The following is a 72,089-nucleotide window of genomic DNA, read 5'->3' on the forward strand; positions in this document are numbered from 1 at the left end:
CTAATGTTTTGTTTTTAAAATATATATCTTCCATCTTCTTAAAGAGGTAGATTTTGAATATGTAAAATTAATTTTTCCCTCAAGAGGAGATAAGAAGCAGTAATCATAAAGGGTAGCTAGACTTTCATAATATAGCTTTATAGTATTTCTAGAAGAGTTGCAAATTATAAGGTTGAGTATTTATTAAAAAAATGTCATCTACATGAGAGTGGAAAATTCAGAGATATGCACCAATGCATATCAGAAAAAACATAGTCTAATTTAGGAGATAAATAAAGAATATCTTTTTCAAACAAAAGTGTTCTTATTTTTTGGGTTTATTTTGGGTTTGAATTTTTGTTTAAAAAAAATAAATAAAAAGAGTGAGACCCCCCTTATTTTAGTACTAATGTTTCTTGAAGCTTTTTATTATTTCTGTCAGGACAGATCTGCATAACAGATATGTTCAAGCTTGTATTTGTCTTCAAAGCATGGAAAATAAATCTTTATTACATATAGAATGATATATTATTAGTAGTATGTTTGTTACAGTTCTAATGATGTGGTTCTCTGTCTCCATCTGTGCTAACAAGTAGATATTAGGGGACTGAAGTAATTTGGTATTGTTTGCTTGTTTTTTTTCTTTTGTTTTTCTTTAACAGTCAGATAATGACATAATGATTTACAAACAAGCAAAGAAATGGCTTGCAATAGATATACTGGACTTAAAATTATGCTACTTACAGTGATTAAAGACTTAGACCACTCATAGTCTAGAGTAATTTCCTTAGTAGGAGGGAATATCTTGGCCCCAGTGATGTCAACGGTACCTTTGGTATTCCTTTCAGGTACACCAGGAATTTTCTTACAACTTTTTAGGGCTTTGCCAAGTCCTATTATATTAATACTATCTCACCAACCAGACCAAACTTTGTTTTCATTTTTTAATTTTAATTTTTTTCTTGCTGGCAGAAAGAGCTCCCTTGGTTCTTCTTCATGGTCAGAAATGTATTTCATATGATATGACAGATCTTAGTGCAAATATATGCACATGCTAAAATACAATAGAGGAATTAAATCACTTTAACCTTGGAAACCGACTTAACACTTTTGAAGGTGATAGAGTCAGTGCTAAACCCATTCTAAGTATAAACTTAATGAATTTCTGGCACAAATACCTCTGTTTTGCAAAATCTTTGGTTTGGTTTGGTTTGGTTTGGTTTTTATGTGGGCTTCTCTAGGAAAAAAAAAAAAAAACAACACTTTTTTTTTTTTTTTTTTTTTTTTTTTTTTAGAGAGATGAGGAAAAAAGCATCTTAAAAATATCCCTGGAGGTAAAACCCCACAATAATCCAAAAGTTACTTCAGTTCATCTGATCAGCATCCCATCTTATTCAAAACTATGCCTCAAATAAAACAGGCTATTAATTAGTTTAAGAAAAAGATTAAAGAAATTATTGTATCTGAGAAGCATAAGATTATAATGAAATTTTACTTTGTAAAAGCTGAAATATTACTTGAACTATGCTGTTACATATCTACTTTTCTTCCTTTTTTCCAGTAATATAGAAATACTATATTATGTATCATGTAAGTTCATCCAATTTTTTAAATATTGTCTTTAGAATTTGACAGATGTCTTATAGTATTGTAATTAATTCAGTAGGTTAATTCTGCATGTTGTCTTTCATCAGTTCAATGTTCTTGGGTTTATTTACATTTAGTTATGTAACAATTCAGAAAAAAACCCACACCAACAACCTCATGTATCCTCATTTGGTAAATGCTTTATCAAAGTTATCTAAAATACAAGCTAACATTTCATTACTGGATACAATTAACTTTAACTCAGAAATATGTCTGAATTTCTAAAACTATTTCTTTCTGTTACAGACTTCCTTGCTTTTGAGATTCATATAAGACCTATAAGTCTCCGCCATACCTTGAGAACTTTGTTTAGCATAGTTTATTTAATCATCTTCAGTCTTGGCATCACAAATTTACATTGACTAATGGAAAAAAAAGACAACATTTATCCCAATAGTTAATGGTTTAAAGGGTTCCAGGCTAATTTTATTGTATCAATACAAAGACCAAGAAAGAAGGTGTTGAAGACCTGAAACAATCCAGCAGGTAGAACAGAGAGAAGTCAGAGTTCCCTCCCATTTCCTGACACACCCTACAATAGCCAGGAGGATCGGATGTCCCCTATTGCTGCTCTCTTCTTCCTTGCTGCTTTGCTGTGCTTGGAGTTCTTGGAGACAGGCTCTGTCATCAGCTCTCCACATGTTCAGCAGGATCTAAATCTATTGGGTGCTGGAAGAAGCTGTGGACCCTTTTCCTGAGTTGGCTCTGCTGCAAGGTACCTTTGGACACCTATCTCTGTGATCACTGAAATCTGGTTTTGCATGTTTTTTTTTCCTTATCCCACATGTTGCAATCCCTTCCCTATTCCAATAAAACTACTCTAGCTTTAGCTTCCAACTTTTAAGTTTCTCTTCCTTATTCACCCTTTATGTTCCCATGGGAGGGTGGAGGAAAGTAACAGAGAGCAATTCTGTTCTTCATGTTTTGGTTTGCCTGACCACTAAACCAAGATGCCAATTAATGTGATAGGACCAAAGGAAGAGCAGAGAAGAGAAGGGAAAAAACCACAGCCTCCAAATCTATTGATATTTCATTCACACATGCTGTAAATAATCAGGGATGGCCAGAGCCAGAATCTCATCTCCTATCTATAAGGTTATCCCAGGTATATTCCACAAATTTTTTTGGAGGCTTTCTGTTTCTGATAACTATGCATTGATAATTTTCTCTTGTCTTTACAATTTAGGGGAAGAAACTGTTGTGATTTTATCTGCAAGCCTCCCATTAGTCTGCTCTAATGTGCAGCATTTTCTCAAAAAGTAATAATTTAAATTCCCTTTTCTGCCTACTATAGATCTCAAGTATATGGAGATTTCATTTCTCTAGGTACTGAATACTGATTAATATTACTTATTACAAATAGTAATCTCTTTTATACCAAAGAGACTGAAAGTGTCTTTTTAATTTTCTTGTCTATTTTTAAAAATCTAAATAAAGATTCATAGTATGATTTCTAGTATTATTATTTTGAAAAGACAACTAGATAAGATTCTCTAATGCTTGTTACTCTTTAGTGTTTTAACTCCAGTTAGCATAACTCTAGCTACCAATCTCTCTGGATTACTCAGAACTAAATGATTTGGGCCTGTTTCACTTCCCTTGGGCTATTTTAACAGAAAATAGCTTAAAGGGTTGAAAATGTCTCTTCAAAACTGTTATATTCTGACATTAAATCAGTTTGGATTTGAGTTGGTGTCACCACATATTTAGAAATAATAAGTATTTCTGAAAACTAAACACACAAGATCCACACCACCAATTTTAAATGCCATTACAGGACTTGCAAAAACTGGGATAGAAAAAAGCAGCCCACACGATGTCTAAATTACATTCTACATAGCAGTCTTCACACAAACAAAGTCTAAACTGAAGTGCAGTACTGCTTTATCATAAGATGTGGGAATTCTGGCCAGCATTCAATGGCCTATGGAGGAAGAGACAGTCACACAGGGACCAAGCAGAAGGAAACTGAAGTGTTTCAAGAGCAATTCAGAAAACTTGTAGGTTAAAAAATATAGTATTTCCTTGAATTTTGAATCTTTGATTCAAGGCTACACGTAAGAATTTACATTCATACTGCTGGATTACAAACACTTAGCTGAACCCACCCAGTGACATCATGCACTTTCTATAGATAACAGAAGCAGATATGCATCCAGAGAGAAATTTAGATCCCACATTGTCACAAGTTAATGCCTGCCTGAAACACTGATTGAATGTGAGTCCATGTAGACATGTGTCTTGCTTGACTTCATTAGATGATTCTGGTATGCACTGGAAAAAAACAACAAACACAAATACTTATTATGAGGAGACCTACCTCAAAGCACTGCTGGTGATGTCTGGACTGTGCCTGCGGTACACTGGTGTAGCTATGTGTAGGGGAAAAATGACCAAACAATTAAGCATTGATGACCTGTTAATAACTTTACTTCCTTGTGGTACAACCATGGAGTAAGATCACTGGGTAATAGGAACCCCAGTAACACCCTGAAAGATATTTTTCGTGTGGAGAAAATCAAATTAATTGGCCTGGAATTATGTGATCAATGAGGTAATCTGCATCTAACCATCTAAGTTAGAAAAGCAATAAGTAGTGAAGACAATAAAGCCTGGTTATTTAGAACATCCAACATGGGCATCCAACACCCTGTAGATGTTTGAACCAACGATGGAACTTCTGCAACACCTGATGTCTTGAATAATAACTAGAGACTGTCCTCTCCCTGGGTCTGCGTTGACAGTCACAGCTGAACTGGAGGGGCTGAGGCTGTGATTGGTATGTGAAAGGCGTGAGTGTTATAGAATATGAGTCTTGAAACATAAATTTCTACCTACTTTACTTATCTGACTCAATACATTTTAGATTATGTGCCATTGAGAAGTACGGATCTTTCTTGTGGTTACCGTAAGTTACCTGATTCCATGCATTCACAGGTGGTTAGATGAATAGTCCTCACCCTTGCAGAAATATTTCTGTAGTAACAAATGTCTTTTATGTAATTTCTAATGTATTAGAGCTCTAAACCCTGTGTATTGCTTTCAAGCTGAAGTGGAGCACAGGAACACTAAGATCTCTCCAAAATACCATAAATTACAGGTCACGTAGTTGTCCAAGAAGTATATTGTTTTATTTTTCTCTGGAAGCTGGGCCAGTGAATTCAAAAAATATTTCTCAGAGGGCAAGGAGGCAAGGAGGAGCTTGACTTTCACGTTGTATGTGACACAAAATTAGGGGAAGTACTGCCCCAATTTTGGGAGAGTAATTCCTTTATTTGTGACTTGGTTGTTTTTTTAAAAACAATTTTTACAGATGTCCAGTATAAATACGACAGATGAACTACACAACGTGAACAATGACTCACATCTTTCTTTTTCCATCTCAATGGTCTTGCTTAGAATTAGGATCCCTTATTTTCCTTGCCTTTTGTAGCCTGATGACATGTGTATTTATTATTCACAGAGCTTCATCACAACTTCTGTAGTTAAAATTGATGTGGTTAAAAAAAGTGAAGTAACACTTCTTCTTCACCATAGAATACAATTTTTTACTCTTTTTTTTTTCTTTCTTTTTTATTTATTTTTTTAATGCATTGGCATTTGCTGAATCAGAAAGTATGGACATAGAAAAACAGAGGGTTCAAACAAGGTCATTTAGAGTTGAGCATAGATTTATGAAAGTGCAGTTTATCAATAGATAATTCTAATTGAATTATGCTCTAAAGATTAGAGAATGAACCAGTTTCACAAATGCTCATGGCTGGATGGCCAGCATCCTTTTTATCTGGCCTCTCTGGGTTGCAAGTACCTGCCTTGACTTACTGTCATCTTAAATGCTGTTGAGTTGAATGTCCAGCTTTTTTCCATGCAGTCTGTGTGATTAACTGTCTTGTTAAGACATACCCAGGAAGCCCAATTTCTATTGTTCTCCTTTTTATCAAGTAAACATTTTTCAATGTCCAAGTGAACCTCATGAGGTTCAACAAGGCCAATTGCAGGGTCATGCACCTGGGCCGGGGCAACCAGAGATATGAATATAGGCTCGGTGAAGACATGCTAGAGAGCAGCATTGTGGAAATAGACCTGCGGATAGTAGCGGATGAATAGCTGGACATAAGCCACCAATGTGCAATTGCAGCCCCAAAGGCCAACTGCATTCAGGGCTACATCAAAAGAAGTGAGGCTGTGTCACCGTTTGACTCAGGTCCGACAACAATGCTCTCGATCCCCTCCCCCTCCCACCCAGGTAGGGAAGGAGAGAGAGAAGAAGAGAGAGACTTGGCTGGATTAAAAACTAAACTACACAGCTTTAATTAAACACTAATGATATAAGAAAATACATACAATTATATACAAATATGTTCAGATATGTGCAAAAGCCTCTCGCCTCCCCCCATCTCCAGCAACTCCCACAGCACTCTCCTTAGCTGAAAACAGTCCTGAAGAATTCTGGAGCTGCTGGAGAAAGCAGAGAATGATGAGAGTTGGGAGAGCTCGAGCCTGGGGGTCGACGATGCTGGATGGACAGAGTCCTCCTCAGACACCGGCCATGGACGGAAGAGAAGGGAAGAAGCGGGAAGAAAGTTGTCTTCTGTGATCTCTGACCTTCCTCTGAGCTTACATAGATATATGGAATGGAATATCTCTAGCCAGTTTTGCTGTCTGTCTAATTCAGCCTCCTACGGGGGGGTCATAGATCTCCCATAGTGTCTGAGCTGGCAGAGTAAAGATGCAACCTGGTTGACCCAGCAGTTACAAAAACATTCCATTCTTATCAGTCTTAATTGGAACGCACTGTCACTAGTTAAAAGAAAGCTTACTGAAGGAAAAAAAAATCAGCAAAAGGAAAATTGGCTTCATCCTGGCTCAAACCAGGACAGGCTGGCAGATGAAGAGAGGTGATTCTGCCTCTCTACTTTGCCCTAGTGAGACCTCACCTGGAATACTGCATCTAGCTTTAGAGCCAACAACACAAAAAGAAAAATGATCTGAGGGCTGGAGCACCTCTTATGAAGACAGGTTGAGACAGTTGGGGTTGTTCAGCCTGAAGAAGACAAGGCTCTGGAGGGACCTTACAGCAACCTTCTAATACCTGAAAGGAGCCTTTATGAAGACTGAGGAAGACCTGTTCACTAGGGTGTGTAACAACAGGACAAGGGGCAATGGTTTTAAGCTAGAGAAGGGTAGATTTAGGTTGGATGTTAGGAAGAAGTTCTTTAATGTGAGGGTGGTGGATCACTAGAACATGTTGTCTAGAGAGATGCTGGATGTCCCATCCCAGGAGACATTCAAGGTCAGGCTTGATGGGGCTCTAAACAACCTCATCTAGTTTGAGATGTCCCTGCTTATTTAGGGGGGTTGGACTAGAAGACCTTTAGAGGTCCCTTCCAACTCAGTGCTCTCTTTGATTCTTTGATTCTATGTAACTGAATGGAACAAAGGCATTCAGAGTGGGTGTCCCTCCATATTCAGCAGTGGCAGATTTGGTATAATTCCAGTCTTCAAAAAATATATTCTTGCTTTCAATATTTCTTCAAATGCTTGACATTCAGCATGGGTATGTTGTGTGAAAGATCTTTTGTACTCTCTCTGCACTCCCCACTTTCTTTTTCTTTCTGTCCCTCCCCTCCCCACTTTTATTATGTTATTTTACATGGCAGGACCTGAATACAAATCTCAGCTGTCTCCAACCAGTACTATTATTTCTTCACCTCCCTAGAGCTGCTTCGTGCATGTTAGAAAATCAACATGTTCAAGTGGCTATAATCACTGTATTACATTAAAAGAATTTCTGCAGGTAAGCAATAATTATAGTCTAGTTCCAGTCATGGATATCTGGTGCCCTTTAAAAACACTTTTTTCTTTACTGATATTTTATTCTTTGACTTCTTTATACTTTATTCTTTTATTAACAGCATTAGAACTATAAGAATCTGTTTCAACAATGAAAACTTGAAGATTAGTGGTAGCTTTAATGTATAAAGAGAATTCTTTCCTTACTTTGAACATATCCTTAAACTTCAAATGACAATTGCAAATTATTTGAAAGCTATTATGATTCTTTGTGTTTACCATCAACTCACTATTTCTCTCTACACAATTTGGTGATCACATTTACCAGTGTCCTTCTGACAGACTTTCTGACATCTGAAATCTACTTCAAGTGTATTGTTAATGATCTATATGTATGCGTAATTGTGTCTCTTTGTATAAGGAGCGCTTTCTCAAGTGTGCTGAACTTTACAGGATTTGTAATATAAAACTTCTGATGGAATTCACAGAATCACATAATCACAGAATCATCATGGTTAGAAAGGACCTCTGAGATCACTCAGTCCAACCATCAACCCTCAAAAAACTCCAAAACCAAGCTAAACTAACAACAAAAACACAACAAAACAAAGAAAAAACCCATCCCAAACCAAAACCAAAACCACAACAGCAACCACATACCCCCCACCAAAAAGAAAACCCAAACCCCCCTATAACCTCTACCACTAGCACATGCCTTGAATTGCCACAACTAAACATTTTTTTAATAGCACCAGGGATGGGGACTCCACCACATCCCTGGGCAGGATGTTCCAGTGTCTGACCACTTTTTTGGTAAATAAATTCTTCCTAATATATAATCTAAATCTCCTCTGGCACAACTTCAGACCATATTCACTTAGGAGAAGAGACCAACAACTACCTCACTATGACCGCCTTGCAGGTAGCTGTAGGGGTCAATGAGGTCTCCCCTCAGCCTCCTCCAAACTAAACAATCCCAGTTCCTTCAGCCTCTCCTCACAGAACTTGTTCTCTAGACCCTTCACCGGCTTGGCTGCTCTTCTCTGGACTCACTCCAGAAACTCAATGTCCTTCTTGTAGTGAGGGACCCAGAACCGAACAGAGTACCTGAGGTGCAGTCTCACTAGTGCCGAGTACAGGGGCATGATCACCTCCCTCCTCCTGCTGGCCATACTATCCTGATGCAGGGCAGGGTGCTGTTGGCCTTCTTAGCGACCCGGGCACACTGCTGGCTCATATTAAGCTGCCTGTCAACTGGTATCCCCAGGTACTTTTCAGCAGGACAGCTTTTGAGCCATTCTTCCCCAAGCCTGTAGTGTTGCCTAGGGTTGTTGTGACTGAAACACAGGGCCCAGCTCTTGGCCCTGTTGCACCTTGTACAACTGGCTTTGGCCCATCAGTCCAGCCTGTCCAGATCCCTCTTCAGAGTTTTCCTACCCTCAAGCAGATCAACACTCCCACCCAATTTGCTGTAGTCTGCAAACTTAGTGAGGGTGCACTCAATCCCCTCATCCAGATCATTGATAAATATATTGAAATAGCAGGAAGGAACCTAATGAAGTACAGCAAAGTGTATTGTCGATTCCTGCCCTGTGGGAAAGAATAACCCCATGTACCAGTAAATTCTGTGGGCTTACCAGCTGGAAAGCAGCTTTGCAGAAAAGGACTTGGGGGTCCTGGTGAACAACAAGCTGATTATGCTGTAGCAAAATACCCTTTATGACAAAGAAAGCCAACAGGCCAAGGTATGTGATTCTTCCCCACAATCTTGTGAAACACACCTCTGGTGACTGGTGAAGTGCTGAGCTCACCAGTGTTGGAGAGACAAGGATACATTGGAGTAGGCTCACCTAACAGTCATGGAGACAATGGAAGCATCTGACATACAAGGAGAGGCTGAGAGCTAGATGGAATATTTCAGCCTGGAGAAGGGAAGGGCCATAGGGAATTTATCAAAATGTATAAATGCCTGATGATAGAAAAAGAAAGATGGAGCCACACTCTTCTCAATGGTATCCAGTGACAGAATAAGAGGTAACAAGTTGAAAAACAAGTAACTGTTCAAACATATCACAGAATCACAAAATTCCTGGAGTTGGAAGGGACCTCTAGAGATCATCTAGTCCAACTCTCCCACTGAATTAGGATAACCTAGAACACTTTACACAGGACTGTATGCAGGTGGGTTTTGAATATCTCCAGAGATGGAGACTCCACAACTTCCCTGGGCAGCCTATTCCAATGTTCCATCTCCCTCACTGTAAATAAGTTTTTCCTCATATTTAAATGGACCTTCCTATGTTCCTACTTGTACCCGTTGCCCTTGTTCTGACACTGGGAACTACTGAGAAGAGCCTGTCTCCATCTTCCTTGCACCCACCCTTTATTTAGGTACTTATATACATTGATAAGGTAACCTCTCAGCCTTCTCATCTCTAAGCTAAAGAGTTTCCGTTCTTTCAGCCTTACCTCATGAGAGAGATGGTCCAATCCCCCTATCATCTTCATCGCCCTCTTCCGGACTCTTTCCAGTAGCTCCCCATCTCTCTTGAACTGTGGAAGCCAGAACTGGATGCAGTATTCAAGATATGGCCTCACCAGGGCAGAGTAGAGGGGGAGAATGTCCTCCCTCGACTTACTGGCCACACTCTTCTTTATGCAACTCAGGATTCCACTGGCCTTCTTGGCACACTGCTGGCTCATGGATAATTTACTGTCTATCAGGACTCCCGGGTCCTTCTCCTCCAAACTGCTTTCCAGCAGATCCACCCCTAATCCATATTGGTGCTTGGGGTTCTTTCTTCCCAGGTGCAGGACCTTACACTTGCCCTTGTTGAACCTCATTAGGTTCTTCTCTGCCCAACTCTCCAGCCTGTCCAAGTCACATTGAACAGCAGCACAGGCCTCTGGAGTGTCAGCCACCCCTCCCAGTTTGATATCATCAGCAATGATGATATCAGCAGTTCATGATCAATCAGCAGAATACACTCTGTCCACTTATACAGGTCAACTCTCAATCCATCTCACTGTTCACTCATCCAGCCCACACTCCCTGAGTTTCCTAATGGGAATATTATGGGAGACAGTACGAAAAGCCTTGCTGAAGTCAAGGTAGATGACATTCACTGTCCTCCCCTCATCTAGCCAGCAATGATGTCATAGATGGCAATCAGGTTAGTCAAGCATGATGACTGGTCTCAATGACATTCTTTACTTTCGCATGTTTTGTGATGATGTCCAGAATTATTTTTTCTAACACCTTCCGAGAGGCAGAGGTGGGACTCACCAGCCTGTAGTTCCCTGGGTCCTCCTTGCCCTTCTTGAAGACTGGAGTGACATTAACCCTTCTCCAGTCCTCAGGCACCTCTCCTGTTCTCTATGACCTCTCAAAGATGATGGAGAGTGAAACACCACTTTTACAGAGAAGGCAATTGAACACTGGATCAGGTTACCTGGAGTGGTTGTGGAGTCTCCATCCCTAGATATATTGGAAGCCCCTGGCAACCACCTTTAACTGATCTTTGTCTGAGTAGGGTTTTTATATGGGGCAATCTCCAAACATACCTTCAAACCTCAACTGATCTATTATCCTATGAACTGCAGGTAAATCTCTTTTATTTTTTGCTGCATCCTGTATGTGAATAAAAGTAGCAGAAGCAGTATTATTTTAAGTTTAAGTTTAAGCTGCCACTGTCTTTACAGTCACACCAGTGTGTTCTGCCAGCCTGACAGTGGAAGGGGTTCACTGATTTGTTCAGACCTGGCAAGTCTTACTTGAATTTTGCATTTCTTTTACAAAGACAGCATCATGAACAGTTCTGCTAGATTACTTGCAAACAAGGCAGTGTGGCACATACCTGTACCTGGCTCACAATTCTTAACATTTCCAAGACATTGGAATAGATAGCTTTCTAAGAGGGAGAAAGAGGAGTGAATCAAATCCTTAGATTATGAGCTACGTTGCAGGGCAATGTGTAATTTTGGTGCCTGTTATTTATATTGTACTTCACAGATGTTAAATACTTAGTACTTCACAGGAAACTAAGGGAGAAAAAACAACAGCATGGCAATAAAGGACAGAGCACCAGAGATGTGGCCTGAATACAGAAATTTGCTTTGTGTAATCTAATAAATCATGCTGCTCATGTGTTATTTAGATGCCCGTAGACGTTATCAGAAGTTCACAGAGCTCAGTTGGACTTGGCTGTAATGCTAGGGTTATCAGTGTCAGCCTCACCAACATGGCCTCCAAAACATATGAAGCCATCCAGGGAACCTCCGAAAACCTTGTCAACGTTTGTCATTTTTTTCTTAGACTCTGAGGAACAAATCAAGGCAAGTGTGGAAGAAACAGTATGAGGAGGGAAGTGTATTCATATGTGATCCTTAAAGAAAAGACACTTAGAACAGTGGCATTAGAATGTATCTTCAGCTTTTCTTCACATGACAGATGAGATGGGATTTGTCTTGACATTTCTAGGTCCTCAAAATTAATCACTTACTAGAAAGAAACAAAAAAAGAGAAGCAAAAAAGATTATGATAAACTATAAATGAGAATGCAAAACTACTCATTAATGTAGCCTTTGCATTTTAGTTCACAATATGATCATGTCTAGCCTTGGTATTTAAACTAACACACAATTAAAGTAGTAATTAGCATACATATACATAATCAACACATACAACTTAAATTTGCTTGGAAAAAAAGATAAAGAAATTGCTCACAAAGTAGAAGAAGTCTTATGTTAATAAAACTTATTTTTGTCAAACTTAAGAGCAATATGCAAAGAGATGATATCAACTAATTAAGGGTTAACTCCCACCCTCAAACTATTAGAATAAAGCAAATTTCAAGCTACATTAATATTAAATTATTTTTATTTTTTAATTGTAATCGTTTTTCCTCCCAGGAAAGTCTTAACTCTATCAGATGAACCCATATCCATAGTGAAATTCATAACAAAAAGAGGAGAAGTTAGGTTTTCACAAAATACAGTCATTCATAAGGACTTTCACCGAAGTAGAAGTAATTAGTAGGTTACTTTTGAAATAATAAATAAAATATTTAAGAATTCATAAAATATCCAAGGAAAAAAATATGTTTATTAAAGAGGTTATATTACTATCAGTAGCACAATATTTCTCTTATTATATCAATAATTTGCAAGAATGAGTGTTGTTATTAGATGAACGAGTTCATTTGTGATACAAGAAAAAGGAAACTTTGACTATGTTGTTTTACAGGAAAATCTAAGCAGAATTTGAAACACATTTTTACCCCACTTATGGCTGCAAGAGTACTCTGATAACGTATAATAAATTTGGTTTCCAAATAAGGTCAGAGCTTCTTTAACCTAGTAATTGTCAGTGAAGTACAAAAAGGATATATATACTGAGCTCCAAATCATTCTTCTGGAACTGCAAAATGCAAGCTGCCATGTAAATATTTCTGCTAGCAGCTTAATAGTAACAAATCATGCTATTTCTCAAGGTCAGGAAAACATTCACTGTAAAATGTTGATACTGATAATATAATATGCTGTTTTCCTTCCTTCTTTAAGAAAAAAATATTTATGTTTATCAGTATTACCTATGAATTAGTGAGTCTCATTCTAAGACAAAAATAAATTCTAAATGTATGCTGCATTTTTTGTAAAGTTTAATAAATATTTTCTTTAAAGTCAAGAGCAACAGTGTTTCCGGAGAAAAAAAAAAAGAAGTCAGAAAATCAACATAAATTATCAAATATACTTTTAGGAATCAGTTTATATGCTCAAAATTTTGGTATGATTTTTATTTTAGTTTTTAATTTGTAATTCCTAGATTCTAGGTGCTGACGTCCTTACTGGATTTGGAGCACATTCTCTGTGTTACATTTCTGAGCTCAATGGAGAAAGAGAAATAAAAGAATGAGACTTCTACTCCTTGATTGAAATAATATATTCTCTCCTGTTTGAACTGTTGCAAGTCTAAAATGAGGAATGTAGTCACTCTTCTGTTAATTTTCAATCAGTGGCAAAACAAACCTGGACATGGAAAAATACAATTAGCAATTGGATATAAAATATGAAGCTAGAAATATATTTTGGATTAATTTCTCAAAATCACAGAATGGCTGGGTTTGGAAGGGACCCCTGGATGTCAGCTGGTCCAACTCCCGTTGCTCAAGCACAGCCACCTAGAGCCAGTTGCCCAGGATCACATCCAGACAGCTTTTAAATATCTCTACAGAATGAGAGTCCACAACATCCCTAGGCAGCCTGTGCTCAGTGAATCTTGCAGTGAAAATGTTTCCTGGTGTTCAGACAGAACCTTCTATGTTTCATATTTTGCCCTTTGCGTCTTTGGTTACTGGTCACCACTGAAAGGAGACTGGTTCTCTCCTCTATAAACCCTTTCTTCAAGTATTTATCTACTTTGATAGTATTCCCTCTGAGCCTTCTCCTATGTAGGCTGAACTTTCCCAGTTCTCTCAGCCGTTCTTCATATGTGAGATGTTCCTGTCTCTTCATTAACTTATTGGACCTTAGTAAAACCCTTTCAAATATGTCCATGTCTCTCTGTTGTACTGAGGAGCCAGAACTGGACACAGCAGTCCAGGTGTGGCATCTCCAGGGCTGAGCATAGGGGAAAGATCACCTGCTGGCAACACTGCTCCTAATACAGCCCATTAACCTTAGTTGTGGCAAGAACACATGTTCAATTTATTGTCCAGCAGTACTCCCAGGTCCTTTCATGCCAAGGCACTCTACAGCTGGATGATCTCCAGCATATACTGGTGCTGGAATTGTTTCTCACTGAGTGCAGGACTTTGCACTTCCCTTTGTTGATCTTTGTGAGGTTTTTGTCAGTCTGTTTCTCCAGCCTGTCAAGGTCCCCCTAGTTTTGTGTCATCATCAGTCTTTCTGAGGATGAACTCTGCCCCATCATCCAGATGAAATGAAGATGTGAAGTAAGGTTGGACCCAGTATTGACCCCACCATAAAGTGCGGTTGTCAGCACTTAGCCTCCTTGTTTGAGATTCTAGGTCTTCAAGTCAGGCACTCACAAATGACCGATATGATTGCAGATTTAACAGAGACCCTGTCCCTTCTGTAGTATTGACTGAAAACTGGGTGAAATACCATAACTTCAAATTGGTCTAGATACTAATGTTTGTACAACCAAGTTCCAGTCTGGATTCAAATCCAGGCGGTAGACATGTAAGTTTTGGCATCTACATTTAAAATGTAGTATATGAGAGAAGTTTCTAAATTTCCATTATATTCAAAGAAGGTCTAGGTGTGGATTCAGTTGCTTAACCATAGGCATTGAGAAACATTATATGACTTAGTGTATCCCATCTGTCTCTCAGGTGCTTGAACAGAAGAGTGCATGGCTGCTGTCATTCCCATATCATATCTGCCAGATTTATATGGATATCAGCACTTAGAAAGCTGAAATAACAGTTGGTATTTTTATTTCAGATAACTGAATCACACTTTAAATACGTATTATGTATAGTAGGGCCTTGGATGCTCAGCTTGTCTTTAAAATCTCTATGTTTAATTTGACATGTTTACAGTCTGGAGCCTAATTTGATTCCTCCTTTAAATCTCACTCTTTTAGATAAGTTTACATCTTAGGCTTATTCCCTGGTTTCCTTTTCATAGTACTTTTTGCCTTGGGTGATTGGGTGAAAGAAATACTACAAAAATATTTTATCTATACATTTGCTGAAATATTCAAAATGTAGCTGTTCCTCTAACCAAATTTAAATTCATTAAGCTTGAAAGTAAGTACATAAAATTAAGGATGTGACTTCTCTTCACGAAATTAGGTATGCGAACACTGAAGGATGGCTCTCAGCCCCGTTTGAAATTTGGTTGACTGAACTTTCACATTCTGAGTTGTCTTGCTTTTTCTGTTTAATAAAACATATGGAGACATTGTTCCACAAGATAAATTCTGGTTTACAACTGAATCCCCAAGAAATATTTTTTAGAAGTGTCTGGGGGAGAGTAAAATGAGACAGTAGCTGGATGAGTGACAGGGGTTCACCACTTGTCTTTTTGTACTTGAGGATCTTTTATCCTCTCACCACAGCAGGGCTACAAATGTTTTTATTCCTTTCACAGGGACTTTTATTTTCTGTCTCCTTTTACAGCCTGTACATTACAACTAGACTGCTAAGCAAAAATAAAAAATCTAGAAACATCCCAGTAGGAAAGATCAGTGAGTACTACTTTCAGTCAGAAGTATCTTAAAGGACATGATTTGTTCATGGCAACTAACCATTCTCCAAGGGTGTTGCTTGACTGTATGCAGGAACTACACCTCTGAGGCAGCAGATTTTACAGTTATACTGCTGGACACAATATTTTTACCTATCAAAAGCAAAGGAGGGAAGAACACATTAAAGTGCTGATGATTTTGTCCATGAATACTTTTAACTGAAAGTTTAAATGGAAAGTTAAAAAAGATTACATATAGAGAGCAGCAAATAAAATTCTGAAGCTGAAAATGCCTAAGTGCTTGCATAACAAAACAGAAAGTAAAGCCTTATTAATCTATTTTGAATAACGGAGAAAAAAATTAATATTAGATCTTTGCCTTTTATCTCTCATATATTAATGAAGATAAAACCAATTATGATGATTCCATAGGACTTGTTTTTATAACAAAAACATTCTGAATTTTCAAATTTGAGTCTTAAACATTTAAGCTGCAGTCATCTGCCCTTGATTAGGCATCTAGGTGTGATTAAAAAGTTTTTTTCTAATTTCTCTCTCCACTAACTGAAGAAGTTGTAAGAGCAGATGAGGAAGGAGCCAAACAACATGTTACTCTTAGGACATAATATGAAAGATAGCTGGGTTTTAAAGATTAAATGTGAGTGGAGAGATTCAGATTAATTGGTCATATTAATGTTGTTAATCAACACAGTCCAGGGAACCCACTCTTGTAGGGAGGTCTGGTGGCGTGGCATAGACTATGTTCAAAGAACTGAACTATGTTAACTCTCAGAAGAGTTCAAGAAAAAGTATTTTCTGGCCCACGCAATCTCTTGAAATGTGTGGACATATCTAGGGGAGAACCATTTGCCATAATCACAGAATCACAGAATGGTAGGGGTTGGAAGGGACCTCTAGAGATCATCTCGTCCAACCCCCCATGATAGAGCAGGATTCCCTAGAGCAGATTACACAGGACCATGTCCAGGTGGGTTTTGAATGTCTTCTTCCAGGATGAAGACTCAACAACATCCCTGGGCAGACTGTGCCAGTGCTCTGGTACCCTCAGAGTAAAGAAGTGTTTTCTCATATTCAGGTTTATATCCTGTGTACCAGTTTGTGAACATTATCCCTTTTTCTGCCACTGGACACCACTGAATCTGGGTTTATTCCACAAAGATTTTTAACAGTATACATATGCATAAGGCAGGCCAGAAAAGTAATCTAAGCACTTGAGAAGTAAAAATTATTTATTTTTTTTTTAGTAGCAAAAATGGCAAAAAAAATGGAATATTAGAAAAATCAGATACAGTAAAGCTGATGCAGAATGATAGCTAGGAATCAATGTGATTTCTTCTTGTCCTCTTCAATAAAGGGGAAAGAGTCCTTATCAATCTGTTGGCCAAGTATTGCAGCTGAATGTTCAATGGAGTGTCATTGTCTGTTATAGGAAGAAAGAAAGGTTCATCTTTCAGCTACATCACCATCACCTATAAGCAGCAAAACCCCTCATGCAATCTAAGATTTATTCAGCAATCCAGAGCTATCTTCCATCTTGATGATTTGGATATCTGATTTAGAGGGTACTGCTTGAACTTGATTTGCAAAATCTGACACTTCCAAGCCATTAGTCCACGGATGATGAACTGGTGTGTAGCACTACTACAGTATCTTTTAAAACACATATTTCTTCTTCCTGTTCTAGACTCCCCAGAGGCTGTTTTCCCTCAAAACATCCAATTTACATTTGAAGTAAAATTATACCATGTGTTGTGAGGATACTATTGCTTGGCCTTGGAGCATCATATATTTTTGCCAAAGAAAACATTAGCAGTATTTTCCTCTGGAGGTGGTAGGGGAAAGAACGTATATGTTCCTCCACACAGCAATGGCTATGGCCAAGGGTAGCTGCACCTTCTGGTCATTGTTTGAAGGAAAGAAGTCAATTGTTCAGCTTTTCAGACCTTAATGATTGTTCATTCCATACATTTTCAAGGAAAGGAAATGGGTAGCAGAACATCACAGCCCAGGTGACATTTTTGATATGACTATTGACCACCAGTATTTTTATATCACTTTGTGACAACCATTCTAAACACAACCAACTATTTCATGTGTCCATTTTCACCCCACTTTTTAAGTCTCATGTGGTTCTTCCAGGGATTGTTTCCCTCCCTGAACTGCTAAGGTTGAGACAAGTAACAGATGTTTCTATGGGTCTTTTACAAGTAGCAAAAATCACTGAATAAATTTGTATTATTGTTTCATACTGAAAAGTATGTACATTTAAACTATTAGATACATTTATTTAATTTTCCAATGTCTTTAATCTTGTGAAATTAAAAAAAAAAAAAAACAACCCACAAAAAACCAACATAATTGCACCATCTTAAATTTCTCTTTGTTACTTTGCTCTGCTTCTCTCAGATAGAGGAAGAATCTTTAACATCTCTGCAATCACAGAATCACAAAAATGGCTGAGTTTGTAAGGAACCTCTGGATATGACCTGGTTCAACCACCCTGATCATTCAGGGCCACCTAGAGGTGGTTGCCCAGATGCCTTTTGAATATCGACAAGGAGGGAGACTCTACAACTTCCCTCAGCAACCTATGCTCAGTCAACTTCACAGTGACAAAGTGTTTCTGGATGTTCAGATGGAATTTCTGTGTTTCAGGCTGTGTGTGAAATCTATGTATTTCTTGTCCTGTCCTAATCTAGGTAAAGATGTGCTTTTTCACTGCTTGGCCATTCTCTTCAGGCAAGTCTAAAAACTTTATTTTATTAATCCTTTTGCTATTCTATCTTGCTATTGTCCAGTTTAATAGTGGAAGAAAAGCCTTTGCACAAATGTAATTGCCAGAATATGTAAAGCTCAAAGAAGGACGAAGGTTTTGCAATATTCTTTGTGAGTCTTCAGAAGAGAGCATTGTTGTTCTGTTCATATTCAAGTTGATTAAAGATAGGCTCTGTAACTTTTACTGGTAATGTATGCAGTACATAGATCCATCTGCTAAATAGCCAGGAGTTCCAGGCAAATTGCATAGTGAACACACATAAAGTAGTTCTCTGAATTCACAGTGTCATGTTCTTTGAACTTACAATACCAGCATAAGACAATAGCATACTATTTCAGATCAATTCGGTCCTGAATTCACTTCAGAGCTACAATTCCTGGCAAATATGTCTCAGAGAAGTTGCTAAAATACCAGCATATTTTTCATCATATCATTGTTTTAAGGTGCAGGTTGCTAGCAATACTGAGACTGTGTCACACAAGTCAATTACCATCTCAGACACAGCAATTCCAGAGTGTACCAGCACTGAAAAGTGAGACATTGAAATAAATTGGTAACTGTGTATCCAGCTGTGCAACACTGCCTACATTTTCCTCTCTGAGCTACAGCAGAGACCTATTTTTCTTTGTCTTTTTTATCCCTTTTTTGTTATTTCTTGTTTCAAGTTTATTGGCAAATCATATCTGGTATCATGATAGATTAAATATTGTCCTCAAATTAAAGGGTTAATTAATGACAGCCAAAACCATATTTTTAAAAAAAAAAACAAGGGAAGGGTTAATGAACTGTGGTTTTTTTTCTAATTCAGATTGCTCTCAACTGATTATTCTTGAAAGTAAGCTTTAAGAAATCAGAAGCAGGAACTATGAAGAAAATATAACACACATATTCTATTAAACAGAAAACCAAAAGTTTTGTCAGTGCTCTGACAATTGACATTTTTGGTGATTCACTTAGATACTGGAGAGAAAGACTGCAAAAAACCCCTTGATGTATCGAAGAGTTATATGATTTCCTTGTATTGATTTCAGTTTTAACTATGACAGGACTCCTAGAATATCCACATTTGAGCTGAAAACTCTAATTCCAAATGTAAATGTTGTAAGCAATGAGATTAATTTATCATATAACAAAAAACCCCCTGATGTTATTTCTGGGCCACTGAGAAAGATCTTCTTTCTACTTGCACTTAAAATAGAGGAGAGGACAGGAAGAAAGAGGAAGAAAGAAGGGCAGGGTGTGGCAGGACAGGGAGGGCAGGACATGGCAGTGCAGGACAGGGCAGGGAAGGGCAAGAACAAATGAAGTGTTTTGTTTGTTGTGGGTTTTGCGTGTGTGTCACCCCAGAAAAAATTAAGAGGATATGTAAATCTTCATAAGAATTAAGCAAATTAGTTACAAGAAGCTCTGTATCCATGATCTCTTCAATGACTATTTTTCTCTACTACCCTTCAAAGTCAAGCCATAAAAATTACTTAGAAACCACTTCTCTTAAGTGATTCTTAATTACTTCAAACCACTTTTGCCTAGGTCTATTGATATACATAAAATACAACTAATAATATAAAGAGATAGTTTTTAATACAATTATGTTGTCTTGGTTTGAAGTAGGATGAAGCCAATTATCTTCTTACTGATTTTATTTTCCTTCAGTAAGCTTTCTTTTAACTAGTACCAGAGAGTTCCAATTAAGACTGATAACAGTGGACTGTTTTTCTAACAGCTGGGTCTTCAAGGTCGCATCTTTACTCTGCCAGCTCAGACACTATGGGGAGATCTATGACCCCTCCATAGGAGGTTGAATTAGACAGACAGCAAAACTGGTCAGGGATATTCCATTCCATATTCTACTTAAGCTCAGAGGAACGTCAGAGATCACAGAAGACAACTTTCTTCCTGCTTCTTCCCTTCTCTTCTGTCCATGGCTGGTGTCTGAGTAGGACTCTGTCCATCCAGCACCATCGACCCCCAGGCTCGAGCTCTCCCAACCCTCATCATTCTCTGCTTTCTCCAGCAGCTCCAGAATTCTTCAGGACTGTTTTCAGCTAAGGAGAGTGCTGTGGGAGTTGCTGGGGATGGGGGGGAGGCGAGCGGCTTTTGCACATATCTGAACATATTGTATATAATTGTATGTATTTTCTTATATCATTAGTGCTTTATTAAAGCTGTGTAGTTTAGTTTTTAATCCAGCCAAGTCTCTCTCTTCTTCTCTCTCTCCTTCCCTACCTGGGTGAGAGGGGGAGGGGATCAAGAGCATTGTTGTCGGACCTGAGTTAAACGGTGACAGAGCCTCACTTCTTTTGATGTAGCCCTGAATGCAGTTGGCCTTTGGGGCTGCAATTGCACATTGTGCAGAATAATATTTCAGAGTAGGTGCTTTGATGATTCCAAATACTTTTACTGTGTAAACTTTTGGAGGATAACCAGTTCTGTGCTATGTTGTGGGCTGATGGAGATGATTAAGTCAGAAATCTAGTATGTTTCATAAGTATTCTTCTTTTCTGGAGAGTTTATATAGTATTTTGAAGCAGATTAGATCCATAAATAAACACATTCCTTAAATGCATAGTTTACAGAAAACTTCTTCTGTTTATAACTATTTACACATGGAAAGTCACTGAATGTCATTATTTTTTTTTATTTTTTTTTTTTAAATACTAAGTGTTAAGAAAGTAAGCATGTCCAATAGGTATATGCATTGATATTATCTTTTCTCTGCTACAGGTAACTCCTAACCAGATAAAACAGTCTTTGCTGTCCTTTTCTGAAATCTAGCGAAAGAGATTTCCATGATATTTTATCCATCATGTTGCTTCTACCTGTGACACTAAAGAGGATATTTCTTCTCTTACTGAAAAAGTGTGGAAGTTTTTGCAGCTAATTTAAATTGGGCCTACATAGAAACTAATTTCTAGCTGGAAACTTCTAATACTTACCTCTACTATTCAGTCAAAAACAACAGAGATCAATAGAAACATAAGCTTCTGCAAGGCAAAGAAGAAAAAAAGGAACTTTCCTAACAAAATTTCAGAGAGAATGTCCATTTTAAGAGACTGATGTTAATTAAATTTAAATAATTTTACATTTTTTTATATTTTGGGACAAGGTGTTGGTATTTGCAGATTGGTAATGTATTATGTTACTTCTATAATAAATGGAAGTCTGAAAAAAGAACTGCTGTGAGGCAAGATTATAGACTTATCATTCCTTTGTGTGTATTCAACTATGCACAGTTCTTATGATATATATTCCTTCAATAGCATTTATTTCCTGTGCATATATGAGTACAGAACTGTGGGTCTCTGGCATCCCTAGTGAGCATCTTTCCTCTAAAGGCACACTAATGACCTATCTACTGAATCAGTAAATCTGATTGTTCATGCAAAATGGACTGCTCATGCAAATTGATTAGGATAAGGAAGTTACGTCTATTTCTGCTGTATAAATGACAGCAGTATAAAAGGATAATGATAAATACTCCATCCAATAAACCAGGGTACAAGCTTACTGCAAATGAGATTGAGAAAAATGTAAAATATAATTATATCACCTTTCTGAATGTAAAGTTATCTAATATTTTTCATTATTCTAAACTTAATTTTGGAAGAAATATATTAGGCTTATCTGTATAATTTGCTGTCCATATGTAAATTGATACTGAAAATGCAATCAGCGAGGCAAATTTATGGTTAGATGTCTATTATTGACAATTATTTCTATAATTAAATCATCAAAACTAGTTGCCTTTTTTGGAAGATTTGTAGAAAAAGATCTTTTCAAATGCAACATGTTCAAAAAGACAACACCTAATAAGTACTGTGCAATTTATATGTATTTAACACTTTGTGAGAGTTACAGCAACTACATATCTACTTCTCAGACAACAAAGTGGAAGAAATTCAGAGTGGATACAATGACTGGCACTTTGGCATAAGAGGAAATAATAATAATAATAATAATAAAAAAATAGGAGGAAATTCTTGAAAGATTGCTTTCTGCAAAGTAAAGATGCACACCATTAACTCCACAGAAATCAGTGGAAACTGAGAGTACAGAGTATCTTGTGAAATAAAGATGTTTCTCTGTAACAGTCTACTTTTCTACATAATAATTTAATTTTGATAAAGCTATGATAATTAAATATTTCAGTAGTAAGTGAATATATATTTTTGTAAGTCAGATGTAAAATTACATTAAATTCCTTGAAGATCATTTTAAACTAGCAATGGTTAATGGTCATGGAGATTTTTGAGACATTGCTTAGGATAAATAATCTTCATCCATTTTATAAGCAGTTGCTCTTTGGCCAGCAAAGGAAAATAATAGGAGGATAGGGAAAAATGGATGGTACAGCTGATGAAATCAACTACATTTATGAATCATCATAAAATTATAGAATGATTTAGGTTGGGATGGACCTTAAAGATCACCTAATTTCAACCCCTTGCCATGAGGAGGGACACCTCCCACTACACCAAGTTCCTCAAAGGCTCATGCAATCTGGCCTTGAAGGCTTCCAGGGAGGGGACACCCACAACTTCTCTCCACAAGAAGTTCCAGTGTCTCACCACCCTCACAGTAAAGATTTTTTTCCTAATATCTAATCTAAATCTAATCAGTATGAAAATGTTGCCTTTCATCCTATCACTACATGCCCATGTAAAATGTTCCTCTAACTTTTCTGTAGGCCCCCTTCAGATGCTGGAAGGTTGCTATGTGGTCTCCCTGGAGCTTTCTCTTCTCCAGGTTGAAAAAACCCCATCTCTCTCAGCCTGTCTTCATTGGAGGGACATTCCAGGCCTCTGATCATCTTCATGACCTTCCTCTGGTCTCTCTCCAGGAGCTCCATGTCCTTCTTATCCCAGGACCTCCACAACTGGGCGCAGTACTCAAGGCGGGGTCTCTTAAGACTGGAGTAGAGGGCAAGAATCACCTCTCTTCACCTGCTGGCCATGCTTCTTTTGATGCATCCCAGGATACCATTGACTTTCTAGGCTGCAAGCACACATTGCTGGCTCATGTTGAGTTTCTCATAAACCAACACCCCCAAAGTCCCTCCTCCAATCCCTTTTTTTCCCCAGCCTGTATTTGTGCCTGGGATTACACCAACCTAGTTGCAGGACTTTGCACTTGGTCTTGAACCTCATGTGGTTTGCATGGGCCCACCTCTCAAGCCTGTCAAGGTCCCAGTACTGACTCTTGAGGAACACCACTTGTTACTGATTTCTGCTTGGACCTTGAGCTGTCAATCACAGCTCTTTGAGTGCAACGGTTCAGCCAGTTCTTGTGGGCAAGAGGGTTCATACTTTGTGTTATTGCTAATGCTATTAATGTTTTAACAGTCTAATAATCTGAATCATCATAATTCAGAAAAGCACCATTAATAATAGTTTAAAAATAGGTACAAAGTACTTTCCTAGCATCTACCTTTTTTCTGATATTATGTTCCCCTTCCCAATATCCTTCTTTGTTTATAGACTTGTGGTGAATGGGGTTAATTCCAATTGGTGGAAAAGTCACAAGTGGTGTTCCCCAAGCCAATTCTCTTTAATATCTTTATTAATGATCTGGAGTACACTGATTGAGTACGCTTAGTAAGTTTGCAAATGACACCGAGTTGGGCAGGAGTGTTGATCTGCTTTAGCATAAGAAAGGCTTTGCAGAAGGATCTGGACAGACTGGATTGATGGGCTGAGGTCAATTGTATGAGGTTTAACAACTGCCAGGTCCTGCACTTGGGTCACAAAGATCCCATGCAATGCTACAGGCTTGATGAAGAACTGCTGGGCAGAAAGGGACCTGGGGGTGTTGGTCAACTGTCACTTGAATATGAGTCAGCAGTGTGCCCAGGTGGCCAAGAAAGCCAAGAGCATCCTGGCTTGTATCAGAAATAGTGTGGTCAGCAGGAGTAGAGAAGTGATAGTCCCCCTGTACTCAACACCGATGAGGCTGCACCTTGAGTACAGTGTTCCGTTTGGGGCCTCTATAAGAAATATATTGAGGTATTGAGGAGTGTGTCCAAAGAAGGGCAATGAAGATGATGAAGGGTCTAGAGCACAAACCTTATGAAGAGCAGTTGAGGGAACTGGGGTTGTTCAGTCTGGAGAAAATGAAGCTGAGAGGAGACTTTATGGCTCTCTACAACTACCTCAAAGGAGGTTGCAGTGAGGTGAGTGTCTGTCGCTTCTACCACATAAGTAGCAATAGGATGAGAAGAAGTGGACTCACGTTGTGCCCAGGGAGGTTCAGACTGGCTATCAGGAAAAAAAATATTCACTGAAAGGGTTGTCAGGCACTGGAACAGGCAGCCCAGGGAAGTGGTTGAGTTGCCATCCCTGGAGGTATTTAAAAAACATGTAGCTGTGCTGCTTAATGACATGGTTTAGTGGTGAACTTAGCTATGTTATGTTAATAGTTGAACTCAATGATCTTAAAGGTCTTTTCCAACCAAAATGATTCTATGAGTCTATATACACCTTCACAGAGTTGCTGTGTTCAAATGTGTGTTTTGCATTGCAAAATTATTGCTTGCACCTGTTAATGCATTGCTTCATATTTTGTAATGCCAGATAAAGCTACTAGGAGGATAGGAATACACTTCATGCAAATAAAAAAAAACCCAAGCAAACAAAAGAAATAAGAATTAGTAGAGGATACATAGGATCAAAGAGGTCATTAGTCAAGGTGTAATGATATTGTGAAAAAATGAACTGACGTTAAAAATCTACTAATAGAATTAATGAAATAGGGAGTGGGAGACAATTGGCTAAATATGGTCCATTACTAATATTTTAGATTCCCATATAACCATCAGTCGCCTTTCTTTGACAACATAGGTGTATTCTCCATCATTTCTGCTGGTTCCTTGTTGTTGCCTTCGGAAAGGCAAGGCGACCTGGTTCAGGAATGGCACAGCGACCAACCCCTGGTCGCTCGGTCCATATGCACACAGACACCAATGTGGTGGATGACAAAATGGCGTTTATTGCCATGCGGCATGGCATTATATAGCTTGAATAACGTCACATCCGTTTTGCTTACATCACAGTCTATACACTATTGGCTGTCCCGAGGAGGGGGGGAGGGCCCTGTCTTTCCGTACAGCACGAGATCTTCCGGCCGCCGGACCCTGGCTACATTTCCCCCCTCCCTATGCATAATTAAATTGGCTAAATATAACAGTCCTAAAAAAATACATGTCTAAAAATCCTAGATATAAAACATCCTGTTCTTATCTTAAACTTTATAACAATCTTAAAAAATTAAAACGTACAACGATCTCAAAAATATATACTGTAAACTTGAATAGAAAAATACAAGGCATGTTGAACTGGAGGTAGTTTGGGGGTAACAGGGTATAAAAATATTCCTAGAGCAATTGTTGATCTCTACCAACATGATGTTAACTGTATCTAACCGGCTCCTGACAAATGACACGAGTCTGTTCAGTATGCAGGGTCCAAAGATTAATGCTATCATGATCATTGTGATCGGTCCCATCAAGGTAGATATCAAGGTGTTTAGCCATGGTGAATGGCTGAACCATGCTGCAAACCAATCTTGTTGTGCCTCTTGTTGCCGGGGTGTGCAGGTTACGAGGACGTCTGGTGATCCGGTTCTGTGGATAAAAACTTACAGTTTTCATTAGTTTCATTCTGGAAGTCAGGCTTAATAGACTTAAGCGGACACCACTTGACTTTCCCATCTTTTTTGACTGCAGCATACCCTCGCCCTGTAAGGACTAACCTCCACCCGTTCCCATTCCCCTAGCTCATTTCTAATTATAACCAACGGGCCTTCTTCTAGCGCTCGAGCGGCCCAATGTTTTTGTGTAGGGCTATTCATCTCTTCCCCCCTAGGAAATTGATTCAGTGCTAAAAGAGCGGTCGCTAGCAGGCGTGCTTGGTCTCCTGAGGGGATGACATTGACAAAACCCTCTGTCTTTGCCAGCACCTCTAATTTAGTTTTCAGGGTTTGATTTGCTCTTTTGACTATGGCTTGTTGTATTGGCTAGGCTTTTTCAGGTGGCCCCTGGGCCAGTGTCCCTACTCCCCCTCCCTTTGTGAAATGTACGTACAGGTCAAGTGGAACACCTGGGTTCCACCTGGCGAGCGTGCTTGATGATTTCATTGCTTCTGTCGTCAGAGTTTTTTGTTCCCATGGGTTCTTTCCTTTTAGAAGATCATGCAGGGGGGCCATGATTTCAGGGGGTATCAGGACAATATTGCGGAGCCATTGCAAGGACCCCACTAATTGTTGCATGTCGTGGAGTGTTCTGATGTCCCGACGGATTTTAATTTGGGGGGGTGTTATATAAGAACTGGTGATCCCCACTCCCAGAAAGGTTACACATGGTCCTCTTTTGACTTTTGCACTCGCAATTCCGAACCCTTTTGTTTTTAAAGTTTCCGAAACTGCTGATACCAGATGGTCCACCTGACTTCCTGACGGCGCGGCGATCAAGATATCGTCCATGTACTGAATGATAGTCGCTGTCGGGTCACTGCACCGAACCGGTGCCAGCACCCGATCCACTGCAATCTGGCAGATGGTAGGTGAGTTGATCATTCCCTGAGGCAGCACTTTCCACTGGAAGCGCAGGTTAGGGCGTTGGCTGTTTGGGAACACGACAGAAAAAGCAAACCGCTCCTTGTCCTCTTCATGCAGGGGTATTGAAAAGAAACAGTCCTTAATATCAAGGACGGCACAAGGTTGTCCTTCTGGTATCATGGAGTTCATAGGTAATAACGTTTGGACAGGACCCATTGGTTGGATCCTCTTGTTTACTTCTTGCAGGTCATGAAGGAGACGAAACCCTTCACCAGACCGTTTGGGGATTACGAAAACTGGGGTGTTCCATGGGCTGGTGGAAGGCTCTATGTGACCTCGTTGTAGTTCTTAGTCAACTAGTTCAAGAAGAGCGTCCATTCGAGGCTTTGGTAGGGGCCACTGCTCGACCCACACTGGGTCGGACGATTTCCACATCTGTCTGATTGGTGGAAGTGGGTGTGCGGCAGTGGCCCTCACGGTAAATTTGTCACCCTGGCTTTCAAAAGGGCTAAAGCGTCCCTTCCCAACAGGGGTGGGACTCCAGGCATGACACATGGGAAGAGGGTGATGGTTTTCTCTGGTCCTTTTTCCGTGTCAAGTGTGATAGCTACTAATTGAGTGCTCTTTCGAGCCCGGGTTAGTCCTCCGACTTCGCCCACCATGGGGGCATTCTCCAATTTCCAGTGCTGGGGCCAGTTTGTTTCGGGAATGTAACATCTGCTCCGGTGTCAATCAAAAAGGGAACACTAATGGTGATGTCATTTAAGGTATTGCAGAGGGAACAGATCCCCCAAACCACTGGCGGGCTATCACATTTCACTGCCAGGGCCACCCTGGGGTCTCGCCCCCAGAGGGTGGTCCTTGCTGTTCCTGAGGTAGCGGCAGGTTTGGCTGGATTGTCGGTTGAGCCATGAAGTTGGTTGCTTCTCGAGGGTGCTGCGGGTTTGGATGCATTCCACCCCATCCGCGGTTGGTATGGTTGGGCCGCCTCATGTCCCACGTGGGAGAGGGCTGTGCATGGCCCTGGTGCCCTCTCCCCCTCCCGTTTCCCTGGTTTCTAGATCTGCATTCCCTGGCGAAATGTCCCTTCTTTCCACAAACCCAACAGAGTCCTCTGGGTCGATTTTGGTGCGGGGAGCGCTGTTGGTCGGTCCCCCAACCGAGGGCAGTTTGCTACCATATGCCCCGCCTGACCACATATAAAACATGCCATCACATTAGCCATCATGGTATTAACAGCCGTCTGAATTGGGGTTAGATGCTCTTCCCTTGCGACGTGCCTAATCATGTCCGCTATACTCGACCTCACTGGCAGTGAACGTAGGATTTCTTTGGTTACTGAGTTACACTGCTGACGTAAACAGTCTGCGACAACCGGGCCTTTTGCTTCCGCGGGCAGGGTTGAGGAGTCAACTGCTGCCTGGAGGCGATCCACAAATTGTGCAAAACTCTCACTTTCCTTTTGCTTAATCGAGGACCATGGCGATGGCTTGACAACAGTTCTGGAAGTTGCGTGAATGGCTTCTCTGGCTGCGCAAGTGGTTGCCATAATTTCATGGACCCGCAGGCCCTGGGCCTGCGCCTGGGGGGCGATCATTGTTGGGTCTTTACCCATCAGCCGCTGCAGTGTGGAGCCGTAGAGTGGGTGGTCTGCCCTGGTCACCTGGGCTAGTTGCCTTGTACAGTGGTCCTCCCATTCTTGTTTAAACACAAACATCCCTGCTCCGTCAAAGATCATTCTACAGGCTTGATTTATATCAAATGGGAGCAGATCATCTCCCCCAAAAAGGCCATCTATGAGGCTGGTGACCATAGCAGAATTGAGTCCTTTGTCCGCAATTGCCTTAATAATTGTATGTATGTCCTTAAGGTTTATTGGTGAAAAGACCCTCTGTCCCCTCTCTGTTAGCCGGACCGGGAATGCTAGTGTGGTTGGTGGGACCAAATCAGCACACGCAATTTTTATTCCTCTCCAATCAGTGAAAGGGAATTCTTCCCCTTGCAGTCCTTTTTTATTTCGGATTTTATTTTTATTTTTATTTTGGACGGGGATATATTTGCTTTTGACTGTATTTATTCCCATTTCCTCCTCCTCTGAAGTTGAATCCGTTGCGAACTCCTCACTCCAGTCTGTGTCTGACCCGAAGTCAGAGCTCGACTGACCGGCCGCTTCCGGTTGCCAGTGCCCTTTTGTGGGGCTCCGGCCCCGCCCCCTTCCGTCACGGGCGGGCGGACTCCGGCCCCGCCCACCTCCTTTGCGAGTGGGCGGTTCCCTCCCTCCTGGCTCACCCCGCCCCCTGCGGGGCGGGCTGTTTGCCCTATGAGGCAGGTGGCTCTGACTGGCTCTCCGCCCTTTGCTCACGCCCCCCTCCCCCTGCCGCTCGTGCACGCCCAGCGATGCCGGCGCCTCCTCCCCGCCCCCGCCACGTGCGCCTTCGCCCCGCTCCCTCTTCTTGCGCTCGGCACCATCTCGGGGCGCACGTGGCGGCGGTTCAGCCCAGAGCTCCTCAGACCCCGGTATCTCCGCGGCGCCCCTGGCCTCCTCGGCCAGCCCGTGCCAAAAGGATACGGCTCGTCTAAGCCTCTCTGTGAGCAGGTCGGGCTCCGGGGACCGTGGGGGGTCCGGGGACCGTGGTGGCTCCGGGGACCGTGGGGCTGCGCTGCCCCCACGCCGATCGGGGCTGGGGCTGCGCGGGGGGGTCAGAGCGGGCGGAGATTCCAATATTTTTGTCCCACCTCCCCCCGGATCCCCGGGCTCGGCGGAATCGTCACCGCCCGGGGGGTGCAAGGTCTGTGTGGCCGCCCTGACTCCCAGTTTCGGGGTGACCTTTAAACAATTCTTTGCCTCCCTCCAGGTCTCCTGTTCTCGTAGGGCTTTCTCCAGGGCCTGCACGACCCTCCCCCACGATTTCAGGTTTTTTCCACTACCCGAAGACATCGTCTCCTTGGCTAAAGCTTTGGTACATTTGTCCCACACCTCAGGGTGGAGAATATCCACCGGCTGGTCAATGACCCCGGTTTGCAAAAGTCTTGCAACAGCAAGAGTAAAATCTTTGGGCTTACAATCAATCCCCCATTGCTTATGTATTTGTAATACGACCTTCACAAGGATTTCCATTTCGACCTTCACGAGTGCCTCAATCCTCGTTGGTCCCGGAGCATCCTCCTCCTTGTTGGTCCGGGGCGTCTGCCGGGCTGGTTTTACCGCTCCGGCCGCCGTTCACCAGATTCCAGGCGATTTCCCGATTCGGGGCGAGATCCCTCGATTCCCGGGTTTTGGCACCACTTGTTGCCTTCAGAAAGGCAAGGCGACCTGGTTCAGGAATGGCACAGCGACCAACCCCTGGTCGCTCGGTCCATATGCACACAGACACCAATGTGGTGGATGACAAAATGGCGTTTATTGCCATGCGGTATGGCATTATATAGCTTGAATAACGTCACATCCGTTTTGCTTACATCACAGTCTATACACTATTGGCTGTCCCGAGGAGGGGGGGAGGGCCCTGTCTTTCCGTACAGCACGAAATCTTCCGGCCGCCAGACCCTAGCTACACCTTGTAGATATCTCACGTCACCAGACAACTTAGGTGGAATTGTATTGCTGTGTTAGGCAAATTGTTCTTGGAAGAAGACTGAAATGCAGAAAAAAACCAAACCCTTACTGTAGGGGTTTCCACATAGATAGACAAGAAAATTAGGTTGCTAAGGTTCAGTAACTGGCAGGTTCTAAAAAGGGCTCAAAGCAAAGAATTGCATCAGTATTTCTAAAGAATTCAGGTTTTCAGTGTTTGGAAAAAAGTAAAGTAATAATATTTGATTTAAAGGTTGTGATTCCATCATTTATTTTCCATTTGTTATTATCACTGCTGGTTTTTAAGTGCTGTATTTTGTGCTTAGAGAAATACGTAGTAATTACTTAACAGCATGGCTTTATTTGCCACTCCATCTGATTAAGATTCACTCTTTGGGGCTTCAAAGCTGTTTCTAATGGTTGGATAGGAAGCAACTAAGGCTGTTAATCAATGAAAATAAAGTATTCAGTTGACCGTGGCAAGAATATTTGGCATCAGGTTTGTCTGATATAATTCTGTGAAATTTTGAGATTTACTCTTCCCCTAGCACCACTCCCCACTGAAAGACAGTTATTACACACTGGGAGAGGTGAGAGGAAGAGCCGAGAAGGGGAAGTTGAGGAAGAGAGAGAAGAATAATAAATTAGAGTGACTTCAGGATGAACATACTCCAAGCTGTCAATAAGCTTCTGTGGGGTAAAATTCACACTTGAATTCCCAGAAGAGACCCAAACATATTAATACTTTTATTTTCTTGCAATGACTGGGACAGGGAAAGTAGCCTTGGTCTCAATCAACGTTGTTGGAAACAACATATTGCCTTTTACGTAATGTTTCTACAGAGCAGATCTTGCTTAATTAATTCTTGCATAGCGTGAGATTAGTTTACAAAGTGATTTCTAAAGAAACTCTAAAGAGAACATCTATTGAAAGTTGGTTAGCAGTTATTTCAAGGAGATTTGTGTCTACTAATAATAGGATTTGTAACTGAGGTCTTTTAGTTTTAATAGTATAGTATTTTTTTCTTAATGTTCTTCAGTACGGTCACAAAATACAAATTACCCAAAAAGTAGTTTCCAGACTGTCATCTGAAATTTACTGTTGCAATAAATGTCTGGTACATCAGTGCAATGAATACAGACTGCATGTAAAACTACAAGCAAGGACAGAGAAAAAAAAAATTCTGAATAATTCTGGAGCAAATGCTCTGGCACTGACTACGTATTGACTAGAGGGTTCTGGATCTAATGGTCCTGCTCCTGTTCACACAGCCCAGGTTGCTCGTGGTCCTTGCTGCTGTAAGGGCACAGGGCAGACTTGTGTTCAGCTTGCTGTTTACCAAGACCCTCAGGACCTTTCCACAGAGCTGCTTCCCAGCTAGTTAGTCCTAAACTGTAGCTTTGCAAGGTGTGGAATTATTGCTGCAGGTGACTTAGAAATTAAATTAATGTTCACATTTTAAGGATTGAAGTAGGGTGAAATGCAGTTAATGTGCAACGAGTTTGAACTGTGGCAATTCCCTAGGCAACACTAGATGTTGGCAACATCAGGGGAACTTGGTGTGCGAACTCTAAGAGCAATTGCATGGAGGATGGAGTGGAGTGGAATCACCACGACCATGCTCTGTGGTAACAATGGGATTCAAAGGTACTATGGAACAAATCAGCTGCATGTCTTACACCTTGGACCAACTAGCTGTCACCTTTTGACAAAATGCTGTCCTCAGAGTGAACTTTGCTCATTATAATCTCATTATAATATCAAAACACACCTCCATCCCAAAAGCTACCCACCTCCCAAGGTGTGACCACCCCTCACTGAGCTTTCACATTGAATTTTCTCAAGCCTATACCTTTAAACACGAAGCAAGATAATTTTGTACCAATCACAATGAAGGTCTGTATGACTAGAGTCACTCAAGCTCCACCTGTAAGGTAAAATATTCTAAAATAGTCTGAAAGGGGACAGATGTCAGGGAAGATACCATCATAGAGATAACCCCATTCCCTTGACCTCTGGGACCAGTTGATGGGTTAAGCCTCTCTTCCTCCTCACACAGGAATGCCTTTGCGTAAGATTTGAATACTCAGATATCCCAAGTGCATCCCCTAGAAACTCAGGAATCTCTATAGAGTAATTTTCTTACCCCATGCATGTGTATCCTGGCCATATTAATCAATTTGCACATGCTTTGCCGACAGTGAATTCATCAACTGCAATCTCAGAGAATTTGTGCATCTGTTGCATTAATATATTACACTGTTCTTTAATCTAGCTGTGAGTCCTCTTGAACACAGCCAAATTCCTGAGTGTGGCTGTGACAATTCATAGAATGCTTCTGGACAGACAGTGCAGCGTTAATAGTGCATTCTTAATTGTGAGAGTCCAGTAGAATGCTTCTGGACAGACAGTGCAGCGTTAATAGTGCATTCTTAATTGTGAGAGTCCAGTAGAGGTGTTGGGTATGACCAGACTGATAACGGTAAGTTGGGCACCAATCAGAATCTTAAGCCCAGCTGCCCCCAGGTCTTCTAACATATAAGGATAAGCTGGAATGCAAGGTGGCTTATTTTCTGCCAAATGACTTTGCCCCTTAAAGCAAAATAAGGAATTCTCCCCAGATGCAGATAGTATCCTCCAAGAGGACTAATTGCACACTTTTCCCAAGGTTAAAAATGAGCCTCACCAGCCTGTAGCTTATCAGGTCTTTTGACCTTTCTAGAAGGCAGGTGTACCTTTGTCTTGGTGGCCACGATCTCTGAAGATATTTAAGAGCAGCCCTGCCGTTATATCAGCCAGCTCTCCCAGGATTTTAAAATTCAGTGGAAAGGGTCTGATGTACTTGTATGAATTAGGTTCTCTGTAATAATCCCTGACTTGATCCTCATGCACTGCTGGTAGTCTATTCCACTTTGATCTCACAGAGACCTATGAGAACTTGTTGGAAAAAAAAAAAAAAAAGAATTAGCTTAGCCTTACCTGGGTCTGTGGCTACTAGGTCAGCCTCCCACGCAGTAGCTTATAGACATTTTGCCTGTTGTAGCTATGAGTTTTGTTTTGTCTAGTGTTATCCCTACGTGCTTGGATAAGATTTCATTAGGTTCTTTCAAGACTTAATACACTTGCCTCCTCTAATCAAGTTATCATTTAAAAATGCCCACCCAGGTGGGCATGGGTGTCCTCTAATTCTGAGGTCCACAAATGGTTAATCAGCTGATAGTCAGTGCCACAGAAGAGCTCCATAATTCGAACTGCTATTTCAGATATATGGATGAGATGGATCCTGTCTCTCCTCAGAAGTCTTTTACCTTCAAAGAGGGTCTCAGGGACACAAACACTACATTTCCTTTGACAATATGAACTGTACAGCCAAGCATTGACCTGTAGGATCCATCTGCTCCTCCAAAGGCCTTTCCCTTTCATCAGCAGGAGAGAGAAGAAACCACCTGGACCACTGTGCCCTCCCTCACTTTTATTTCAGAGGTAAATAGTTGCCTTTGTTACACCATAAGTCTTTCCCAGCATTATTATTGGTGCCTACATAGGTAAGATGCAGTGGCTGATAACATGAAGGCAAGATGAGCTTTAATAGCTTCTCTGCAATATCCCTGTTCTTAGCACCTGAGAAAAGTAACAAACCTCTAGAGAGAGAAGTCAGGTTGACAGATGGAGTTTTCTCCAACTAATTTCAATTACCTGTTCTCATCTGACTCTTACACATTCTCAAACCTAACTTCTTCCCCCTCCTTTGCTACCGAGTCACAGAACCTGTGGAGATGAATATCTGGAGGAGAAGAAGGAGAAGAAGGTGGCTTTTGTCCTGTGGAGGTCATTGCTAGTCCACTCTCCATCATCTTCAGTAAGTCATGGGTAACAGGAAAGGTGCCTGAGGACTGGAGGATAGCAAATGTCACTCCAGTCTACAAGAAGGGCAAGAAGGAGGACCTGGGTAACTATAGACCGGTCAGCCTCACCTCCATCCCTGGAAAGGTGATGGAACAACTTGTCCTTGGCACTATCTCTAGACATATCAAGGAGATGGGGGTCATCAAGAGCAGTCAACATGGTTTTACCAAGGGTAAGTCATGTTTGACTAACCTCATAGCCTTCTATGAGGAAATTACTAGGTGGATAGATGATGGTAGAGCAGTGGATGTGGTCTGTCTTGATTTCAGTAAAGCTGACACTGTTTCCCACAGCATCCTTGTAGATAAGTTGATCAAGTATGGGTTTGATGATCAGGCAGTGAGGTGGATCAAGAACTGGTTGAAAGGAAGAAGTCAGAGAGTTGTAGTCAATGGGGCAAAATCTAGTTGGAGGCCTGTGACTAGTGGAGTCCCTCAGGGGTCAGTACTGGGACCGGTGTTGTTCAACATCTTCATCAACGACCTGGATGAGGGTACAGAATGTACCCTCAGCAAGTTTGCTGATGACACCAAGCTGGGAGGAGTGGCTGACACACCAGAAGGCTGTGCTCCCATTCAGAGAGACTTAGACAGGCTGGAGACTTGGGCGGGGAAAAACCTGATGAAGTTTAACAAGGGCAAGTGTAGAGTTTTGCATTTGGGGAAGAAAAATGTCATGCACCAGTACAGGTTGGGGGCTGACCTGCTGGAGAGCAGTGTAGGTGAAAGGGATCTGGGGGTCCTGGTAGACAGGAAGATGACCATGAGTCAGCAGTGTGCCCTTGTGGCTAAGAAGGCCAATGGCATCCTGGGGTGTATTAGAAAGGGTGTGGTTAGTAGGTCAAGAGAGGTTCTCCTCCCCCTCTATTCTGCATTGGTGAGGCCGCATCTGGAGTACTGTGTCCAGTTCTGGGCCCCTCAGTTCAAGAAGGACAGGGAACTGCTTGAAAGAGTCCAGCGCAGAGCCACAAAGATGATGAAGGGAGTGGAACATCTCCCTTCTGAGGAAAGGCTGAGGGAGCTGGGTCTCTTTAGCTTGGAGAAAAGGAGGCTGAGGGGTGACCTCATCCATGTTTACAAGTATGTAAAGAGTGAGTGTCAGGACGATGGAGCCAAGCTTTTTTCAGTGATGACCAGTGATAGGACAAGGGGCAATGGATGCAAACTGGAGCATAGGAGGTTTAAGGTGAATATCAGAATTTTTTTTTTACTGTGAGAGTGACAGAGCACTGGAACAGGCTGCCCAGAGAGGTTGTGGAGTCTCCTTCTCTGGAGACATTCAAAACCCGCCTGGACGCCTTCCTGTGTGATGTATTCTAGGTGACCCTGCTCTGGCGGGGGGGTTGGACTAGATGATCTTTCGAGGTCCCTTCCAACCCCTATGATTCTATGATTCTATGATTCTATGATAAAGATCTTCTAGGTTTCCTCTGTCTGAGGAAATTCTGTCTGATGCTTGACCTGGTCTTTCACTTCTGAAAGGTCTCTGTGAAAGTCCTCTAAATCTTTTCTTCATCTGCTTTGGTGCTGCTCAGTCAAATTTTTTAAGTATTGTGATATATTTACCATTATTTTCAGAAACAAAGAAAGAAACAAACATGAGCAGACTGAAGCATCAAAAAATAGCAGCAAAAAGTACTAGTACAAGTAAATAAGATGGTCATAATATAGAAGCCAGTATCTATGAGAAAATTGAAATATTACAATTCAGGGTTTAATATATTTTTGTCAGTAGCAACAGGTTGAATGAATCTGCAATTAATGAACTCATCATGCTTCATTCTGTCATTACTGAGAAGTACAAATAAGCCTCTAGACCCATCATGCTGTAGAGGAGATCACCATTCATTCAAAATATCAACATAAATTATGTCTTTAAAGGAGATGATCAGCATAAATGTCAGGTTTGCATGTAATTTCACAAAATAATGAACTTCACAGATACAAATTAAAGAGATTCAATTCCTATCATGCCACTCAACAGGTGTGGTAAACCTTCCAAAACTATGCAATATTCAGAAGCCTTTACATTAATAATATCATTACCATTCTAAACTATCCCAGATTAAACCCAAACTCTTACTAAGTCACACAAAAACACTGGCAATGGCTATTGACCAACCATCTAAGTTTGGTTAATTAACCTGGACTCTCCTCTCAGCTCTCTTAGGCTATGGAAATACGTACTGTTGTGACATTGTTCATCTCTCATAGTATAACAATTGATTTCCGGATTATACAAATTTTCTTATTTCTCTGTATTTATTGTAAAAAAATAGCTGTATTTGGAATTAATCTAATCTGGCTTCAGCCATTTCGAAGTGAAATATCTGGTATAAATTAATCTTCTGAATTCTCTGTTGCATGAGTCTTCACCCAGAATTTAATTATTTTTTTCTGTTTTATACCTTTATTTTAGGATTGGCTGAATCACCCTGACTATATCTATGTTTCTTACTTCTGGATGAAACTCAAGTGATTAACCAAGAATAAACCCATACAAATTTTGAGCAATAATCCTTTCATCTAATTAACTATGATATGAAAAGGATGGCACGATCCCCATGATTCTCCATTCACAAGTAGAGTCCTAATCTCCACAGTACCCTCATCTGTGACTTAGTTTATTTTTAACTTCCTGAAGGAAAAATCTCAGAATTCCAATGGGCAGTGAAGGAGATTCTCATTCATATTTCAGGCAGTTTCTAGAGGAGAAAACATTACTTGTAATCTCTGTATACTTAGAAGAGATCTAATCAATCTTTTCCTGCTCTCTGAATGTGTGAACTAATTATAGAGCAAGGGAGTAGATGACTCTCCTTATATTTTTTCATTCTGCCAAAGTAAATGGTGTTGTTTGGGGGTAGAGACATCTGAGACCATCTACTGAGCTTGTCTACTCCATGAATTTTAGTGATAAATTATCTGAGTATTCTGCATTTTTTTCACTGGTAGCACTGGTAAATCTGTGGGGGTTTTTTTGTTTGTTTATTTGGGTTTTTTTGTTGGGTTTTTAGTTGTTGGGTTTTGTTGTTGTGGTTTTTTTCCCTTCTAACAAGGTAAAAAAAATTTGATCATTCTAATAAGCAATTTTCTATTGTTCTATATTTGGAAAATATTCTTTAGTTTTGGAATAATCTCACAAAGAAGAGCAGCATGGTTTGTTTGTGAATAGGGAAGGTACATGCTTTTTACCAAAACAATATTATGCAACAATAAAATAATGTATGCAGATAGGTTTTATGTGATTTTATCCGACATAGATTGATACTAAATATCACAGTTAACCAAAATTCATATCCTTAAATATCTGTTCAACAGTCAAATAATTTTAAAGGTATTTAGGGTCTCCAGACTTCATCAGTAAATCCTCAAGACCCCTTAACAATCCTTAACTATATATATAAATATTCACTTATAAAATACATATATGTACTCATTTTCCTACCTCTTTAGTGGTTTCGTTCAGTGGCTAGAGGCCTCAGCCCAGGATTTCAGTATTGCAGATTCAATCCTCTTGTCTGTCTGAGAGATGTATTTCACATATGACTTCTCTCTCCATCCTCTGAAAGTGTTGCAACTTGTAGGAAGCAATTAAAGGGGTGAGAATATGAGTCTGATTGTGCAGTCTATTTTCCATGGTACTTACCTGTTAAGGTGAAACCTGAGCTTTAGTTAGAGCTCCAACGAGTATGTTACCACCCACAGTTAAGTGCAGAAATGCCCCAAGATTCTTAGGGAAGAAATAAAAAATAATTATATCCTGTTCTAAGAAAAGTCTGAACAAATATCTCCATAAGAGCTAATGTTAAACAAAAGTAATTGCATGTGTTCTGGAGAGTAAGATACAATAATGTTCTTATAAATGAGAGATATTATAATACACTTATAAAAGCCCAGAAAAGACAAAAGGTCAACTAGGGAGAAGAACTACAAGTGTATGAAAGGAGACTAGTGGCTGAGATTTTAAACAGTAAAAATAGTTGTATATAGAGAAAAGAGGGTTAAACAGTGAACTAAAGATCAATGTAAGAGATATCATTTTTTTTTAAGACAATTTAAAAGGTTACTTGGTAATGTGCACATACATAGATATGCTACAGGTACAATAATTTCTCTCTATCATGGCTTTCAAATATTTATAGACCTACCACAACCTGACTTAGTGATCAGTTAGTCAATCTGTAGATATTTATCTTTTTTAATCTTCCCTTGTAAATCAACTCTTGCAATAATTTTTTTATTGCTCTTGTCTGAACTCTTTGCCATTTATCAGAATGTTTCCAGGAAGGCTAAAGCCAAACTTGTACATGTTCCAGATCTGTACATGAAAGGAATCCCTGAAGCAAAGCTAGTTGTGAAGGAGAGGGAGGGAAATCTCTATGGTTGACTTGGATTAGAACTGTCAGAGAGTTTCCAAAGGTGAAGTAATTGGACTGAGAGCCTTACAATTGAGCAACTGATTGTGTGTATGCTCTAGTAGACAGAAGAACTGGTAAGAAAGGAAGAAACATGTAACTTCCATGAATGAAATTCCAGATGTGAATACTGGAGATGAACCAAGATGAGTTCACCTGAAATAAAAGGCAATTGAAAGGGAAAAATTATGTAAATCAAGTTTGTCGCATAAGTGTTATAACAAAAGACTGCAAAGGAGGGAAACAAATTCAGCAATGAGCAGAAAGATGTTGTCAAACTACAGAAAAAAATAATCTGGCTGCCTAGATATTTGAGGGACTACTTGCTGCCTGTGCCACCTCAATTTGGAAACTGCGTAGGCTCCTCACCAGAATTTTTTTCTTGGTTCTTTCTTTATTTGAAATGTGTTATATTGTGTGTGTTTGAGTATTCTTAGAAGACAGAATATGACAGTAATTTTCCAAGGAATATTGCCTGGATGCTCCGATTTGCATATTATCTCTGTAATTAAAAGAGATTATAAACCCCATGTAGCATGGAAAAACAACCAACCCAAACAAAAGAAAAAACCCACCTCAAAAGAATCACCCCCTTCCCCTAAACAGAAATGGACCCAGTTGTTGGAGCTGAAAAGTAGAAACAAATAAAAGAAAAATGAGGAAATAAGTAGAAGAAAAATAATTATTTATGGGAAATAGTATCTTTACCATCTCAGGATGTTGAATCTAAACCAACATGTAACTGTGAAGGTGTTTCGGATGTTGTTAAACCATGTTTGTGGATCAGAGGTATTCAGTGCATTCTGGCGGCTCTGAAACATGTTAACACAGAAAATGGTAAGAAAATTTATAAGATTAATTGCAAAAAAAAGATCACAATTGATTGCAAATACACAGACCATACATCCTACTGAGTACCTTCTATATCACTGTTGAAGCTGTGTCTGCAAAGGGCATATGTAAGGATAAGGAAGAAACAACTATAGATGTGGAGTGTTAAGGAATTAATTCAGTGACATTTTGTTTAAAAGTTTAAAATTAGTCAGACTTGTCAGTCTTCTAAACACTTCCATCACAGTTATCTCTAGTTTTCTTTCCTTGTCACTTCTATAATTTTGTTTATATTTGTCCAAGCTCTTTGTTTCAACTTGCTTGAATTATCTCTGAGAATCTGTCCTGGTTTCAGCTGGAATTAAGTTAATTTTCATCCTAGTAGCTAGTATAGTATTGTGTTTTGGATTTAGGATGAGAGTAATATTAGTAACACACTGATGAATGAGTAACAACATATGAAAGAACTGCTGTAACACCTGAGCAGGGCAAGTGGTGGGAGAAGAGCTGTGCTGGAAAGGTGAAAGACAGTGCTGGGGTGAAGATCTGGAGGTTGGTGAGGAAGGAGGGGGAAGAAGGTGCCCAAGCAGAAGTTACACTTCAACCTATGGCAAGATGGCAGGCTGTCACCCTGCATTCATGGAGAAATGTGGTGGAACATTCTCTGAAGGTGCCAGGAAGGGTAAACTTGGATTTGCTGCCATTGAACTTGGATTTGCTGCCAGTGGACTTGGATTATACAACTGTGAAAGACCCTGGTGCCAGGGGAGGTGACTGTTCCCAAAATAACCCATGACTCTCTGGGAAGCCCATGCTGGAGCAGCTTGCTTCAGACCTTGTGGGAAGGACTCATGAAGGAGAGGTTTGTGGAGGACTCTCACCCATGGGAGGGACCCCATGGGGAAGCAGGGGAGGACTGTAAGGAATCCTTCTTCCTGACGAGGAATGAGCAGCAGGCAACAACAGACTGTGGAGTCACTCTAAACCCCATCCCCTGACCCCCTGTGCTGCTGAGGTGATGGAGGGAGAGAAATTGGGAAAAAAGTAATATGGGCATGGGAAGAAGGTAGGGGTGAGGGTAATGTATGTAAGCACTGCTCTTTGTGTTGTCTGTGTCCTGTGTGTGTTTTATTAGTATGAAATTCAATTCTTATTTTTTCCCCAAGTAGGGTCTGTTTTGCCCATGACCTTAAAAGGTGAAGAACATTTCTTGTCCTTTGTCTTGACCCATGACCTTCTAGTTGGCCTTTGTCCTCTCCATACCAGTGTGTAAGTGTGTGTGTGTGGAGGTGGGGAGGGGAGTTGAGTGAGCAGCCGTGGGGCTGGTTCTTTGTTGTGTTAGGGCCAAACCTCGACAGTCTCATCTTTGTGCCCAATAAGATCATGGAGCAGATCCTCCTGGAAACTCTGCTAAGGCACATGGAAAATAAGAACGTGATTGGTGAAAGTCAACATGGCTTAACTAAGGGCAAATCATGCCTGACTAGTTTGGTGGCTTCTTACCACAGGGCTACAGAGATGGCAGATAGTGGAATAACTACTGACATCATCTACCTGGATTTGTACAAAGCATTTGACAATGTCCCACATGACATCCTTGTCTCAAAAGTGATAAGGCACAGATTTGACAGAAGGACTACTCCATAGATAAGTAATTGGCTGGATGGCCACACCCAGACAGTTCTAGTCAATGGCTCAGTGTCCAAGTGGAGACACGTGACAAGTGGTTTTCTTCAGAGGTTAGTATTTGGACCAATGGTGTTTAACATCTTTGTTGGTGACATAGACAGAGGAATTGAGTGCAACCTCAGCAAGATTGCTGGCGATATCAAGCTATGTGGAGTAGCTGACACCTTAGAGGGAAGGGATGCCATCCAGAAGGACCTTGACAGGCTTGAGAGGTGGGTCAATGCCAAACTCATGAAGTTCAATAAAGGCCAAGTGCAAGGTCATGCACTTGGGTCAGAACAATCCCAGGTACAAGTACAGGCTGGGGGAAGAATGTGTCAAGAGCAACCCTGACGAGAAAGACTTGGGGGTGGTAGTACATGAGAAGCCCAACATGAGCCACCAGTGTGTGCTCACAGCCCAGAGGGCCAACTGCATCCCGAACTGCATCAAAAGAAGTGTGGCCAGCAGGGCCAGGGAGGTGATTCTGCCCCTCTACTCTCCTATGGTGAGGCCACACCTGGAATACTGCATACGGCTCTGGTACCCTCATCACAGGAAAGACATGGACTTGTTGGAAGACCCCTTCCCCAGCCCAGTTTCAGAACTCTCTGGAATGTCTGACTGCAGCTGTGGGGCCCAGAACACTCCAGTACAACAAATTGTGCAAGTACAAAAGCTCAACTCTATGTTGCCATGCCAAGGGTGGTCTCTGGGGGGCAGGATTTATTAAAAGGGGTGAAAGCACATCATGCACTTATTGACCCACCACCCACAGACCAGGACCTGAGGCTGGAGGCCTGCAGAGACAGACAGCAGGCTGAAAAAGACCCCACTGTAACCAAGGGTGGTGATATATCTGTTCTATACTCTCACTTATCTTTCCATCTTTCCTTTATTTCTTCTTCTCCTTGCCTTCTAGGAGTTAAAGGGTGACAGATTCCTAGTCATTTTCCCTAGTTCAGTCCATTTTCCTGTTTTGGGAGTAGTCATTTTAAGTCAACAATTTTACAGTTGCCCACTATTAACACCTAAGTAGTGAGCTCTTAATAAAGCATTTGCTGTTGTTCCTCTAGGCCGTTTGCCGTGGCTTTTTTTTTGACTCACACACTTTTGGGGTATAAAAAAGATTCATCTCCCTCAAAACACTGTGAGTGGAATGAGATGAAGACCAACCATTTGAAAGAGGAAAATTTTCCCTTGTGATACCTACTGTCTTGCTATTTGAGAAAAAAATAAGCTAATGAATGAAAATAAAGTTATTGGGCTCAAGAAATGTGGATTAAATTCTGTATGGTTTCATGAAGAATGGAAGTGTAAACAGCATAAGTACATTCACAATTAGATTTCTCTCGTTGTTAAATACTAACAGAGCAGAATAAGATCTGATACCTTGTAGGGGGAGGAAATCCCAGGGAAATAATAGTTTTCTTAATTTCCATCTAATGTATAATAGTAAACTGTATTAAAAACATCATTAGATGGACATTTGTACTTTTTATGTTATAAAATGTGTTCATTCGATGTGAGAACTTTTTCAGATCATTACTCATTATTGATGAAGGCTAAAATAAGTCTTCAAGCAAGAGAGCTGGGATTGTTCAGCCTGGAGGAGAGGAGGCTGAGGGGAAACCTCATTGCTCTCTGCAACTACCTGAAAGGAGGTTGTGGTGAGGTGGGTGTTGGCCTCTTCTCCCTAGTGACTAGTGATAGAACAAGAGGAAATGGGGTAAAATTGCACCAGGGGAGATTCAGATTTGGTATTAGGAAAAATTTGGTATTTGGAAAAATTTCTTCAGAGAGTGGTGAGGCATTGGAACAGGTTACCCAGGGAGTTGGTGGAGGTACCGTCTCTGGAGGTGTTTAAAAAATGAGTGGACATGGTGTTTTGAGAGACGGCTTATTGGTTAGGGGTTGTAGGGCAGACAGTTGGACTGGATGATCTTGAAGGTATTTTCCAATCCTAACGATTCTATGATTTTATGATAATTTATAACTATGTATGTTTCAGCAGTTGACAATATTATGTTGCTATGTAGTTTGTATTTGCTACATTCTCCTTTATGTTAGAAAATAAATTTTTCTCTGAGGTAATCTCCTCTCAGATCTTTATGGTTAATATAAATTAAAAGCTTTTAATTTCCTCAGAAAACTAGAATTACATATTTTAAATAAAAAAACATTATATGCAGAAAATAGCTGATTAAGTTTTAAGATTGTCAAGTGAAGTTATATAAACTTTCTCAGATTTATCACCTGTATAGAGAAAGAAATGTATTTGAAGTCTTTTCCTACCAAACTATAACATTTTCACAAAAATGAGGTAAAAATCTCTAAATGAATATTGCATTCACAATTAAAAAAAGTATAGTCAGAGAAGATTGTTGTATTTAATTGCATTGTTTTTTTATTCATTAAATGGCGTGCAGACAGAGTTTACCGGTTTTGTGATGAAAAATTCCAACAAGATCTAAACATATTTTTCTCCCACAGAAAACCTTTATATATGCCATTCTTGACCTATGACAATTAACATTATCTGTAATGAAGAAGTAAATCACTAATAAATAAAAACAATACAAAACCATACATTGAAGAAACTTAAGGTGTTTAGAAATAAATACAGACTTTCCTTCTGAAAAGTTCTGATAAGTTATGACTGCATAACTATCAACCTATACTCAGGATGTACTAGCACTACTTTTCCTGATGATAATAATATTCTAAACCTTCACAATTCAGTGTACTGATGAGTAATTGCAATGGGAAATGAAAGATAGCCTAAAGCTGAAATAATTATGGTTTTTATGTGCATGTTGAGGGTATGTCCATATAGGTATGTAGTTAAAAGAATACAAAAGTTGAAAAATGAATCATTAATATGACTAGGAAATGTGACAATAAAGGTTACACCTGCAAATATAATTCAGCCCCCAGGCAGATAAACATCATGGAATGTGGCATAAAAATACCATTAGAAGCTATTTTTTTCCTGTGTGGCAGGCAGCCTTCTATTCTGTTTTTCCTTACTTTTTGATTGCTCTGTAACTTTCATATTCATTAATGTATCATTTGCATGCATAAAAATAGAGGATAAAGTCATAGCATAGAAAAAACATAGTTTCCCCCTGTAGTCATCAACAGCCTTGAGATCTTTGCAAGAATTTAATTTTCCTTATCATATTAACTAATTAAGTAAAATACAGCAGTAGTATTCTCAGTGCTTATTCTTCTTTTTCTATTGCTATTCCCACAATCTCATGCTTTGTCCATCCACTTCCTGGGTTCTATTACATATTTGGCATAATTTCCTGCCGATCTCTAATTTGTGCTTGCATGTCTCATTTATTGCTGTTCTTGAGCATCCTCTTCCAAAATCAACTCTTCTCTCTATTAAGTTTTGCCATTCCCCCTCTCTCTGCTCCTATCCTTCTTTCGTCTTTTTTTCTGATGTTCCCTACCACATGGGACCACACATCACCTCCTATTACAACTGCCCTCCAACTCTTGTTCAGAAATCTGTATTACTTAGGGAGAAACTTTTTTTTAATCAATCTATTTTTCAACTATCAAACAAACTCCAAAAAAATTTCTACTGCACATAAATTCATGGCATATATTTAGGACAGATTTTTATTCTTTGTCTTAAAAAAGCAATAAGCAGTACCATATTTCAAATATGTAGAACAAGATCTTTTCCTCAAATTCCATTCTAAGAAAAAGTCACACTCACTGATATATGGTAAACCAAATATCTAGTGTGGGAATTTTAAGTCTAAATGGCTTAAAAATGGCAAAATTACAAGCAGCAGAAAGCATTTTCCTACAGATAGCATTTAGGAAGCATAACTGTCTATACTGTTTGTAAATGGAAGATCCCCATCAGGTAATTAAATAAATTTTGTTTAGAATCAATGAATTACTTACAAATTAAATTTTGAAGGAATAGCTGAAGGTTACCTAATCCAACTTCTTGCTCAAAGCAGGGCTTATTTTAAAGTTAGATCACATTGCCCAGTGTTTTGTCTAGCTGAGTTATGGAAATATCTGATGGAGATTTCACAGCCCTTATGGGCAGCCTCCTCCAATACTCAGCTTCTTTGACTGTGAAGAATTTTCTCCTCAGGGTCAGCCACAATTTCTCTTATGGCATTGTGTTACTTATTGGCCTTCTGTTATGTACCTCACAGGAGAAACTTTTATCTTATAGACCTGATATATGCAACTAGAAACTATAGGTTAATCCCCTCCTTTAACCTTTTGTTCTTCAGTTCAATCAGACACAGTTTTCTTAGGCCTTTCATTCTGCTGTCTCTAGTTTGTCAGTATTAAACATCTGGTTTGTCGGCATAAAAAAATGGGACATAGTTTTCCAACAATGTTGTAATATTTCAGCCTCCTAAGTACCATGTCAAGGGGAATAAGCACTTCCTTTGCATACTGGCTGTACCTTGCAAAAGTGGCCCAATATGAGGTTAAGGAGTGCACAGTGCTGGTGGTGAATACATCCATGAAACAGATGTGACTTAATTTACAGAGTTTGCAGGATTCTCCTTCAGTTGAGATTAATTAATTTTTTTCTTCTTGTACTTAACAATCCATAAAATGTGTTTCATTCAAGAGCTTTGACCAATTTTCTAGAATACAAGTATGAAGTTATTTTCACAGACTAAATATCATGTGTTAAACAATTCAAAACCTATTTTTTTCATATTATTTATTTTTAAATCAATGAATAAAGAGTATTTTCTATTTTCGACTATTTTGAGCAAAAGCTGTAGTTTTGTCTGCAAGGAATAGAGATTTTGGAACATGCAGATGTTCTGTACTGGCTGAAGACAATATTTCAAGGTTGGTGTGACATTCAGGATGTAGAGTTCTTGTCTTGAACAATCCAAGAGATAAGTGATGTACCTAGGCACTCAGGGTATCTGCAGTTTTTCTTGAGACATCTAAGAGTTAAACACTATCTGTTGATGGACTAAAGAGATGTCTCAGCAACTCACCAAACTGTTTTACTCCTCCCTGCGATGTGTACCCGAAGAACTGGGGAGTTTAGTGTGGGACATGCTGAGATTGGAGACAAAGGAGTTCTACAGCTGGTGCTGGGAGCAGAACATCCAGTGATAACCAAGCCTTGAGATTTCATGAAAACCATCAACTTACCGGGAAAAGACAAAGAGTGCCAGTCTCAAGCCACCTCCTAGGACTGAACCTCCACTTCAATAAACTAATCCTGTGGTGCCAGTTGTCTCAACCTCCTGTTTTGCAATGGCTGATCTCATTAATTAGCCAAACAAGGACTGTCTGCAGGGCATAGCCCCAGCACCATACACCCTCCTTCCCCTCCTATCTTGGAGGAGCATGGAGAAGATAGAAGGATTTTCTTCTCTGTAAGGGGAGAAAAGGGGGGTTGCAGTGGGCAAGAACTCTGTAAAAATCTGGGATACTATGGGCCCAGAAAAGCACTTCTCCACTGATGACATTGCTGGCCCGTGGTGGTAACTATTATATCACTTGCAGTCCTTCGTATCTCTGCTTTCTCCTTTCTTTTCTGTTTTCCTCCCTGTCCTATCTGCTCTAGAGACTTTGTTGTGTTACTCCAATAAAGTTTGTTGTGCACGTGACATCTGACTTCATTTGTGTCTTCATTTCACCATTTGGGATCACCTTTAAACCTTTTCACAGGTTCTGCCAGACAACAAAGTGTGCAGCTGCCATGCAGCTTATCCCAGGAGAGGGAAGGCAGAATCCAGCCGCACCAGCCTCCCACTGTGGTGAGGAGTGTTAGAAAACAAGGGGGTTCTGCCCCATCTCTGGTAAGACCACACACCAGCCCCAGTGCCTCTTTGTGCACCCAATACTGTGTTATCTTTTTTTTGTCCTGGCAAGATAATAAAAAATTGCCATGTATCCAAATATCGGATCATGACAGTTGGTACCTACATATAACAGGTTATCCATTCACTGCTGTATTTGACAGACATTGCTGTACTTCAGACATCACAGAAGCTGAGGACCTGTTGTGGTTTAACCTTGTCAGGCAGATCAGCATCACTCACTTACTCACTCACTCACTCACTCACTCACTCACTCACTCACTCACTCACTCATTCACTCCCCTCTGGTGGGATTTTGAATTGAAAATTGAGAATTGAAAGGGTAAAAGTGAGAAAGCTCATTGGTGGAGATAAAAACTGTTTAAAAGGTAAAGCAAAAGCCATACAAACAAGCAAAGAAAAATATAATAAAATCATTTACTACCTTCCCTCGGTAGGCAGGTGTTCATCCACATTTAGGAAAGCAGGGCTACATCATGCATAACAATTTATTTGGAAGACAAACACTTTAAAAGTACCACTCTTCGTGCTTCTTTCTGCAGCTTTTATTGCTGAGCATGACATCACATGGTATGGAATATCCATTTGGTCAATCATCCTGGTTGTGTCCCATCCCAGCCTCTTGCCCACCCCGTGCCTATTTGCTGTTCACGTGGGATGAGAAGCAGAAAAGGCATAGACTGTGCAAACACTGCTCAGCAGTAACAAAACACTGCTCAGCAGTAACAATGGTGTTATCCACGTTCTTTTCAGCACAAATCCAAAGCATATCACCACACACAGGTTATTATGAAAATAATTAACTCTATCTCAGCCAAAAAAAAATAGAGGAACACACACTATAATCCAGAGGAGGCATGGATAAGGCTCTTCTTCTATATTATAAAATATAATATGTATTAAAAATATTTATACAAATAAAAGTCTCTTTCCTTTTCTGGTTCTATTTCGGTATGGTTTTATCTATCATAGACAAGGAATTAATTTTCAATCATAATTTTGATGTTATGAGCCCAAATAATAATTTGATTCTTCCTTAGCTTACAGGATAAATGTCTGCTTCTCCTTTTGAATTAAAAAAAAAAAGTCCAGGGAAGATTCTGTCTAGTAACAGCTCCTGTTATTGATACTCATCCAGTTGTTGACACTGTCTTCCCTCTCTCCTGTTACAACAACCTTCAGCTTCTCTGAGGAATGTGTCATCATTTCTATGTGTTACGCCAACTGATTCAATATGTATTATTTTACTTTCATCCCTAAAGTGGTTTCACCACATTCAAAGCAGTCAAGGCAAATGGAATGTAGAATTGCAGAAATATGAATAGAAACTTTTACATCAGGAAATATGTAATTATATACCTTGGGGCAGGATGTGGTGAGAGCACAGGTACTTAAATTGGGACTTAAGCAGCGTTCATTTGTGTATCTCCAACTTAAGTTCTCAATTTCCTTGTTCAGCAGTTGTCTATTTATTCTTATTTGACCTTTGTGCAGTTTTAACAAGCCTAAGCATCTTAATGCTAAGTTATATTAAAATCTATTAAACACTTATACTTCTACCTGAGTCCTGTGAGGGATCTTATCAAGATCTCTGTGAAATACAGAGAAGGTTGTAATTTAAATAAATATGTACATGTATATATGGCAGGTGAGGTGATCAGAGCTCACTGACCTAACAGAAAGTCTGCATTCAGTTCTTCTGTTGCTAGAGGTTAAACACATTAGACTGGAGGCAGTTCATAGGAATTGGGAATACTTCCACATATTTTACTGAGGAGTTGAGCAGAAATTTTATAAGGCCTCAAAAGAAAGAGAATGTTATTCTACAGTCTATTTTTTGAGGAAACATATGGTATAAAAAAATACTGGTTTGCAGGCACCTTCTGCAAGTTCTTCCTATATATGTGCCTGGCATATTAAACTAAAAGTCTCTGTGGTACATATGAATAAACATATATCCTTACTTCCACTCAAGTTCACTTGTTACTATTTTTTACTTTTACACCTTTCTTCTCTATCATCTCTGTTAGTACAGTAACTGCAAGAAAAAAAACAACACAAAAACAACCCAAGCTGTATTGTTTATGAAAACAGTAGAGGGAAGGTGTTTTCTAAGATACATATGTTCACACCACTACATTAAAACAACTTTTTAGAACTCACTTGTAAAGGCAATTAAGTATGTGAGAACCAAGAACTTTTTTTCTTAGTCCTTTTCCTAGTCCTTAATATGGTGGTATTATACCTACACTCATAAAGATGGAATAAATAGTTTAACCTTTGATATGTAATTCTACATATGAATTTCAGAAGTCTACAGCTATTATTCTGATCATGTGCCAAGCCAAATTTTACAGTGTCTCAAAAAGAATAACTTTTGAATATTTAACAAACCCAGCTCATTTTAACTTAGTGTACACTAAAAATTGTGCTTAATTTGAAAGTCACAAATTGCTTCCTAAGGATGACATTCTCCTTTTAAAACTTCTTTTTCAATTTGCTCTTTATGTTTTGCCAATATTGTATTGATATACCCAAGTTAGATTCCTCTTCAGACTTTTTCACATCATTAGAGATTGCGGTGAGGTTTCAAAGACTTCTCTGTATGACAAAAAAGTGAATGTCAATGAATAACTGAAACGGAAGTTCAGTTCTAACAAACCACTCAGATTTCAAAATAGCTGACATAAAAACTCTTGATAGTTTATAGTGTCAAGTACTCTGTGTATAGGAATTAAGGACTAACACAGGAGTTTTTTCATAAACTTGAAGTATTTAAAATTTTCAAGGAATCATTATCAATTACTACACTCTACATAATTATTAAATAACATTGTCAGAATATCATGCTATTTGTCAGTTATGAAGGGGTTTGTATAACAGTTCCTAACTCTGCGTCCAGTTGAAAGCCAGTGACTTCTGGGGAAAAAAAAAAAACAGATCTATGGAATGTGACCATTTTTTTGGAATGCCGTAGATGGCAGTTTTTCCTACCAAAGATTTTGTTGACAGCATTAGTGTTGTTTGTGCAAATACTTAAGCAACCCAGCAGCTGTATGCCATCAATATAATTCACAGAATAAAGGTGCATAGAGACAGATTTTAGAAGATGTATAGAGACACTAAAAGGTATCTTCCTACCACTAATTACAACAAAGGCAACAGGCTTCGTGCTGGAACACTACACTGAAGTCCCTGTAGAGATGGTGTCAGAGTCTTTTTAAAGCTGTCCTACCATCATATCCTGTGACAGCATCAGCTGCAGAGCTATTTTACAAGTCAGGATCAAATAATATGTATATTGTCTGTATATCATATTACATATTACACTACATAGCCAGTGTTCTCTTTAAAGTTTTTTTTCTCCATCTTATCTTTCTCCATTTTATTTTATTATAGGTGCGTTGATTCATGCACCTATGCAGAGTCTCTAAGGTATCCAAAGCATGGTAGAACAGTGAAACAAAGCAGATATCTCCCTTTGCAGATTTCTGGGTGACTTAGGAGAATTATTGTATGTTCCCACATTCTGCTCAGGATGCCACCTACAGAGAGCTTGTAGGAAATTATGGAAAATATGCTCTTACAAAACAGGTGGCCTGCTTTAAGCTTTAAAGCTTTTCAGCTGACGCATTCAGATGCTGCATATGCGAAACCCTGGTTTATGCTATTGTCTCAATTCTGGCACATTCAGTGATTTTTATAACAACCCTCTATAAGTATACAGCTTTAGATTTCCATTTATCAAACCTTAACAATGTGATTTCCCCATAAATCTAGTTTCTGAGAAAAAGCTAGAGCAAGTCTGTTTTCCGTAAGGACAAATTATCTAACAATTGGCTACTGAGGGAATAAAATATTGTAAAAAAATTGCCATAAGTTCTTAATATTTCTTGTATTAAGGGGTGCTTTCAGGAGAACTTGTAATGTTCTTCTGAAGACAGTGCAATGTGAAAGGGAAATGATGTTTATTATGCCCTGTCCCCATCCCACAGTCAGTAGATTTCTGGAAGGGTGAATTGACCAGAAATACTTCCAGTCACCTTTGGCTAGAATGAAAACCATACAGATTTCCTGCAAAGACAGCCATCAATATATTTTTCATTTGCTCTTATATTGTTGTTATACATTTTATTTTGGAATGCTTTTACTTAGTGAAATAGTGAAAATGATAGCCTGTGGAATTTTTTTAAAGAAAAAATCAAAAACTGAAAATAAATTTCATATGGTTAATTTTTTTTACTAGCTTTCACTTAACATTCAGGTGCTGATTTTAGACCAAATATACAACTCTGCTATCTTTTTCACACCATATTTTTGGTCATGAAAGGAAATTAGGGTGTAATTTACAAATTGGAGATCAAGACAACCTGCATTCACAGAGAATCACAGAATCACGGAATCCTAGGGGTTGGAAGGGACCTCGAAAGATCATCTAGTCCAACCCCCCTGCCAGAGCAGGGTCACCTAGAGCACATCACACAGGAAGGCGTCCAGGTGGGTCTTGAATGTCTCCAGTGAAGGAGACTCCACAAACTCTCTGGGCAGCCTGTTCCAGTGCTCTGTCACTCTCACAGTAAAAAGATTTTTCCTGATATTCACATTGAACCTCCTATGCTCCGGTTTGCATCCATTGCCCCTTGTCCTATCACTAGACATCACTGAAAAAAGCTTAACTCCATCTTCCTGACAGTCACCCTTTACGTACTTGTAGACATGGATGAGGTCACCCCTCAGTCTCCTTTTCTCCAAACTAAAGAGACCCAGCTCCCTCAGCCTTTCCTCATAAGGGAGATGTTCCACTCCCTTAATCATCTTTGTGGCTCTGTGCTGGACTCTTTCAAGCAGTTCCCTGTCCTTCTTGAACTGAGGGGCCCAGAACTGGACACAATACTCCAGATGCGGCCTCACCAGGGCAGAATAAAGGGGGATGAGAACCTCTCTTGACCTACTAACCACACCCTTTCTAATGCACCCCAGGATGCCATTGGCCTTCTTAGCCACAAGGGCACACTGCTGGCTCATGGTCATCCTCCTGTCTACTAGGACCCCCAGGTCCCTTTCTCCTACACTGCTCTCCAACAGGTCAGCCCCCAGCCTGTACTGGTACATGGTGTTTTTCTTCCCCAAATGCAAAACTCTACACTTGCCCTTGTTAAACTTCATCAGGTTTTTCCCCGCCCAAGTCTCCAGCCTGTCCAAGTCTCTCTGAATGGCAGCACAGCCTTCTGGTGTGTCAGCCACTCCTCCCAGCTTGGTGTCATCAGCAAACTTGCTGAGGGTACATTCTGTACCCTCATCCAGGTCGTTGATGAAGATGTTGAACAACACCGGTCCCAGTACCGACCCCTGAGGGACTCCACTAGTCACAGGCCTCCAACTAGATTCTGCCCCAGTGACTACAACTCTCTGACTTCTTCCTTTCAAGCAGTTCTTGATCCACCTCACTACCTGATCACCAAACCCATACTTGATCAACTTATCTACAAGGATGCTGTGGGAGAGTGTCAAATGCTTTACTGAAGTCTCCTTTCTTTGCTTCCAGGAAAGATTCTTCCAAGCCATATTTCTACCTCTCCTATGATGACAGGCTGAGATAGTTGAGGTTTTACAGCCTGGAGAAGAGAAGGCTCTGGAGAGACTTCAGAGCAGCCTTTCAGTATCTGAAGGTGTACTACAAGAAAGCTGGGAGGGACTTTTTACTAGAGCATTTAGTGAGAGGACAAGGGTTAATGGATTAAAGCTTGAAAAGGGGAGATTTAGACTAGACATTAGGAGGAAATTCTTCACTATGGTAGTGAGGCACTCAAACAGGTTGCCCAGGGAAGTTAGGGAAGACCCATCCCTGGATGAATGGGACTTTGAACAACCTGATCTGTGGGAGATGTCCTTGCCCAAGCAGAGGGTTTGGATCTAGATGATCTTTATGGTGTCTTGCAGCCCTAGCCATGCTATGATTCTATCACAGAATCACAGAATAATAGGGGTTGGAAGGGAATTCTGAAGATCATTGAGTCGAACCCCCTGCCAGAGCAGGACCAAAAAAACCCCACAAAGAACTAGAGCAGATCACTCAGATAGGTCTTGAAAGTCTTCAGAAAAAGAGACTCCACAACCTCTCTGAGGAGCCTGTTCCAGTGCTCTGTAAATCCTACATTAAAGAAGTTCTTCCTCGTGTTGAGGTGGAACTTTCTGTGCTCAAGTTTGAATCTATTGCCCCTTGTCCTATCACAGGGCATAAGTGAAAAGAGCTTGTCCCTGCCTTCTTGATGCCCAGCCCTCAGGTATTTATAGACATTAATTAGATGCCCCCCTCAGTCTTCTCTCTAGACTGAAAAGCCCCAGGTCTCACCTTTCCTTGTAAGGCAGGTGTTCCAGTCCCTTAATCAGCCTCGTAGCTCTCCGTTGGACTCTCTTAAGTAGATTCCTATCCCTCCTGAACTGGGGAGCCCAGAACTGGACACAATACTCCAAGTAAGGTCTCACCAGGGCTGAGTAGAGGGGGAGGAGAACCTCCCTTGATCAGCTGGACACACTCCTCCTAATGCACTCCAAGATACCACTGGCCTTCTTGGCCACAGGGGCACATTGTTGTCCCATGGATACTTTGTCATCTACCAAGACTCCATGGAGCTGCTTTCTAGCAGGTCAGCTCCTAATTTGTACGGGTGCATTTTGTTGTTCCTTCCCAGGTGCAGGACTCTGCATTTGCTCTTGTTGAACCTCATTAGGTTCCTCTTTGCCCAGCTCTCCAGCCTGTCCAAATCTTGCTGAATGGCTGCACAGACTTCAGGTGAATCAAACAATCCTCCCAACTTGGTGTCATCAGCAGACTTGCTGAGAAGACAGCCTGTCCCTTCATCAAAGTCATTGATAAAGATGTTGAACAGGACCCAACATTAATCCTTGAGGGACTCCACTAGTTACAGGTCTTCAGATGGACTCTACACCATTGACCACCACTCTTTGGACTCTATTGTTTAGCCAGTTCTTAATCCATCTCACTATCTATTCTTTTATCTGACATATTCTGAGCTTGCTCATGAGGGTTTTATGGGAGGCTGTGTCAAAACAGGTCAACGTAGACTACATCCACTGGTCTCTCTCTGCATCTATCCGTTCAGTCGTAACATCTTAGAAGGCTATCAGATTAGTCATCCATGATTTCCCCTTGATAATCCATGCTGACTACTCCTAATAACCTTCTTCTCTTCCATGTGCTTAGGGATGACCTCCAAAATGAGCTGCTCCATCATTTTTCCAGGAATGGAGATGAGGCTGACTGGTCTGTAATTTCCTGGATCTTCATTTTTGCCCCTTTTCGAATACTGGAGTGACTCCAGTTCTCAGGCATCTCTCCTGCTTGCCATGATCTTTTGAAAATGATGGAGAGTGGTAGGGCAATAACATCAGCCAGCTCTCTCAACACTCTTGGGTGCATCCCATCAGGGCTCATGGACTTGTGTATATTCAATTTGCATAACTGATGTCTGACCCACTCTTCATTGACTAGTGGAGAGTCTTCCTTCCTCCAGGCTTCCTCTCCTATATCCACAGTCTGAAGCTCATAAGGGCTGGTCTTAGTAAAGACTGAAGCAAAGAAGGCATTCAGCAACTCTGCCTTCTCTGCATCCTCTGTTACCAGGGCTCCCACCTCATTCAGCAGTGGGCCCATATTTTCCCTATTCTTCCTTTTACTACTGATATATTTGAAGAAGCTGTTTTTGTTCTTCCTTTGCCAGTTATCAGAGGGCTTTGGGCTTTCTTGTTGCCTTCCTACATACCCTGACAACATACCTATAGTTCTCCCAAGTGACAAGTCCCTTCTTCCAAAAACTGTACATTTCTTTCTTCCATGAGACTTTCTTCAGAAGATCCTTGCTTATCTATGCAGGTGGTTTACCACCTTTGCCTGAATTTCTACTCAAAGGAATGCACCTACCTTGGGCTTGGAGGAAGTGGTATTTTAAAATTGACCAGCTTTCCTGGCTCCCTTTCCTTCCAGAGTTTTAGCCCACAGGATTCCTGCAAGCAGATCTTTGAAGAGTCCAAAGTTAGCCCTACCGAAGTCCAGGGTTGTAATCCTATTTATTGCCCTGCTTCTTCCTTGTAAAATACTGAACTCTACCATGTCATGGTCACTGTCTCCAAGACTATTCCCAGCCTTAATGTCCCCCACCAAACCTTCTTTATTTGTTAATATAAGGTCTAGCAGTGTTCATCTCCTTGTTGGTTCTATGATACAAAATATAATTAATCAAAATTAATTACTAATTAAATGGCTGATTAACCTTATGACACAGACTTCATATGGTGTCATAGGAGAACTGTCCTGTACCATCATCATCATCCTTTATCACAGAACTTTAACATCGCCTAGTTTTGTGGTGACTACTGAAGGTCCAACTCCTGCCTTGGTGCTGCTAGTTCTGAAAGTAGATAAAATTGTTTCTGAATTTGCGCAGCTGAGTTTTGAATATTTCCAAGGATGGAGATTCTATAGCCTCTCTAGTCAACTTTTTTCCAATATTTGATGAGCTTCAGTGATATTAATTTTAAAATTTATTTTCCCAGTATATAATCAGAATTTTCTTCATCATCACTTGTCTTTTATTCCTTACCCTGTGTCTGTTCACCTCTGAAATATGCCTGTTTCTGTTCGGGAGCTACTGTCCACAGACACAAAGAGAAACACGAGGCATTTCCTGAAGTCAGACACCTGAAAAAATAGTCTTCCATCAGGTCCTTCGTTTGGGTTGAGGTCTCTTATTTGCAGAGACATACTGTCCAGCTGATGCTAAGAAGTGTACTCTGCTGCAAGTCATTTCTTTAGTTGACCTGTCTCTAGCAGTCTCATCCTGCCTGAGCAGCTTCCTCTAGGATCTCTTCCATGTCTTCTCTTGTGTTTACTGTCAAAGCTGTATTTTCTCATCCTAGTTGCCACAATCATTGTCAGGCCACAGTAACAGCTAAATCGGTGCTCCCTTACAGTTGAATAAGAGCCTGGCTTTGCCTAATCACTTCAACAGGTGAAGCTAAAGATGTAGGCACATCTTTATCAGGAAACAGCAAAAGCAGAAACCTGGCTTTGATCTCAAATAACAAATAGATTTCATAGAATCATAGAATAATCACAGAATGGATCAAGTTGGAAGGGTCTTTTATAGATTATCTAGTTACAACAACCCTGCCATGACCAGGTACATCCTCCAGTAAATTAAGTTCTCAAAGCCTGGTGCAACCTGATATTGAATGTTTTCAGGGATGGTGCGTCCACATTTTCTCTGGGCAATTTTTAAAAGTGCCTCAGCATCCTCATAGTAAATAATTTCTTCTTTCATCGGAGCTGCTAAGTCCTTGCTTGCTGACTCTCTTCACCACCCTCCTCATCAGTAAAATACAGGCTAATTTTAACACCATCTGTTTCTTTTGCAGTCATGGACAACTGCAAACAAAACCGAACATTTAGACCTCATTTTCTTAGTGATTTTTTTTCTAGATAAACATAAGAAAAAATTGATGGGGGGGGGGGGGGAATATTTCCTGCTGTCACTGTTTGACTCAGGATCTACAACAATGCTCTCAATCCCCTTACCCTCCCACCCAGGTAGGGAAGAAAAGAGAGAATGAGGAGAGAGATTCCCTGGATTGAAAACTAAAATAAACAGCTTTAATTAAACACTAATGATAAAAGAAAATATATACAATTATATACAAATATATTCAGATATCTACAAAAGCCTCTCATCTCCCCTGACCCCCAGCAACTCCCACAGCACTCTCCTTAGCTGTGAACAGTCCCAAAAAGTCCCAGAGCTTCTGGAGAGAGTGCAGAGTGATGAGGGTCAGGAGAGTTCGAGCCTGGGGGTTGATAGTGATGGATGGACGGAGTCCTCCCTGGATGCTGGCCATGGATGGAAGAGAAGGGAAGAAGAAGCAGGAAGGAAGTTGTCTTCTGTGAACTCTGATCTTCCTCTGAGCTTAAGTAGATATATGGAATGGAATATCTCTGGCCAATTTTGCTGTCTAATTCAGCCTCCTATGGGGGGTCATAGATCTCCCAGTAGTTCCTGAGCCAGCAGAGCAAAGATGTGACCTTGGAGTCCAGCAATAGCATACATTCCAGCATTTGTTATCATTCCAAGCTGGAACACTTCGCTACTAGTTAGAAGCAAGCTTACTGAAGGAAAAAAAATATCAGAAAAAAGGAAAAGCAGCTTAATCCTGGCTCAAACCAGGACACCTGCACTTATTTCAATTATTCTTTTTCTGAAATTCTAGTTTTACTGGGTTCAATAACACTGGTCCTGATTTATATTACGCCAAGGAAGAAGGAAAACAAGAGTCAGAATGTCCAACAGTTAATCCTAAAATCTTGGTAGTGAAACTATGAGAAATAAGAACATCTGAAAGCAACATTTTAAACTTCCAATCTATTTTCTATAAAAAGCTCAATTTAGAATAGCGAATGATCATTCAATAATTTATTTCTGTTTTCAATGTAGTCTGCATGCTTCCTGATTTTAATTGTTGGGGTTTTTTTTATTAGGTGACAAATCATGGCTTTATCCAAGTATAGATTTTAGACAATGCTTGCCATTTCAAGTACACAAAGAAACCACTGTTTTAGCAGTGTTGTAGATATCAATGCACAAGTACTTTTCATAGAACAAGATTCTGGAATAACAGTGTGTCCTTTAAGTTTTTCTATGTATGGTGAATAATGAATTATTTTTAATTTGGAGCACCGCTATGTACTACGAAAGAGTTTTTATCTTTGCTCAGTGGACTGAAAATCTGCTAAATTCTGCTTGATTTTCTTGACTCAGCCTTGGAATTATTGTCTTTCTGAAGCTGTTGGTATGGATATTCTAAGAAATTGCCTGTGCATTAAGTTTAAATTAGCTGTCATTATTATTCAGAAAATAATGAGACTGAGAGCGAATCATGTCATTAACAACAGCTTTTGCATCACTATGGTGTTTTCTACTCAGTTTACTGCTAAATGTACAGATCATCTAAAGAAGAAATAAGAAAAGAAATACTGAAAAGGAATAAAGAGTGAATATGTAAAATGTTTAGAATATTTTTTTGCAGTAGCATAATATATAGCATATGAACATATTATTTCAGAAGTGGGGTTTGGTCCTTGTGTATTAACTATTTTTATAGCTTAATGCAGATTAATGCTTTATATATACATACTTTACACTTTTTCTAAGAAAGAAATGACAGTATTTTGTAAGATAGTCAAGGCCCCTCCCCACACACAGAAATATCTGAATTTACAAATAAGGAATGAAGAGGGCTTTTCCCTGAAAATACCTCTCAGCTCAGTGCATGCCTAGTACATTAAAGAAACATACATCTCTCTAAAGAAGTAAACATCCCAATACTACACAAGAGTGAGATGAAAGAGGTTATCCTCCAGTCTTTGTCATCTAAGTTAGATGCTTAAAGGTAGTCACAATAGGTTTGTAAACACAGATAGGCATCTGGAAGCCATTTGAAGCTCCCTAGCCTGAGACATCTGTATGTCAGACAGATGACAACATAGGAGAACACCAGTTGGAGATCAGGCCATGCTGAAAAAGCAGTACTGGAAAAGCAGTCATTTTCCATACTGGAAAAGCAATCAGATAATTAGGTATGGGAAAATGAGTCAAGGTCATCTTATAGCTATAGAACTAATTATTTTTTTTAATTTCCTTTCACAAAACTCTGAATAATTCTGAAGCTGTCCTTAACAAACTATGCTATGGGTCTAGCTCAGTTCCAGATTCAGTTAGAGGGTTACATCTGGAGGTCTTTGCATGAAATAGGTCTCTTAATTCCCATTTTAACCATTGTGGATCTATTTGGTACAATCAAGTATATCTATGGAGCAATTCAGTTCAGTCTTATCAGGCAGTTAGAAATCAGTTCAACTGCCTGAACACAGCATTTTTAAGACAGGTTATCTGAAAGGTTCAAAGACAGTTGGTAGATATGATTGTGGGAGACAGCAACCTTTCTGAAGTAGCAGCTGGAAGACAGGTGGGGTGTTTTAGGATGTCTCAAAATACTTTTGGTAGTAAACATGTGAGCAATTGTACTGAGACCAAATGTCTGTATTGCTTTTCTTCAGTTGCCTTTTATTTTAGCACATTGAAACAATCTATGACATTAAAACAAGCAAACAAAACCTGTGATATTGTTACAAATTCTTCTGATCATTTACCATGTTATAATATTGTGACTTTCTTCATACACACTATGTACAGTTTTTCAGATTTGGTTAATAAATTTAAAGATATTAATACTAGGAGAGAGATATAAACTAAGAACAGTCAAAGCAGAAAAAATATGTCTGAAATGTAAAATGAGATGGCAAGCTGATGAAGCAGAGAGGCTAGGAAATGTTGTTCCGAATGGCAGTAACCACAAAGCTTCTAATACTTGTAATGGTGAAGTTCAGATGGAAAAGTATAAACAGAGTAGATTGCTAATGAAGGAAAAAAGGCAAAGTTGAAAATCACACATTGGAGAAGCCTGCTAGAGAACTTAAAAACACTGGCAGCAGATTATAAATGAGACAAAATAGAGATAAACTGGATTGAATGAAGGAAAAAAAAAAAATCTTTTCATGCCGATGACTGTGATTTCCATTCCTTGTATGTATGAAAAAGGAGATAATGGCTTTCTTCATTTCTTTATGTTAGAAGTCTGACTAATTCGGAAAGTCATAGGAAGATGATATTATAATAAAGAGGAGAGAAAATGATGAGTCTATGATAGTCCAGGGATCTACCTACACTATAAAATAGAAAAGGAAAATAGAAATAGACTTTATAGTTCTTAGACATGCTCATAACTGGATGTGGTCTATGAGAAGAACTTGTGTTCTGAAGACCGAATGAAATTTGAATGGAAAACACTTCAGCTGTAACTTCCCCTCTGAAGTTCAGAGCATTCTGTATTTAAGACATCTATCTCCCACTTCCCAGATTTGAATATGCCATCTACCTATCATTTACTCCTTCTATGAAAAGAGGAGTTAGGCTATCTCATAACAAGCAGTTAGTTGAGTAATTATGCAGTACAGTACAGTAGTACAATAATTATATAACTTCACTTTAACACAATGTCCATAAATGTTTAAAGGAAATATGTTTCATGCTTGTCCCCTTTTTACATCCTTCCCAAAATGCCCTGTAGCATACTGGGCTAGATGGACCTTCAGTTGACTCAGTCTTCTGTTCTTTGTCACAGTAGCCAAAAAACATATAATTGTGTAATATTAAACTCCAGATGACCTAAAATAACTTTTCCTTCATTCAGGAAATCCTAGCAATATACTCATATTTATAATCACACGTCGTACATTATCATAGTGTGTTTGTACAATGCACATATTTGTCAATTTATTTTTGTTCCAACAAAAAGGTCAACAAAATCTTACCTGTATGAATAATGCAAAAAAATCTAATTTGGAACACTGAATCTCCTGGTAGTTAAAGTACTTGCTTGGCAAATGGCAGGTATGAATGCAAGTGGGACATGCTGATGCATCCTCAGGATGTGGAAATACTTCAACAAGATCTGTTCGGTATGTAGTGTTGGACAAATATACAACTGAGATATGAAATACAGTTACTGTGTATTGAAAAAATATGGTTTTAGTGTAGCTGGTATCTAAAACTTAGAATTGTCTGAAATACAGGTGTTGGTCAAACAACTTAATTATTAAACAGTGCATTATAGCTCATAGGTTCAATCTGGAGCAGCTCCACATAGAATTTCAGAAGTCTGATTCTAAACAAAAAACCAAACAAAACCCAAAAAAACCCAAACAAACAAAAACACAACAAGAAAATCACAACAAAAACCCCACCAAACAAACAAACAAAAGCAAATCAAAAGATTCCTTGTTAGCAACATTGCTTTGCAAATATGCAATTTAGAATAACGACTGAACAAAATATAAAAACAGAACTAATATTATCTAGGAAATTTGCCATAGGAACAATTAAAAACTTTAAGCTCAGCTAGTGTTTAAAGTCAAAAGAAATGTGAAGAAGAACTAGAAGAGGACAATTAGATCTAGACCAAGCAGTACTTTAGTCTCTTACTCAAAACAGTGGGTACCTACAAAGAAATCTCAGTTGTTTCTGTTATTTATGACACATTGATATTGGAAGTAACCACTGTATGTATCTCCTAGGAGACTGTTTCTTCAGACAGTCATACAGGTTTTCTTTAGCCTTTGAAGCATTCCATAGGAAAGTAAAAAAACATTTCAACATATAGACAGTTGTATACATAGAATACATGAATAAAATGCTATTGGGAAGGGGAAAGGAAGAAGTTTCTAGAAACATTAAGAAATGTCGAATGTATCTCTGTCAAAACACAAAAAATTAATGGGAGTAACATTCCTAAGAGAAAATACAGACACAGCAACATTGACACAGCTAAAGGAATGCTAAGCAAATAGCCCCTAAGGAAAAAAAAAATCTTTAAAAATCAAAGGGAATAATTATTGAAATCCTTATCTTGAAAAAATACTGCACTACACCTGATTGTCTCTTTGTGTGTGTGTTCTGGGATCATATTATTCCTCAACTGCTATAACTCCATGATCAAGATATCAGATTCCTATTTTGTCGATTCATGGAACTGACAAAAAAAAAATTACTGAGATCCTCATCTTAAGCATTTTTTACAAAACAGAAGTAGGCAATTCTGGTTTAAGTGTTATTTTAATAAATTAAGATTGTACTTTAGAGTGAGATAATGTCTATGGAATATGCAAACTATCTAGGCTTACTAACTCAAAGCAGACACCTACTTTCACCTTTTAGGTGAAAAAAAAGCAACCCACACTGTGTATCTAGATCCTTATATCTAGAAGGACAATTGTCTTTATGATTAATAGATTCTTTATTATTCCTTTATTTGTAGCAGTTACTGTGATGGAAAAGTCACATCACTTAAAAAGCCATGGAAAAAAAGAATCCTTTCTAAATATTCAGAATTTAATTTTATTTTTAAGGTATCAATTTACAATCCTTTAATATAAACTAAAACCGTATATGTATTTGGAGAAAAAATGTGGCTATAGATATATATCATTCAGGTATTTGACAATACCTGTGTTTCAGTATTGCAACACATGAACAGCAAATTCTTCCAGATTTACAAGTGTGAAGTGAGTTTCTTAATTTAAACAAAAATCCTAATTTGTCATGTTAACTAGTAATCATCAGATAACTTCTGAGGCTTGCTTTCCTTTGTTGGTTTTTCTTCTATCTTAAGGTCCCTGATTTTCTTTTTGCAACTGCTACTTCAGAAGGCAATCTTGAAGAATTAATATAACCACAAATATAACAGATGTCTCATAAAATTAACTTCAATTACTTCTATATGACCTCTGTCAAGGAAGTAAGACTCAAATTGAAGTCAGCAAGAGTAGCTGTAGATTCTGCTGTTAGATAACAGTGACCTGCATTCCCACGGGTACTGCCCATAAATAAGAGAATTGTGGTCCTGCAAACCATAAATGTGATTAATGCCAAAATAACTTAGCAAGCATAGCTTCAGCCACGTAGTGTTGTGACATCTTGGGTCAGAAAGAACAGATTGAGTAACAACAATTAAAGTATATCCACTAGGTAAGCAAATCACATCTGGACTCAGTAGAGAACTATTCTCTGAGTATACTGCTATCGTGATTTTATAATTTTTTTCTTCCCTTCCACTTCTTCCATTCTCTTTCTCTCTTATTCATTCTAACTATCTTTTGAAAGTATCTGTATATTTAGGCAGCATATATTTATATACATATATGTATCACTTTGGGTACTTAATGAGTAATCTAAATGTCAAAAATGTGTAAGAACAGCTCTCTCTCACCAGCATCTCTTTTTACAGTTAAATCTAGAAGGGATGAGAGCTGGACATGAAGCAAATACTATAGAAATTACTAGACAGCATATTGATAAATATAACTTTGGCAAAATGGAGCTGTCATGGGCTAATCCAAGTAATTACTCATCTTTCTGAGCAGGCTTTACAGCTCTCAAAGAGGTCTTTACTTTAGCCATTATATATATCTCAATATCTGCAAATTGGACAAAGTGACTGGAAAGTAGAAATGCTCTGACTTTTGTCAGGTTAGTAATGACAACACAAGGGCAATGCCCATATGACTTTCAGATTAAGTTGCAGTGATATATCAAGACTACTACCTTCCTTTTGCTATTTCTCAATCAGTTCAGTGCTCAGGATTTTTTTAGGTGTAAGGAAACCAGACACACTGTATACTAGGAATGGCTTCCTGACTGTATCCTATCAGATCACTAGAGTTTGCACAATTAGTTAGGAATGTATTTTTTTAAAGCAGCTGTCGCTTTCCTCAGAGACATGGAGATTCTCATGGGATCTCACAAAGTACAGTATCAGGTGCTAAAAGACAAACAATCACCAGGGCTTCTGTACGCCTTATGGAAGATCGGGCTTTCTAAGCTCCCTCACTCTCTTGTGGAGCCTAGGTGCTGCTGGATTTGGCCTTCCCTCTCCTAGTATAATTTGCACATCAGGTACACCCCTTTGCCCTGAGGGACACTGTCAAGAAGATCCAAAGGTGATCTCAGATGGTGAAATTAAGACACAAATGAGGTCAGATGTCACATATGCTCCAAAATTTATTGGATTTTCATAACAAAAAAAATCAAAATCCCTGGAGTGGATAGGACAGAAAAAAAAAGAAAGTGGGTAGAAAGCAAAAATGCTGAGAATACCAAGTAACAGGATGGTTACCACCACGGTCCAGCAATGTCATCAGGTAGGGAAGTGCGTCACTATATCGGTAGTGTCACAGCTCATGTGTCTCCATGCACATGCACGATGTGTCTCTGAGGGGGTCTTCAGGGGGGTCTCATATGGTGACTTTCTCCCCAAAAGTCTTCCTCAAAAATCAGCGCTGCAGTCTTTCTGCCTAGATGGGAGGGCAGTGGGTACTGACGTGTGTCCTTCCTTTCTGATTTCAGCACCTTCTGGCTAATTTCCATGTCGAAGAGATAAGCCATTGTTTGGTGCCAAAGTTCATTTCCATGACTAATGCCACAAGCTTGCATTTCAATAGTGTTGAGAGGCCTTGACACCACAAGGTTAGCTTCTCACAGCAGCACAGATCAAAACTGCTTCATCCATATACTGATTTAAATTTCCACTTGCAAAATTAATGTAATTGTTGGCCAGTTTCTAATGCGTAATAGTTAAAGTTGCAGATGCACCAATTTTTTTCCATATCTCTTGAAGTACTACTATTATTGTTCAACACTAGCACCAGCATCTTTCATGAAAATCATCTGGTGTCAGACACAAACCATTTCACAAAACATGTAACAATCCTCTAATCTTGCAAGTAATCAAATTTTTGTTTGGTTGGTTGGTTTTGGTTGTGTTGGGGTTTTTTTTGTTTTAATTTAACATTGAAAACCACAAGTGCACATCCATTGTTCTTTAATTTAGTTTCTCATCACTATTTTTTATTTGCTGGCAGTCTTTCTTAGGGTTAGAAAAGGAGGTGGACTTGTTCTTGGAAGCACCCTGTAGTCAGTTATGTTAAAGAATTGAGGCAGATTAAGTCTCCCAAAACAGCCTGTTTAGCATAAGAACATGCCATGTTTCAAAGAACTCCAATTACATTTTAAGTTACCATGGCTTCACTGTGAATTGAGACTGACTGTGCCACATATCTGTATGTTCTCTGGCAATGAAAATTAAGGTTCTGCCCAATATAGTGAATAATTTTTGTCATTTTTGAACATGAATTACATTATTGCTCTAAAAGTTGACATGCAAAAATGTAAAATCCACATCTCCATAATAATATAATAATACTAGGAAGTATATCCTGTACACTAGATGCAACTTTAATTCATAAGTGACTACATCAGACATATGATGGAAAAAGTTGTCAGAGAGCACCAGGGAGGAGTACACAGTGTAGCCCTATAGTCTGATAAGTATAATGCTGTCACTACTCATAGATATTGACAAAATTTTATCAACATCAGTTAGAGTTCTGGATTCAGCAAGGTTTGTGTTGCCTTGTTTGTAGCTTGTTTTAGCTTGCTTAGTTGTAACAACTGCCTAATGACCAGGTGCCTAAAAAGTAATTTGTCTAATTTTTGCCTAGGTTTCTGTATTTGGGTATCCTAAAATCTCTTGTTCATAATTTTTATATAATTTAAAAAAAACCCAAAACAAATAGTTAGACTGTGTAGAATGACCTATCTATAGCCCTAGAATAATGATTCTAGGTTAAGGAGCACAGACATGGGATTATAATAGAGCTTTCAAACATCTGGGCAAAGAATGGTATGGCAAGTGCCAGAGCTGTCAAAAACTCAACATTGCTCTGTTAGTGATAGTAACACAAACTTAGGACTTGGGTGAAAATTCATTTGTGGGGTTATGAAAAAGACAATTTTTAAGTAACTACATTTCTAGCATGGACCATATAGTGAAGTAAGAAGAAAAACAAAGATGTAGAGTGCTGAAGAAAAAGTAAAGAAATTTAGAAAAGACATGGCAAAAAGAATGTAGAAAACCCCATAATTGATGTCACATTGTCCTTGAGGAAGAGATCAGGTTGATGTCAACCTGATATTTCCTCCACTGTAACTAAACCTAGCAATGTCAGGATTTAGATGAATAGTGAGAGGGCAAGCACTACACCAGAGTATACTTTTTGTGATATTGGAGGTTTGGCTAATGGTTAAATGACAGCAGTCAATCCACTTTATTCTATAAAAGTCTGGTCCCATTTTTGATCAGGGGGGACTTCCATACACTTTCCAGGAGGTGTTCTGGATCTTCTCCTCTCCAACAGAGATGTCTGCTAGAGAGACTAATTCTCAAGAATTATGATCCACCCAAGGACACCCAGCTGTGGTCTGGCAAGGGAGAGAAATATTAGTTCTTTCACTGTCTTTGTTAGTAAACTTAATGTTACATAATCTTCATTAAGTTTAAGACTGTAGAATGCTTTAAGAGTGATAATTAATATTCTAGGCCTAGTATAGAATTTTCTAATAAGAAAGTTGCAGATTTTTTAACCTTTTTTGTTTAATTTAACTATAAGTAGTACAATTCAGTGCTATGATATCCTTTGCATCCAAACTACATTTATGTTCTGATCTCCCAATTTCCGAACACTTTTGCTGTACCTGTGCCTTGCACCTTGAAGAGTTAAGACCCTAACGTCATATGCAATAAATCTTGATCAGTGCATATACATCTCGTCTGCTGTCCGCTCCATTCAGGACAATTAGGCAACTAGGCCTAGTCCAAATCCTCCAATACATGAATGTAACACAGATTCTGCAACAACATCCACTTAACTGAGCAACTGTTTCGTTATCCTTATCATTCCTTGCTTCCTAAAGCATTTGTTTCTTTGCACTCATACAAATAATCTTTTCTTCCATTTTTATTTTTCACTTATTCTTAATACTAGATTTTTCCCTGTCCTATTACAAACAAGGTCTGGTGTATGTATGGCAGTGACACTGAGTGTCCATGGATATCTACAGATTCTAATGTGCTGTGTTTCAACTGAAAGTATTTTTCTAGACATTGTCTCTTTTATTTCAAAAAATATTTTGAGGTAAGCAAGAAGAAAATTTTTTTGTATTTATATATTTTTCAGCCAAGTAAATAAAAGTCTCTGTTCCTGTTCTAAGAAATTCTACATATTTATTCATTAAGATTTGTGGCAAACACAGAGATTAAATTCCATCCCAGCAGCTAAGTAGCCTATAGTAACCTATTTAAAAGTGCAATTTCTGCATAAGTTTTTCATATCAATTAGTTAAATATTTTAGTTTTAAGTCTAGACTACTAAAGATCTTGTTATCAAAATACAATCTTGCATTTCAAAATCATTTATGCGTTAGAGCATTAGTAATTCCCTAGCACCAGTTTCTAGTTTTGAAGAACTGAAAAGTTCATGTGATACAATTTTTCTTTTTATAAAAATGTAGACAAGTAATATTGTTTAGAATATTCCCTGGAAAAACTGTAAATTCCTCTTTCAGTCTTCAAGATTAACACCTGAGAAATACAAAGTCTATACCAATATGAGCTATACCTCATAATACAAGAGAATTTCTATTTTTTTTAAGGTCCACTTTTGTCTTTCCCAGATTTAAAGCTACTATTTTTTCTCTGCCTTTTTTTCAGTTTCCTTTCTATTGATGCCTACTGATATGAAACAATGTAACCTTTTTTGTCTAATTTGAAAAGTATGTAAAACATCGTTCTGTGTGTCAGTGAACAGGAAAAAGTAATCTTTCTTCTCTACAGTATCTTATTTTTCTGTACTTAAAGGGTATGAAACAAGAATAGTGGTTATTAATGTTTGTCTGCCCTTCATCAAGAAAATCAAAATATGCCATAAAAAAGGTGTTTTAAAGTGCATGAACTAATCCTTTAATTTATTTTTTTCTTATGCCAAAAGAGATTAATCTTACTTGGGATTATATTAGTATGGTTTTATTGATTGATGTGATATTAAAAACAAATTGTCATGTATACAAGGATTAATTACTTGCATTTTAGATGTTTTCCACAATCTCCATAACGAAGATTTGTATTTTCATGCGTTAAAGAAACAGAAAAATCAGAAACTGGTTAAAAGGGTGTAAGTTATAAAGTATATGTATCTGTATTCTCTACTCAACTTTTTTAATAATGTAAATGAAATCTAATAACATTAACAAAATACAATATTTTGTTTTTTATTCTTCTTTCATTTTCCTGAATTCATCTATCCTAAACATTTTATACTTTCTTTGCCAGATATATTTTGTAAGTTTTTTTCTACATACATGGTTTTGTTGTTGTTTTTTTAGATTAAAAATTATGTTTTATTATGATGTTTGGCTGTCCAGGTTACAGCTTTATACACTGAAAAATATATTTTAAAATAACTATATAATAATACTTACATATTTCCTTCTTCGTGCTTGAAGTCATTAAATTCTGTGAGGATATGTGCACAAGTCTAAATTGAATGTCTGCTGATTTCAGAAATTAAAGTGCACAAGTAAATGATATCTTCAAAACTGATTGATTTTTATGTATGCCTACCTAAACTGAAGTTCAACATTTTTAGTATAAATCTCTGGAAAGGTAAGATTTCCAAGTAATTTTCAACATTAAGCAGTTTCAATCGTAATTGTACAGTATAACCAGATTGTTTTTTTATAACTGTTGTCTTCCCAATCAGAATGTTTGTTAAGTGTTTTTTTTATTTTTAAAACATATTTGAATGCTTTATTTATGCTTGGGGATGATGTGGTAAAAATAATCAAACGTAAAAATGTCAAATGACAGTTATTACAATATCACTTTTCAAAGTCTATGCATTAATATAATTATTTATAAACTAAAACGTATGATTTACTGCAGCATATAAAGGACAGCAGTGAGAATTCTGAAACCAGTCCAGGTCAAATAAACTTGTAGAACAGCAGAGCCCCAACAAACAGTTTTGCAATTAGTATTATGGAACTTCACTCAAAATGGAGAACTCTATTTTTTAAAATTGCACACAGTCTTATGCAAGCAGCTCATTTTCATCATGGATAGACCTAACATCATTCAACACACCCTCAACCAAGAAAATGGTGCCTGGGGGGAAATGTAGTTCAGAAAGTGTAGAAACAATATGCAGGCACTGATGGGTGAGGAAAGAGGTGAGATTATATTTAGCATGTTAGGAGTATGTTAGCCAAGGAAAGGCAGAACACAACTTGAAGTGACTTAACTGGTAGAAGAATTAGATGTACAAATTGAGTATGCCATCTATTTTGGTCCACTAGCTTCAGGTACCATACGTTTAAGGACAGCTTCTGCAGTTCCTAATCAGGACATTATCTGCATACTGCCTAACTTACATTCAACACCTGAGGCTGAATTAACTTTCCTTCATTCTCAAGTCCATTAGTATCACCAATATTAATTTATCTCCAAATTAATCTTCCTTGATAGAGACATGGAAGAGGGACTGTGTTTTCTATAACTTGGGAAAGACATTGGAATTCATCCCCACCCCCAATAACACATCACCACCAAGGCTGCAGGGCAGGCTGCAGTGGGTCACAACATGGACAAAAGTGTCTCTACTTGTGAATCCTAGTGCTTGATTAGTGTTTAAAGTTTTAAAAAAATATTTTACTTGAGAAGAAATACATTTTGAATACTGCACAAGCAAACACATCTTAGTTTTTCTAGAACAGATTTCTCATACAATAAAATGCAAACAAAATTAAAACTATTACCATATTAAAATACATAAATTGAATTTTAATATTATGTATTCATAATTAAATGCAGTTATTGTCCTGGCTTGAGAGTACCAAAATAAACACTTCCTGTAGTCAGACTGACCTGAGACACCTGAGACAGAACCAGCTGCTGCCTTGAGATTTGAGATACCTTGCATTTAATTACACATTATGCATAATATTTCACATTGAGTACAAATGCACCAATTGTTTGTTTATTATCCTTAAATATTGTGCTCAGCAGTGAGATTTATAAACTGAAGTGCTTATGAAAACCTTAATTTCAAGAAAATATACCTGGAAAGATACTTGAGTTTGTTAAGTCCACTGTTTGTAGTATTCTTTAACGTACATAATGGGGAAATAATGTGTAATTAAAATAGTGGTTAATCTTACCTATATGTAGCTACATAGAAGTTACACTGGTAGTGCATACCAGTCATTGAATCACATACAGAACCACCTGCAGGAAATTATTCAGTCCTTCTCTCTTTGTCACTTCTGCTTATAGTAAATGTTACCATTTGCAAGATACCCCTTTCCACTGACGGTAGGGGACATCTAGACAAGTAGCTTAAATTATGTGCCTAAGTTTTAGACAGCATCTTGGTAGATGAATGTCACTTTACTCAGCTAATCAATATTAAACATTTTCAATTACTATATATTTATGAAATAGTGCTTGATATTGCCAGATGCTTTGAAACCTAAGCACATGGACAGAAAAGTTTGTAATGGTGCAAAACTTTCAGTACTTGCCAGCATGCTTGTCAAAGTTATGGTACCATCAGATAAATTACCTTGTAAAAATAAGGGCAAACCAATAGAACTGTGTTTGCTTGTATGCTTATTATTTCCATAAAATAATTTTCTCTTTAAATTTCATATACTAGGCTTTGTTAATTAAAAATTCAGAATAAATCTCTCAAATACCCATCTGTTTAAACAACTTCTAATAGATGAAAAGATATTATGTCATGAATTGAGGACTTAGATATGCAAAAATTTTATAAACTAGATATATGGTCTGGACAGTTGATTAAAGATAATTTTGTAGTTGATATAAGCATTAAACAATTATAAAAATGTAGCTGGATAACAGTCTGTGGAGAAGAAAAAAGTAACTGTCAGCACCACTTATACCAGATCAACATATTCTGAAACACTGATGAGAAGTCATATAGTTGAACCTGATCAACAGCTAAACACCTTCCCAGCCTCTCTCTCATTTCCCTCTCTCTCTGTAGGCAGGGAAAAAACAGAAGGAAAGACAGAAGATTTGTGGATTGAGATAATGACTATTCAGCTGGGAAATCAAAAGCTGCATGTACAAGCAAATTAAAACAAAGCCTGTGCCAGATGTCTATTTATTCTGGAAAGTGTAAAAGTTTCAAAAAACTAAAACAAACAAACAACAAAAAAACACTTTAAAACAATAAAAATGAAAAAAGAAATAGTTATTAAATAAATAATGAATATTTATAATTGCTGATAATTGATATGCAAAGATGTGTTCTAAAAATCTAGGGTTTTCTTTTTGAAAAAAAAATAATTAAAAGACCAATCCAGAATCCTAGCTGGTATCAATGTACTTCACCCTACAGAATGAAGAAAATTAAGCTAATTATTACCTCTTTTTAAAATTATTATTATTATTATTATTTTTCATTTTGACCTGTAGTCTTATTACAAATCATTTTTTATTAGGGGAAAAGAAGCATTATTTATGTATATAATATGACCATAGCTACACAGAGTAAGTGTTGAATCTTATTCTCAGATCAGAAATAATTGAATAACATTATGCATCAGATACATTCAAAATAATTCTATGATAATTCTATAGTTTTCATGTGGAATTCAAGTAAATAGGTAAAATATATCTAAGGAAGCATTAACTTTAAACTACTGGCTTCTGTGTAAATTAAACATTAGAGAAACAATTAGCTCTGTAGCTCTTAAAATAAAAATAGCTTTTCCCCTTTCATACTTTTGTCATTTAAACAACCTCAATAAAAACCAAGAAGCAAGGAAAAACATATATAATATATATATTAAAACATTAATCTATGATACCGTATTAGAAGAAAATATTTATTATTATTTTTATTAAATATTGCATGGCTTATATGCAAATTCAAATTCTGATATTTTAAGTAAAGGATATTTCTCCTTGCTCATAGAATTTAATAGGTTAATAATTTGACCAAAATAAAATACTTTAATAGTAAGATGTTTCATTTACCTGACAAATAGAAGTTGTGGTTTATCATTGCTCAGTACTTCTTTCATTACATATTTGAAAAAAACAACCAAAAAAAACCCAAACCAAAACAAATCCACAAGCCCTTACACCCAAAAAAGCCACAAAGAAACAAACCCCTTATTCTCTTTTGTATGTTTAAAAAAATATTGGTTTGTGAAAAAAAAGGTTATAAGTATGCAACATTAACACTATATTCTGGCCTTCCAGTAACATTCTGTTTTATTTCATAGAATCATATGAATCACAGAATCATAGAACACTAAGTT

Source organism: Apus apus, chromosome 1, assembly GCF_020740795.1.
Source record: "Apus apus isolate bApuApu2 chromosome 1, bApuApu2.pri.cur, whole genome shotgun sequence".
NCBI lineage: Eukaryota > Metazoa > Chordata > Aves > Apodiformes > Apodidae > Apus > Apus apus.